The sequence below is a fragment of the Narcine bancroftii genome, chromosome 1 (genome assembly GCF_036971445.1).
Source record: "Narcine bancroftii isolate sNarBan1 chromosome 1, sNarBan1.hap1, whole genome shotgun sequence".
Taxonomy (NCBI): Eukaryota; Metazoa; Chordata; class Chondrichthyes; order Torpediniformes; family Narcinidae; genus Narcine; species Narcine bancroftii.
This window is the reverse complement of record NC_091469.1, coordinates 22,228,458-22,300,546: the sequence shown is the minus strand read 5'-3', so window position 1 is coordinate 22,300,546 and position 72,089 is coordinate 22,228,458. Positions and strand designations below refer to the sequence as shown.

Genomic DNA, 72,089 nt, shown 5'->3' with positions numbered 1-72,089 from the left:
CTCAGTTGGAATTGAGCTACAGCTCTGTCTGTGGTTGTTATTATTGGTGTTTTGGGAGGATTTGTCCATGTGTAAGTTCAAAAGAATCTGCCTTTGCATTAAGTGTTTTCTTGTCCTGTTGTCCTTTCTCAAAATATGACTCTGTACCATCAGTCACTTCAAATAAATTACTTTGAACACTGGATCCCTCTGAGGCTCCTAGTACCCTCACCTTCTCCATATTAGCAGCAGTGTTTGCATCCAGCTCCAGCTGCTCTTTCTTCCTCCTTAGCTGCTCCTTTTCTCGACTTAGCTGCCTCTATAGCTGCTCCTTTCCCTCCTTAGCTGCACTTCTTTCCTCTTTAACTGCTTGTCCTGCTCTTCCTCTTCTTTTTCTAGGCATTAAACAATTTTTGTTATATAACAAGAATAACTTCAGCCTGAGTCTTTAAACATGCAGATATTGTACTGGAAACTCTGGAGCTTGATCCAGAACTTCATTTGCTTCTCCTACTTCCAACATTTGACACATTGTCACCTGGTTGTATTTCATCCAGCATGTCAGATGTTGCCTTAATACCTGACTCTTTCTCCAGTTGGAATTGCACATCCTTTGCATCTTCATCCTCTTCACCACCATTTTGTGATACACCTTCAGCCATTTCCAGGTTGCTGACTTTAAATTCAGTCAATGTCTTCTGCAGTGGTTTTAATCGCATCTCAGTGGTGACACTGGCAGTGTCTCCATCCAACCGTCCACCGAGCTTGAGTACCAAGTGCACACGACACCAGCACAAAATCAACAGTCCCCAATGGACAAGTGGCAGCATCTCCAAACTGTGTTCAAACTAAATAAATACACAGAATAAATCCACAAAAGTAATCCTATTGCTTCTGATGGCTGTGATGCGCTGCTGTCAATAAGCGAGTTTCCACCAGGGCAGAGTCAATGATATCACTGTGATTCTTGATAAATGACTCTGTCAGCATGTTCATTGGACATTCTGCTCTAGGATTAGAAGCCCTAGACCCTTCTATGGCTGATGTTCAGACCAATGGAGGCAGACTGCTGTCAGTGGCTTGCCCTTGGCATTTGCCACGTGACCACCACATTGTTTTCAGTATGCTCCAAACAGTAGGATATTAGGACTGTTTTCCTCCAAATGTTCCAACAATATCTAATTCAATCCAAACATCTATTTTCTGTTGACTGAATGTAATGACCTACTATCCATAAAAAAGCTGATTCGAGCCTAAGTGGGACTTTACTTTCAATTCATGATGAAGTCCAGATGAGTTTTAAAACAGTTTATTAATTAACACAAAAGGACTTGCAAGATCTGTGGTAACGTTCTTAAATTTGGTAATGGTAACAGTAAATATCTAATGTCTAACGACTATTTTCTTTGGTGATGTAACATTCAACTCCCTCGATAACAGTCAACAGAAAATATCGGAACCTCACTCACTGTCTATTCTGCCATTACAGTCAATGTGGGCTAGCCAATTGCCAACTGCCTGAAACCCCCATGCATATGCCAACCCCCAGTGAATAGCACGTGTGCAGTGGAACAAGCAGAACTTGCACAGTCTCCGGACCCCGGAACACTGCTGACACCTGCACCCAAACTGACAAGTGCCTTTGGCACTTACAGAAATGATATAATTCTATGAAAGTAAATGTTAGTCTTTTGTTGCAGTTGTATGGTACAATAGCTGCAAAAATTGTCACAGAAATTGTGACTGTACATTTATCCATGAATCATAGAACAAAAACACAATTTTTACCTTGCATAAGCTCAAACAATTCAAAGGTTAATGGATAAATTTAGCCTACATTAATTAAGCTTTCTTTTCCCTTGATTTGTTCAATATATATGCTTAGTCCAGAGGTGTGAATACATTGTTGAATAAGGGTATGGATATATTGCTGAATATACAACAACCCTGACAGAATTATAGCCTTAAAAGATAAAAGGAGCTGAAATGGAAACAAAAAACATGTTGGGAAGCCTCAATAGTTGTAGAGCTAATCTATCTATTTGATCAGAACAGGGAAAAGCTCAGGACATCATTGACTTAAAGCAATTGCAGGCAGGAAATTAGGAAAGACAAGGAAAGAAATCAGAATGGTCTGTGATGGAGGTGAGATAACAAAGAGGCAATAAGATTATGACAGAAAGAAATAAAATATATTGCTACAGGAAATGTAAATGGTTATAGCACATGAAGTTAAATAACATGTGAACAGTGGTTATAGAGTAAAATCATGAATCAAAATTTAAGCCTGTGAATGTTCTGTGAAACACAAATGTCCCGAACTTGCAGACATGAAAGGCCACATCTATCCACTTACTACACTGCTGGACTGCTCACAGAGGAATTGTCTCTTGGATCCTGATGCAGGGATCCAAAATGTAATTGAATTCTATTTACATTGAATTAAGAGACAACAGCTCTCTTTAAAATTACTTTGAAAATTGTTTTCTATTATTTATATGTACAGATGTGTTTCCACAATGCTAGAATTTGGGATATGGCAAGCCAACAGGATTGGACCTCTGTATCCTGACAGGAATAGTTTGGGTGATGATTATAGGTTGGTGAACCAGATCAACATAATCCGGCTTGTTAATTATTGACTATAAACTGCCTATTTGAAAAATAGGGCAGGGGTCCACCATCTTCTCCTAAGTTTCATTGGAACAGTGTGTAATCGAGAAACCAAGTGAGAATAGCATGGCATAAAGAGTTAAATTAATAAGCAACTAAAAATTCATTCTAGTCTGTTGTGGTTCGTCACGAAGTATAAGATATTACACTGAGCAGTGAATAAAATATAAATATAACTCTTTAGAATCTTTAACCAACCATTCTCTCTATGTACGCTTGGGTTTACATCATAACCTATTCAGTGCAGAATATTTTGTAACATTTTGTAACACAAGGCATTATATAACTTGAGTTAAAACATTTTAAACAGTTTTCAATAAAAGGCTTATCATAAATTGAGTAACTTCTCATCATTAGCCAGTCTAGTAGAACCATGGTCTCACCTGATACCTCATTTACTGGCAAGCGATAGCGATTTCTTCATCCATTTCTAAAAAAAATTGTTCTGTTCTTACCTGGTATGTCCATTTCAGAAAAATAAAACATGTAACATTCAGAGAGGAACAAAATCCTCTGTTCCAATAAAATCTCAGGTACCCTTTCCATACCTTAAAAATTTATTTTCTTTCAAAAATATTTTTATTGATGTTTACATTATGCACAATTGAACAGTACTGTTACATATTGTATTATATAATTCAAGAGAAGAAAATAACAAGAAAGAGCCTTATAATTCAGAACCTCTACCACTAAGCAAAGTTAAAAACTGACACATTAGAATCAAGTGGGATGAAACGGGAACTTTTATATACTAGAAATAACTTGCAGTTGTCTGTCATACAGTTACAAATGGACATAACGGGGAAATTATGGCCACACATCGACAGATTGTATGATGATGCAAAGCTGATATTAAATGATTGAACATTACAATACAGGCCCTTCAGCCTATGTTGTGCTATCTAGAACCATAGAACATTATAGCACAGAAACAACCCTTGCAGTCTGTGCTCAACTATTAATCTGCTTAGTCCCACTGACTTGCACTCAGTCCATAGCTCTCCATACCCCTTCCATTCATGTACCTGTCTAAATTCTTATGTTAAAATTGAGCTCACATTCACCACTTCAGCTGGTAGCTTGTTCCACACTCTGTATTAGAGATCCCCCCCCTAAACTTTTCCCTTTCAGCCTTAACCCATACTCTACATTTACTGTCTATACCCTCAATTTTAAATACCTTTATCACATCTCCCCTCAATTTTCTATGCTCCAGGGAGTACCTATGGATAGATGTTAAAATTCTCAAAGATACACTACACTTAAAATCACCAATGCCTGAAGAGGGCGCACAAAATCAGTGACCTGGTGCGGACTCGAAAGGCCAACATGGCCTGTTTCCGCTCCGTAAATGGTTATATGGTATGGTTATATGGACAGCAACCTGGAGATGGACAGCACAGAATCAAAGCTTCAGAACAACCGTCATTCTTTAGGTTATGATAATAGTCCGTAAATTGCCCCCACATCTTTTGAAAGTTAATTTTTGACTCTTTAATGGCATATCTAATTTTTTTCTGAACTTAAACAAGACAAATATCACTTAACCATTGTGTAAGTTTCGGTGGAATATTGTCTTCCGTTTAATGAAAATTGTACATCGGGCTATTAATTAAGTAAAAGATAAAATTCAGTTTTGAATTGGTCAGTAAAACATCATCATCTTGAAATGATCCGAATAGAGCAACTAAAGGGCAAGGTTCTAATTTGAACTTAAGAATCACTGATAATGTTTAAAAGATGTCTTTCCAAAATCTTTCTAAACTAGGGCAAATCCAGAACATGTGAACCAAAGAAGCATCACCAATTTTACATTTGTCACAGAGGATTTATATCTCAATAAAAACAAGACTATTTAACTTTAGACATATGTACCTATGGATCACTTTAAATTGCAACAGTGTTGTGCACAAAAGGAGGTCATATTAATCAGATTACTAAACACCTTCAACCCAAAATAGAGTCAAATTTGGGAATGAAAGTTTCAGAAAAAACAAATTAACTGATTTATGACAAAATACACATGGTTTGGAATTATTTAATTACACCAATTTTTTGTTAAGAAACGTGCTATTCAAGTCAGCTCTTCCACACTACTATTTATGAAGTTCACAAGTTTTCTCTCATGTCACCTTCATCTCTTATCTTTATTCTTTTCTCTCTTCTTTAACACCCCCTTGCACTGATTGCACTCAGAGACTAATGAGAAGTACAAACACGCTTTTAATAGCTTACAATCAATGGCCAGTAGATACAATAGTCCTCAAGTGAATCTGAGGTAAGGCGGAAAAACCAGAGTTTATATTGGGGTAGGTGAGAGTGGAACCAAGGGAGGAACCAGCCATCAGAATAATACACAGACAGTGAATTTCAGGTCACTGCATTCATCCCTTCCTTCAGAAAAGAACCTGCAAGTGAAAAACAGAGACCATACATTAAAAAAAAATTAATAATTTACAAATATTTACAAGTTGAGTCTGTCAGGGATTCTAGTTATTCTGGTTGAGCGCCTCAGTACTGGAGGACTTTGGGCTTCCTGAACTCCCCATGATACAGGGTTACTGGGTCTCAAAGGCTCCGGCTCTGTTTGCAGAGTGGATTGGCCCACTCCCCGAGCAGAGTCATCCGGAACTCTGGGTGGGGTACTTGGTGGATCCTGGCTCATTTGAGGCATCGGATCCTCAGTTCCGGCAGGTGCCAGGTCTTTGATCGAGACGGTGTCCTCTCTGCCATTGGGGTATGTCACATAGGCATACGTTGGGTTGGTGTGCAGCAGGTGCACCTTCTCAATCAGGGGGTCTGTCTTGTTCCTCCTCACATGCTTTCTCAGCAGGACTTGCCCCGGTGCCATTAGCCAAGTCAGGAGAGTGGTCCCAGACGTGGATTTCCTCTGAAAAATGAACATGAGTTTCTGTGGAGTTGCGTTGGTTGTAGTGCAGAGGAGCGACCTTATGGAGTGGAGTGCCACGGGTAGGACTTCTTGCTAGTGTGAGCTGGAAGGCCTTTGGTCCGGAGAGCCAATTTCACAGCCTTCTATACCGTCGTGTTCTCTTTTTCAACATGTCCATTCCCTTGGGCAATGCCTCTTATGAACAGATACTGGCATAGCTCCACTTATAAATGATGAGCCCCAGTTGCTATGGATATAGCTGGGATACCCAAACAGGGTGAAAATAGAGTGCAAAGCCCTGATGACCATGATGGTGGTCATGTTTGGGCAGGGGTTGGCAAATGGAAAATGTGAATACTTGTTGATGACGTTAAGAAAGTACACGTTTCCATTAGTGGAAGGGAGAGGACCCTTGAAATCAACAATGAATCATTCAAATGGGCGGGATGCCTTTATCAGATGTGCTTTGTCTGGGCGGTAGAAGTGTGGTTTGCACTCAGTGCAGACCTGGCAGGACCTGGTCATGTCCCTTATATCCTCAATGGTGTAGGGCAGGTTGCATGCCTTGATGAAATGAGCCATGCGGGTGATGTCCAGGAGGCAAAGCTTATCGAGCAGTGATCACAACTTGCCAGTGTGTGCAGAGGTTTCTCTTGACAGGGTATCTGGAGGTTCATTGCTAGGTTCACCTAGCAATCTTATCATTCTTTATTTTACCCCTTTTTGCAATATTAAACATGAATGCCACTGATCGCTGGTCAGTGAGCAGTGTAAATTTTCTGCCAGCCAGTAATGCCTTCAGTGCCTGATGGCCTCTTTCTACACTGGTGGGTTCCGAAGCTTGTGGCCTTATAGGGTGCGGGGAAAAAAGGCAACCGGCCTGCCCGCCTAGTTAAGAATAGCAGCCAGAGCTATATCAGAGGCATTGCTTTCCACCTGGAAAGGCGCATTCTCATCCATTGCATGCATGGTGGCCTTTGTGATGTAGCTCCAAACAAAGTCCAAAGCCACCTGGGCTTTGGCCGATAATGGGAAGGAGGTGGATTTTGAGAAGGCACGGACTTTATCCATGTAGTGAAGGACCCATTGGGCGTAGTATTAAAGATGCCCAGACACCTCCTAAGGCCTTCATGGTCTTCGGGATCAGAATGTCTAACAGGGGGCGCATTTGAGCGGGGTCAAGACCAATGACACCATTCTCCACCACATAGCCCAGAATTACCAGATGTTTAGACCACACTTACTGGAGTTGTACGTGAGATTCAGGGCTTTGGCCGTGTGGAGAAACTACTGGAGGTTGGCATCATGGTCTTCCAGAGTGTCCACAAATTGTGATGTTATTGAGATAAGGGAAGATGGCCTTCAACCCGTATTCATCGTCCATTTTGTCCATCCATCTCTGGAAGACTGAGACCCTATTAGTGATACCAAAAGGGACCCTCTGGAACTAATAAAGCCATCCGTCTGCCTCAAATGCTGTGTAGTACAGATCGGCAACTGATGGTATGCAGCTTTCAGGTTAATGGTCGAATAGACCCAATATTGCACAATTTTGTTTACCATGTCTGAAATTCGAGGGAGGGGTATGAATCCAGGAGTGTGAAAAAATTGTTTAGCTATAGTCAATCACTAGCCTGGACTTTTCTTCCCCTTTTACGAATACCACCTGGGCTCTCCATGGGCTGTTGTTAGGCTCAATTATATTTTCTTTGAGCAGCCACTGCATCTCGGCTGTAATAAATTCCCAAATCCTCTGCACTGTATTGCCTGCTTTTTGTGGCTATAGGTTTGAAATTGGGAGTCAGGTTTGGAAACAGTGGGGGGGAAAGATCAATATTTAGTGTGGAGAGACTGCATGTGGTGTCCAGCTTTTGGGACCCTCTGTTCCACACATTGATTGGAGGAAGTGGGCCAGAGTACTCCATGGTCACACTTACACAGGAAGTCCAGGCCCAGCAACACAGAAGCATACAAATCCTTCAATACATACCATCAGAACTCACAAAATTCCTCCCCCTTTTACAGTTAGATGTACTGTACAATACCCCTGGATCATCGCAGAGTGCAAGTGCAATGCTAGGAAAACACAATAATCCATTGGGTACACTTTTAAGTTGTACTGGAGAGTAGTCGTAGTTTATAAAGCTCTCAGTGGAGCCAGTGTCTACCAAGCAATCAGTCAAGTGTTTCCCGGATGACTGATGCCAGCACTCCGGAAATCCCATTGCTCCGCATGCTGATGTTGACTCTCTCCTCTTGGCCCACGGGCATACAAGATGGCATCAACCATGAGGCATGGCAAGATGGTCACCCTCCATCTTGATCCGAAGAAGGACGAGGTTCACTCAACCACGAGGCATGTCAAAATGGCCACCGTTGCTTCCCTCAATGCTTTACCTCTGGTACTGGGTCTTGCCACGAGGCTCAGCAAGATTCTGGTGGCAAGCAGCATAAAGACGCTTAGGCCAGTACCTCTGGACATGGGCACAGGTCAAACAATGATTCAGGGGTCACACACTCAGTCACCCTCTTTGGGCTCCCCTTAGCCCTGCAGACTTTCACCCAGTGCCCTTTCTTACCACATCCTGAGCACACAGCGTCCTTTGCGGGGCATCGGCATGGGGGTGCTGTACCTGTCCACAGAAGTAGCATCCCTCGTCACAAGGGGCTACAGCGGTCGGTGCTGAGGCTGCGGGGGTCGTGAGCACCCCAATGACCTGGTCCTCTGAAAAGGCGCTGCTTTCGCCCATGAGGTTGTCAGCTCCTAGTTGGGCCTGTTCAAGTGCTTTCACCAACTCCAGGATGCTAGCCCAAGTCTTTTTTCCCCAACTAGCAGTCGCTGCCTCATCTACCTCAACCTCACTCCTGCCAAGAGGGTGACCCAGATTTGTTCCTCCTCTCTCATCCAGGCTATGACTGCTTCGTAATTGAATTTTCTAGTCAGGACCCACAGTTCCAGGACATAATCATTCAGTGACTCATCCAGATGTTGCCAACATTGAGAGAGCCGCTGCCTCATCAGCACGTTGTTCTGAGGCCTCATGTAGTGGGCCTTCAAGCCTTCTATGGCAGACTCATGTTGCACAGTCCCTGATGACAGAAAACCCTTGGGGCCGATTCGAGAGAGAAGTGCAGATATCCGGAGACTATTGGAGTTGAAGATGCCTTGTTTGGCTATCAGGTAGGACTGGAAGCACTCCAGCCAGTTGGCGAACTCCTCCGGGGCCTCTGGGGACAGAAGGTCATCCTACAGTATGCCTGGCTTCAACAAGGCTTCCATCCTGCTTCAAAGTTAAGCTATTAAAATTGTAATATGACTGATTGCACTCAGAAACTTGAGAAGAGTACAAACATGCTTTTAATAGCTTACAATCAATGGCCAGTAGATACAATAGTTCTCAGGTGAATCTGAGGTAAGGCATGAAAACCAGAGTTTATATTGGGGTAGGTGAGGTGGAGCCAAGGGAGGAGCCAGCCATCTGAACAATACATAGACAGTGAATTCCAGTTCACTGCACCCCTAAAACGTATTTTTATTTATTCATTTAAACATGATTTGACTCACTCCATCTGATGAATTCTGCTTCAACAAACATTATACAGGTAAAGAATTGGAAATTAAATAAATTTTGACTCCTTATATTTAAATGCATGGGAACATTGTAACTGCAGTGGCTATTCAATCTTTCAAAACCTGATCCAACCGTCAATGAGATATCTTACATGCATTAACTGTCCATAGTTCTCTCATCTTTAGCATCCTTTACCTATCATTCAAAACTATGAATTTTTCAATTGACTCAGTCTCAACAGCATTTTTTTTACTGCTACTTGAGATTTCTTCTGTGTGAAGAAGTGCTCCTTGACACCATTCCTGAAAGGCCTGGGTTCTGCTTTTAGTTAAATCCTCTTGTTTTGTGTTCTCTGACAGAAAATATACCGTAGATTCTTTCTAATCTACCTTTGCAAATTTTGTATTCACTTTGTACATATCAATTACATATATGCACCACTTAACATCCACGATACGTTCTGTGAAATTGGGCGTTATGCGATGTGGACAATGTGCGAACACCATATTACTGTATATTCTAAGCAAAGCTATATGGGATACTGAACTTGCGCTATATTAATTTTTTTTCACCTTTTAAACTTTTATGTAAACACTTTATTAGCCTATATCACACACAATTTATCAAAGAGGATCAGGATTATCCACTTCACTGTTCTAAACTTCCTCATAGTTTTCCACTGGAAGTTTCCGGTTGAATAACCTCCATTGATGAACTGTCACTCTGCAATGCCTGAAAGACCTGGCTGAGGTTTGTCTTGGGGAGGTGTTGGCTTCTTCAGGAATATGTCCAGTGTTGTTTGCTTTTTTCTTAAATTTCTTTATATGCACCAAACTCTGCATGAGCATTCCTCTCTATCAGTGAAAAGATGTTAAGGTCTGTAAAGAATTTGGCTAACCCTTTCTGTACCTGTTCTTCTCTCCTTGCCTCTTCTTCAGCTACTCCCTCTTGCTCCAGTTCCAGCAATTTTTCATTTGTTGGTTACTCAGGAACCTCTAGGAGTTCTTCAATGTCCTCATTATCTATGTCTTAGTTCAGGTTGATGTTTACCATGTTGACAACAGCTCCTTGCAATCTCATCATCTTTTTCAAATCCCTTAAAGTCATTTACATACCGCTTCAGTATTTTTTTCCCATATGTCATTCATGCACTCTTTGGTTACATCATCCCAGGCCTAAGCAAGGTTCTTTATGCAGTAGAAAATGTTGTACTCCTTCCAGAACTGCATCAGTGTCTTACCAGTGTCATCAATTGCATTAACAGCCTGAGCAAAGGTCTTCCTCAGGTAGTAGGCCTGGAATTCTGCAATAACCCCTTGGTCCATTGGCTGGATTAAAAGGTGCTGTTTGGTAGGAAGAAAAGAACTTTGATGTTGGGGTGGAGGTCACCCATGAAAGTGGGATGTCCTGGAACATTGTCTACAATTAGCAAGTCTTGAAAGGTATGCTTTCTTCCAAGCAGCATTTCTCCATTTCACTGGCATAGCAATCAAGAAGGGCATCCTGAAACAGCATTAGTGTCATCAGGACTTTTTATTGCTCCTGTAATAAACTGGTAAGGTGTGTTTGTTAATGTTCTTAAAAATCCAGGGGTTTTCACTGCCAAATAAGAAATGGTTTTAACATATAGCCTCCTAACAACACTGTCACACTGTCTTTAAAAGCCTTAAAGTTGGCATTGACTTGGCCTCCTTATGGATAAAGGTCCTTTCAGGCATTTGCTTCTAGAATAAGGAGGTTTCCTCCATATTAAAAATTTGCTTGGGAAAATTACCTCCCCTTCCAATTAGTTCATCTAAGGTTTCAACTAATTCTTCTGCTGCCTTCACATCAGCATTCGCAGACTCACCACTCACTTTCAAATTATGCAGAGAAAAATATTGTTTGAAGTGCCTGAACCACCCAGAGCTAGCACCTAACTCGATATTGTAGTCTGGTCCTGCTTTTTCTTTAAGCATCTGAAACAAGCTTCATGCCTTAGCAGTGATCGTCAATGTGCTGAGAGGGACACACTTTTGTTTAAGATTCTCAATCCACGTCATTAGCAATTTCTCCATATCTGATATAGGTCCCTCTTACATTTTCATTAGCCTTGTGGTTCTCAGTGAAGTTGATCCTTTAACAGCTTGGAAAAAATTTTTCTTTGTTTTTGAGGATCGTCATGATTGTCTAGTACGACATGCCTAAATTGCGAACAATAGCATTCATTGTTTTTCCACCTTTGTGTTTAATAGTCTTTTGCTTCACTTCCATATTGATACTTCTCCTTTGCCTCTTGCTGCTGCTATCACTAGCATTGGTATTGCTGCATTTGAAAGCCAATATGGCGGTGTACATCTATGAAGGCAGGCGAACCAGCTCCGCGTTTTAGTCACAGCAGCGGAGCAGCCACGTTAAGGTGGTGCTACTGGTCGGGTCGGGCCTGCATGCAAGCGGGATCATGCCATGACATCACCTCTGGTGCGAGTGCAGGAAATTTCAATAAACTGGAGTGCAGATGAGCCCAATGAGTACTGGTCTCGTTATTTCGACTATGTTTGTCCACTGCTACATTAGTAACTCCGACAGGTCGAGCCGCCTCTGGACTCAACAGCATGGACGCTGCAGCAGTTGCCCTCATATTGAGTTTCTGGACGCTTCGCCCATGCACATGGTTTGGACAAGCAGAAGCACAGTTACAGATAAAGCAGATTACCTCAGACTCCACAAAGTACTACCATGTCAGCAGCTCCCTGGACCAAGAAACCACAGCCAAATTGGACGACCTCGTACAAAACCCACCGGAGAAAGGTTGATGGTGGGGGAGACTGAAATATTAGGGGTATTTAAGAAATTCTTAGACAGGCACATGGATAAAGGGAAAATAGAGGGTTATGGGGTAGGATGAGTTTAGTACTTTATTTTTAGGGATGTTGAGGGCCAAAGGGCCTATACTGTACTGTGCTGTAGTGTTCTATGTTCTATTCACCACCCTTCACAAAAACTTCCAATGAACCTGTTTTAAATGTCTGTCCCCTAATTTTCTAACTCTGTCCTGTCATTCAAGATGACCATTTGTAGAAATATTATACCTTCTACCCTGTTGTGCCTGTCAGGATCTCCTTTCAGAAGAAAAGATTCACAGGCACCTCCTCCAACCTCATCTACTACATTCAAAGCTCCTGATGTGGCCTCCTCTACATCCATGTGATCAAGCAAAGACAAGGAAACCGGTTTGCAGGTTTGTAGACTCCCCCTTTTGGCTCTTTCTGCCCATCATCCTTCAACCCCCTTGGTCCACTAAGTATCTACCTACCCCTGTCTCCTTTTTATTTCAGCTAACTTCCTCTCCACTCTCAATTCCTTTCCCCTCATGGATGCTGCTCAATTCGCTGAGTTCCTCCAGAGGGATTTTATTTTTGCACAATATACTATCTTTACTGACCAACACTTCAATGTCTCAAAAGATACAGATAGTTCTTGAAGTCTATAAATATTGTAGTTAGGTTCCCATCACCAAACTGCAGTAACGTCCTCCTACACTAGTCCCAACCCTATTGAGCTGCAAGTTGCCTGGAATCCACCTTTCTCACCTCCCAAGAACTGATTCAAATATCCAATTGAACCTAAAACCCTCACTAAGCACTATCTCTTAAGCTGCGCATTCATCTGCACTTGCCTCCTATTTCTGTACTTACTGACATGTGGTACTGGTAGTAACCTTGAAACTACTAGCTTTGAGGTCTATTTATTAATACCCTTCAACACAGACCACAAACTCTGGTTGTGAACCCTCTCTCACTCGAATATTTACACCCACTCAGTGACATTCTTGACTCAGTACATGAAAGGCAACACAGCATCCTGGAGTTACATATATGGCCACTGAAATACCACTCCCCAAATATCTAGCCACCAATTGCTGAAACTCTGCTCCCCTTCTACCCCTGCCCCAAATACAGCTGAGTTGACCACAGTGCCATGGACCCGAACCTGGCTGTCCTCCTTTGATGAACCATTTTTCTCTTCAGTGTTCATCCAAGAAAATGTTGATTAAAAATCAAGCCAACCAAAGATGCTGGAAAATGGCCAATCCAAATTCATTTTAGTGTGGTTCTGAGCCAGACCACAGCAAAAAGGCTTTCCAAGCAGTATTAATTGCATTCAATTGTAAGGGAACTCTGAAATTCTGCAGTATGCTGTTACTTTGTTAAGGAGTGGGTGGTTCCTCATTAGTGCTCAACAGACTGATTGCACAAATATACCTGCTCAAATAATTGAGCTCTGTTTGCTGCATGATGTGATGCAATTAAAAGAATAATTTGTATTGCCATTAAGTAACCTTCACAGTGACTGCCAGAAGTTCAATATTACTGATGGGGGCAGTCAGTCTCTTTAGGTGTGGTGTGAAATGAGGCACATGAATTTGAAAATTCTGGCTGGTGGCCTGCCCCAAATTTTGCAGAAACCTATATCCTACGATTTAAAAAAAATTGGTATACTGGTGGTGTCTTTTAAGAAAGAGCAAAATTAACATTAAAAAGCAGGGTAGTACATGACTTGGTTGGTATCATAAGAACATAGGAGCATAGGAAATAAGAAAGGAGTAGTTAAATAAGAAAATCTGCAGATGCTGGGGTCAAATAGAAGGTGTAGGCAATCTGGCCCATCAAGCCTACTCCACCATTCAATAAGTCATGTGTGATCTGATGTGGACTCAGCTTCACTTACCTGTTTCCCCATAATCCTTAATGACCATTCTTCAAAACAATCTATGTCTTAAATACATTTAATGAGGCAATCTCTACTGCTTCAGCAAACAGAGGGACTCACCAGGTCAGGGAGCACCCATGGATAGAAATGGTCAATCAACGTTTGATGCCGGGACCCTTTATTGAGCAACTATTGCTTCCTTGGCCAGTGAATTCCACAGATTCACTACTCTCTGGGGGAAGCAGTTCCTCCTTACCTCTGCTTAAATGTACACCAGAGTATTGAGGCTATGTCTCCTCGATATTGTCTGTGTGTTGTTGGGGTTTTGGTTCAAATACCACTCTGGAATGAACATGAAAGTGCTGAGAGTACTACCAAATGAATGAAAAGGATCACACTTTTCTTTTTTTTTTAAAGACTTTATTTAAAATTTTATAACATGAATACAATAAAGAATTACATTTAAATAAAAATAGAAAAAAAGAATTTAAAAAGGTATGATTACAATATTACATCAGAAAACTACACAAAATAACCCCCCCCGTTAATTGTAACACAATATTAATAGTCTAACTTAAAATTAGTCCAACCCTTCCCCTCAAAATAAAGAGTGAAGAGTTAATAAAATTGACAATATTATATATGAAAAAAAATACCCACTTACAAAAAAAAGAGATAAAACTTAACCTAAAACAATTCTAACAACAACAAAAAAAATTGTCAATACTAAAATATCACACTTAAACATATATTTAAATCAAACTTAAATGCATATAATTAGCAAACGGAGTCCACTTTAACTTATAAAAAGACATTTTATCCTGAATTGAAAAAGATATCCTTTCTATAGTCAAACAAAATTTCATTTCCAAATACCACTTATCTAAAGTTAGTATATTTCTATCTTTCCAAGTAAGTGCTATACATTTCTTAGCCACAACTAAAGCTAAATAAATAAATGAAATCTGATAATCCTCTAAACCTAAATCGATTAATGATTGCATGTTCCCTAATAAAAATATATCGGGATCTAATACAAGATGGATATTATATAAACTGTTAAAAACAGATTGAATACCTTTCCAAAACTGTTGCAATCGATCACAAAGCCAAACAGTATGCAAAAAAGTATTGGCCGTCTGATCACATCAAAAACAAGAATCCAACTTACTAAAACCAAATTTTTAAAATTTCTCCGGCGTTAAATATAGCTGATGAATAAAATTATAATTAATCATCGCTAGTCTAGCATTAATTAATTTCCGAATACTATTCTGACAAATTTCCATCCAAGCTTCTTCAGCTATTATATGTCCTAAATCTTTTTCCCATTTCAATTTATCTTTATCCTAGTCTTTTTTTACTATCAATTTCTTGTAAAATACAATACAAATCAGATATATATCCCTTTTTTGGTATTGAAAGTACATATTCTTCAAAACTAGATTCAGGCAATAAAATCATATGTCGACCACATAACTGTTTTACAAAAGATCTTAATTGATAATATACAAATATAGAATTTGCACTAATATCATATTTCCTTTGTAATTTGTCAAAGGAACAAAAGCAACCCTCAGAAAAACAATCAGATAAATTTTTTTATTCCCTTCTTTCCCCATTGTTTCAAAGTGGTATTAGAGACCGTAAAAGGAACAAGTTGATTATTATATAATGACAATCTTCCAGAATATATATTTTTAAGTCCCAATTTTTTAAGTTTACTTGTCCATAAATTCAATAAATGTTTCAATATTGGCACATCATAAGTTCGTAATAAATTTTTATTCCATCGAAACAAAAACTCATGAGGAAATTTTTCTAAAATAACCGCCATTTCTATCTTTACCCAACTAGGTGGGTCATCCATATTCATTAATGCACTAAGAAATTTGAATTGAGCTGCTTCATAATAATGCTGAAAATTCGGTAATCTTAAACCTCCAAATTGAAAATCCCACATCAATTTTCTCATTGCTACTCTCGGAAATTTTCCCTTCCATAAGAATTCTCTAATCGCTTTATATAAATCCTTAAAAAAACTTTAAAAAAAAAAATAAGGAATTGACTGAAACAAATATTGTATTCTAGGAAAAATATTCATTTTTATGGTATTAATCCTCCCTAGTAAACCCAAAGGTAGATCCCTCCACCTAATCAAATCTAATTTAATCCTTTTTATTAAAGGAAAATAATTAATTGAATATAATTCTTGAAATTCCGTATTAACATTAATTCCTAAATATTTAATTTGTGTAGTCCACTTCAAATTTGTAATATTTTTATATACTGAATAATCACCTTTACAAATTGGTAAAATTTCACTTTTAGCCCAATTTACTTTGTAACCAGATAATTGGCCATAAATTTCTAAACATTCTTGAAATGCAGGTAAAGAAATATCCGGATCCACCAAATATAATAAAACATCATCAGCAAATAAATTAATCTTATATTCCTCATTCAGAACTCTCATACCTTTAACATTTTCATTTTGACGTTATAATTGTGCTAAAGGTTCAATAACTATAGCAAATAAAGCAGGTGACAACGGACATCCTTGTCTAGTAGATCTTGTCAAACTAAAAGATTCTGAAATTTTGCCATTAACAGCTATTCTAGCCTTCGGGCTATTATATAAAGCCTTTATCAATCCAATAAATGAAGAACCAAAACAAAATTTCTCAAGTACTTTGAACAGAAACTTCCATTCCACTCTATCAAAAGCCTTTTCTGCATCCACTGAAACCACTATTGGATAATTCAACTGAAATTTAGATTTATTTATCAAGGTTATTAACCGTAAAATATTATCTGAACCATACCTGTTTTTTATAAATCCCGTTTGATCACCATGTATAATTTTAGGCAGATATTGAGCTAATCTATTAGGCATAATTTTAGCTACAATTTTATAATCTACATTTAACAACGAAATTGGTCTATAAGAAGAAACCCGTAAAGGGTCTTTATCTTTTTTTGGTATAACCATAATTATTGCGTTAGAACAAGACTCAGGTAATTGAAAAGTATTGTAAGTTTGTTGTAATACATCCTTATAAATAGAAGATACATCAGCATAAAAAAACTTTATAAAACTCTATAGAAAACCCATCTTCACCAGGTGCCTTTCCATTCGGCATGTCTCTTATTGCCCTTTCTATTTCATCTTCTGTAAAAGGTTTATCTAACTCTTGTCTATCTCCTTGATTCAATTGTGGCAAGTTAATATTTTCCAAGAAAGAATCTATTGCGTCTCCAGTTACATCTTTACATTCCGAAGTATACAATTGTTTATAGAAATTACAAAATTCCTCATTAATCTCCTTTTGATTAAAAGTGATACCTGATTTCTTTCTAATCACTGGTATAATCCTAGATAATTGTTCCTTTTTTAATTGCCATGACAAAACTTTATGAGCTTTCTCACCCCATTCATAAAACTTATGCTTAGTTCGATTCATTAAACATTCAAACCGATATGTTTGTAATTCATTATATTTAAATTTTAAATTAGTTAACTGATTCTTTTGCGTTTCGGTAGCATGTTTTTGAAATTCTTTTTCAGTAGCAGTTATCTTTTCCTCTAAATCTTCAATCTCTTTAATTCTCTCCTTCTTTACTTTAGAGGCATAACTGATAATTTGACCTCGCAAAAAAGCTTTCATTACATCCCATAAAACAAAATGACTAGAAACAGAATTACAGTTAATACCAATAAAAATTTCAATTTGCTGTTTTAAAAAACTAATAAATTCTGGTTTTTGCAATAGTATAGTATTAAATCTCCATCTTGAAGCTTTCTGAACATCTACACTTTTCTTATCACTATTTATCTTTCAATGTTTGGAAACAATTAGGCACATTATTTACTTCGGTACTGTTAATGAGTCCTTATAGAGTATAAATTGATAGTCATGTTTTCCACATGACAATTCACCATACATCAAAAATACATACCTCAATGAAGGGATCAGGACTGAATCGTTGGTTATCCTTTACTTTGTATAGAAGCTGCATGGCATGCTGAGTTTCTCCAGCATTTTTGTGTATTGATTATCAAAAATATTTCATTAACTCAAAATTGTCACAGAATGTGCGAAGATCATGCAAGACAAAAGAAATGCCAATAGTTTCTACTGATCAGATTCTTTAAAATGTTAAGTTGGTAAAGGTCATGAACCTGAGTTGTTTACTTTTCAACATAATTTAAAATGACAATTTTTTTCCCCTGTCAATGTCTGAAGCACACAGTAATCTTCAATTCAAGGTGACATTAGGTGCTTTCAAATTTCAGCACCCAGGCAGCCCTCCTGTGATTACTGGGTCGTGGATGCAGGATGTACCTTTCAAACTGCAGGCTGGGCTACCTTTAAATCACCAATCCAGTGATTTAAGAGGGAGCCCGCCCCTGGGATGGTGCAGTGATTGACGTGTCGCTCACTCGTGGGAACTATCAGCTGTCATTCCCCCTCCCACTAGCTGTCAGTAGCTCCCCTCCCCCATCAGTTGCCACCCCATCAGCCGCCACCCCTCCTGTCAGCTGCCCTCACCGTCAGTTGTCACCCCAAATGTCAATTGTGGTTTCCACATCCACCCACCGCGACATGCCACTCCCACGAACAGGGTGGGGGGGTGGTTGTTGTTGTTGTGACATGCTGCTCTGGTTCACAGTGACCGCTCAATGCAGGAGTGTGGGAGCAATGGCCGTCTTTCTTACCCATAATCCCCCATGCTGCTGGAACCGCTCTGCCAGCACCAGAGCAGTTCCAGCGGCATGAGGGATTATGGGTACGGAAGAAGGCTATTCCTCTCGCCCTCTCACATTGAGCCATTGCCGTGAACCAGAGCCCACTCTCCTCTGATTGCAGCAGCGACCTCTCTCCCCCCGATTGCCAACCCCCCTCTCTCCTCCTGCACTAGTGACCTCTCCCCTCCTGCACTAGTGACCTCTCCCCACCCACCCCCGACCACGGCAGTGGCACCTCAGTCAGGGGTTTCCCTGTGATGCAAGCATGTAGGTGCTGATGTCACCAGAGTAACCGAGACAGCTATTTCCCTTTACAAATCGCTAGACCAGGATACTTGGGTAAGTTTTACTGGGTTCCCTTACCACCTCTGAGGTAGATCATGTAATGACAGTGATCATGGTTGCATTTGCTACTATCTAGGTCTTAAAGATATAGTTCCTGTTTGATTATACTTAGCTGCCAGCAGGTGCTGACACAGTAGGAGAGATCTATAATGGAGGCTTGCAGCCTCATGACATGCCTCATGGGCTGTTTACATCAACTTTAAAGTAAATAACCTTTTCCTTCATCCATGTGTTGTCTAAGAACTCACACATACGAATACAAGATAAAACAGATCGGGACCCGGTTGGGTTCTGACCGGGTTGACCCAGTTGGATCCTTTCAAATCGCCATGTAACTGGGCTGCTAACTGTCCAAATTGCCCAGTTAACTCCATTTTACATGGCAGTTTGAAAAGGCCTTTTGGTTGCGAATGACTGTACTGTTCTCCATTAACAGTACTTTAGCTCCCTCTAGAGGTATTTACAGGAACATACACAACTGCAAATATTTGATATTGATCAAATAAGAAGCTCTTAAATTTGGTGTTTGAATTTTGTAATTAGAAAAGTGCGATGATGCTCTTTCTTCCTGTTGACCAAATTTTGATGCATTGATGGCAATGGAATCATGATTGATATCTGTCTTCACAAACAAGTGGTCCAGCACATCAAGGCAACTGTGAAGAAGGCCTCTACGTTCTAAGGAGTCTGAGGAGATTGGCATGTCATTGGAGACTTGTTATCTATCCTTTGTGGAACAGTTTTTTTTCCAGAAAATGACCTTTGACCATATGTCCATCAGGCACATATTTTCAGTACCGTGCCAGGTTTGCCATCAGGGCCTTACGCTTTCCGAGGGTTCACCCTCTTGAAGAAAGTTCTGACATCAAACTCAGAGACAGATATCACAGGGTCACTTGTTTCTGCAGGGGATTCTCATTGGTACCGTTGAATTTCCCTTTTCAAAGGGAGCATAAAAGATAGTCAGCTCATCAGTCGTAAAACATCACTGCCATTTCTGATGTTAGGCTTTGCCTTGTAATAGCCTGCAAGCCCTGCCAAAGCTTGTGTGTAAATGATCCTATTTCTACCTTCCATCGGAATTGCCTCTTTACTGTGCTGAGATGGCCTTCCATAGATGGTACCTGGACTTCCTGTAAAAATTTGGATCACTGGTCTTAAACACCATTGACCTCATCCTTATCGGGTTGTGAATCATTTGATTCATCCACGGCTTGTGGGTGATGTGCCTATCGTACAGTAAAGATCTGACTGGGAGGACTTCTCTCATCATCAGCCAGGTCAAGTCCTTGAACACTGTGATGTGGAATTCCGCCAAATGAACTGGCAGTCTGCCACAGTATCCATTCTTATCTCTCAGTATCTGCATGACATTCTGTGTTGACCACTACCTGATGAACTTGTTGTCAAAGTTATTTGTCTCAAAAAAGCTTTCCATGATATGGTAGTGTATAGGTAGTGTTGTAATGTCTGTCTGATTTGGACACTGTGTGGCAATGTAGCCATCCTTGGCAACACCTGGAACAGATAGAATCTTAGCAGATAGCGCCTTGAATAGCAAGAGTGGACTATGTTCCCCTCCTCCTGGAAGTCACAGAACATCCTCTGCCATTCCACCGAAGTCTTAAAGGTCACATCTAAGTGGCTGTTATCCACGATGTCCTGGAGGCAGTTAATGTCTTTTATCTCAAATTTGCAGCGGTCCATCAACACCTTCTTGACGAAGAGGCCCAAAAGAAAGGGTTTCCTTTGCTCGTGTCCTTCACTGCCACCTTGATAGTGTTACGAATTCCTTCTCCTTGGGGGGGGGGGGGGTGCTCATTGCTGCGGCCATCCTTGTGAGAGTGTTGGAGGTGGGCTTAATGCGGAAAGGTGCGTTAGATTGGTCCCTCAATCAGCATGGATCAATCCCTGCATTAACAGATGATCTCTTCCACTTGAACAGTCCTCCCAGGTGTCTTTCTCTTCTTGCTCCAGCTTCTCACAAATCCAGCTGAGCTGCTCACAGTTGGTGATCTACTATTTGATCTTAGCCAAAAAGACCAAGAAATAGAAAAAAAATATATGTTGTTGGATACTCTTCTAATAGGTACACCGTGAAAAGTATTCTGCTGCAGAATGTAGCATAGCCAGGCCCATCACAAGCTCCAACCACCCATTGCAGGTATCGATGTGCAGCATTGCCTTAAGAAGGCAGTCAACATCATAAAGGACACCCATCACCCTGGTCACAACCTTTTCTCTCTGCTATCTTCAGGCTGAAGGAACAGAAGCCTGAAAGCAGCACCTTCAGGTTCAAGAACAGTTTGCAACAGCTAACAGGCTTTTGTTACTTTAAGGGAAACTGCTCCTAAACCATAAAAGGATTGTCTGCACTGTTGCAGTCACCTTTTTTTGCACTTGGATAACTGAATATTTATTATTTATTTTGATTGTATCCATTGCAATCCATAAAAACACTGGAGGAACTCAGCAGGTCATGCAGCATCCCTGGAAAATTCTAGGGAGTTCTGAGCCTTTCTTCAGGATTGCTGAAAATCAGGCAGATGTCCAAATAAAAAGGCAGGGCAGGTGATGGTGGGGGGAAGAAAAGGGATGGCGCGCAGGCTAGCAGATGAGATTGGTATGGGTGGAAGGGGAAAGAAGAGAAAGGAGCTGACGTGATAAGGGGAGGAGGCAGAGGGCTGAGAAAAATGCTCCCCGAGGTAAAATGAAGGGTAGGGGCTGGGGATCTGGAAGAAGGAAGACAGAGAGATGAAGGAAATTGGGAGAATGATTACCGGAAATTGTTGATCAATATTGATGTCATCTAGTTGGAGACTGCCAAGACAAAATGTAAGATGCTATTCCTCCAATTATGTGTGGCATCAACCTGTCAATACATGAGGCTATGGACAGACATTTCAATGTGGCAATGAACTGTGGAATTGAAGTGATTGACCACTGGGAGATCCTTATTGTAGTGGACAGAGCAACAGTGCTCAACAAAGCGATCTCCCAGTCTGCATCCAGTGTCCCTGACCACCGGATGCAGCAAGTCCCTCTAGAGATTCGCAGGCGAAGTGTTACTTCACTTGGAAAGATCGTTTGGGGACCTGAATAGTGATGAAGGTGGAGGTGTAGCTCTTTTTGTAGACACAGGGTTAAGTATCGGGGACAGTTGGTCAGAGTGGACGAAGGAGTTGCAGAGAGTGCAATTCCTGTGGAAAGGTGAGGGAAGGGTGTGATGATTGCTGCAGATTCAATAATCTGGCTCTACCCCGTTTTGTGATTGTAGCTGTGGCTCTTCCCTCTTGACCCTGTATAAAGGCTCTAACGTGACAATCCCTCCCCAGAGAGCCTGGGTCACTGCACAGGATGACCTTCAAGTTTATTGTAAATAAAAGCCCACAGTTCTAGCCTGTTGAGTTATTGATAATGCATCAATTTTATTTACAATATTTTTTCCAACAATGGAACAACTCTTGAAGCCTGAGATCGATCCACAATTGCCAGAAGCCTCAGACTGCTTGAATTCTGGCTACGTACTTTGAGTTATGGCCATGGAGGCAAACAAGCTGCATCTACTCTTCTCCTGGGTCAAACCTCAAATGTTCCCAATGATCAGGGATGCCACAACGTACATGGTGGCAAGGATCATACTCAAGGACTAGTAAAGGGAGAAATGAGGAATACACCAGGCACATGCTGGCTATCCACAGACAGTGACCGGGTGAATTGAGCAACAAGTTCCTCTGAGCCCTGTGTGGACTCGAACGAGCATGCAACTTCCAGTCAGTTTTGGAGGTCATGATCCAGAGTGCTTATGTTGCAGGCAACTTGAACAGAGTAAGTTGGACTTCAGAGGGGCGATTGAACTGTGAAATTGCTGGAGATCGCCCTCCGTAATATGTGAGGTCACACACGGGATGACATCCTGGGACCACTACTTCATTCGATGAGTGAACCCACCACAACTGCAGTCTCCCTGGAGCACCTAAAGTGCTACTTTTGTGGCCAACCAAAGCATCCCCGAAAACGCAGGCTGGTGAAAGATGCTATGTGCTTGAAGTGCAGAAAGAAGGGGCACTATGCAAAGGTGTGTTGATCACCGCTGCCTTCCAGTCTCAGCACCGCTGCATGTGCCACATGGGAGCTGCCATCTTGGCCACTGTCAGCTTCCAGGAGTGAGCATGCCACAACACGGGGGCCATCATTTTGGACACTGCCAACTTCTGGGGAAAGCCACGCTGTCGCATGGGCACCACCACTATGCTCCCAGACTACGAGTCAATCCAGGTCATTCTATGAACCAACACTAGCATTTGTGATGCTGGACTAAAGCAGTTCACATCAACTCTCCTGGTCCATAATGGACATCTCAATCAACGATCAGGTGACAAGATGCCTTTTCGATAGCGGGAGCAATTTTATCCACCCTGATACGGTGCAGTGTTACTCCCTTAAAGCAAAGCCAGTCAGCTATAAAGTTGCCCTGGCCTGAGATCCGCAGCTACACCACTATGATGCTAACCGTGTGGGGCATGACTTTGGAACTTGAAACTCTTCATCATGACACAGCTCTGTGCTTCAGTGCTGCTGGGGTTGGACTTTCAGGGCCACCTCAAGAGTGTTACAATACGACAGTACCCTCCCCCCGCCACCCCCCCCCCCCCCACCACGGTCGGCAACCCACAGTTCATCAGCATGCCGCCCTGCCACACCGGCCCCCCCCACCATTGGCCCAACCATCTCTCTACTCTCCGTATTGATCCCCCACCACTGTTTGTGAACCTCACTCCCAACTGTAAGCCAGTCACTACAAAACGCAGGCAATACAGTGAAGTGGACAGGGCGTTTATTAAACCAGACATTTGGTGACTCCTGAATGAGGGTATCATCAAGCCCAATAGCAGTCCATGGAGTGCCCAAGTAGTGGTAGTCAAGGGTGGGGGTAAACACAGGATGATAGATTATAGCCAGACTATTAACCACTATACACATATGGATGCATATCCCCTCCCTCGCATTGCGGACATGGTCAATTAAATTGTCCAATATCGTGTGTTTTCCATGACTGACCTGAAATCCGTCCTTCCGGAGGACCGCCAGCACACCGTCTTCGAGGCAGACAGTCAAATCTACCGCAGGGTCCCCTTCAGTGTTACCAACTGCACCTCCGTTTTCCGGTGAGAGATGGACCAGATGGTGGACCAAAATGACCTGCGTGCCAACTTCCTCTACCTGGATAATGTCACAATCTGCGGCTACGACCTCCAAGATCGTGATGCCAACCTCTATAAATTCCTCACAACTGCCAAACGCCTAAACCTCACCTACAACAGGGATAAATGTGTTTTCTGCACTACCTGCCTGGCGATCCTTGGCTGTGTTGTGGAGAATGGAGTTATTGGCCTGACTCTGACTGCATGTGCCCACTGCTAGAGTTCCCCCTTCCCCACAGCCTCAAGGCCCTGAAAAGGTGCCTGGTGTTCTTTTCCTATTACGCCCAGTAGGTGCCTAATTATGCAAAGCCTGCCCCCTTATCAAGTCCACATCCTTCCCCCTGACAAGAGAGCCCTGGGCAACCTTCAGTCGGATAAAAGAAGACATTGCTAAAGCTGCAATGTATGCGGCAGATGAATCTGCCCTGTTTCAGGTTGATAGCAATGTGTCCGATTTCACCCTGGCCACCACCCTGAACCAGGCATGCCAGCCCATGGCATTCTTCTCCTGTACCCTCCAGGGCCCTGAAATCCGACACTCCTTCATCAAGAAGGAGGCTCAGGCAATAATTGAGGCGGAGTGGCACTGGAGGTTTTACCTGGTTGGCAGACATTTTACCCTGTTCACAGACGAACGGGCCGTGGCTTTCATGTTTAACAGCAAAGAGCAGAGTAAGATAAAGAATGATAAAATTTTGAGGTGGAGGATTGAACCGATAACAAGCCTCCAGATGCCCTATCCTGAGGGACATGTGTCAATGCCGAAATAGACTGCCTCAAAACCCTCCACAATGACCTCTGCCACCCAGTGTCATGAGATTTTTCCACTTTATTAAATCTTGTAATCTGGCATACTCCATCAGGGAGGTCAGAGATTTGACTGGGGACTGCCAGATCTGTGCGGAGTGCAAGCCACACTTCTACCAACCAGATAAGGTGCACCTGGTGAAAGCCACATGGTCTTTTGAATGCCTAAGTATGGATTTCAAGAGCCCTCTCCCCTCCACCAACCGTAACGTGTATTTCCTCACAGTCATCGATGACTATTTACATTTCCTCTTTGCCATCCCGCCCCCAAACATGACCACCACTACAGTCATCAGGGCACTGCATAACTTGTTCACCTTATTCAGGTACCCGTCATACGTCCACAGCGATTGGGGGTCCTCGTTCATGAATGATGAACTGCGCCAATACCTGCTGGCCAGAGGTATCACCACTAGCAGATTATAAACCCCAAGGGAATGGCCAAGTGGAGAGGGAGAACACCACCGTATGGAAGGCCATCCTCTTTCCCCTTAAGTCCAGGGGGCTGCCAGTCTTTCACTGGCAGGAGGTCCTTCCCGTTTGCTCCAGGCAATTAGGTTGCTGTTATGTACTCCCACCAATGCTACCCTTCACAAACACATTTTTTCCTTTCCCAGGAAGTCCACGTCGGGGGCCATTCTGCCAATCTGATTGACAAGAGTCAGTCTTGCTACGGAAGCGCATGAGGGGCCATACTGGTCAAAAGGGTCCAACTCCTCTGTGCACAACCCCAATATGCATACGTGGCCTACCCAGATGGGGGTGAGAAAACTGTTTCAATCCAGGACCTCCCGTATGTAGGGGCACCTGAGGAGCATACCCATCAAACAGCACCCTCCCCTCCCATTGAGACACACTACATACCATGGCACCCTAGCCCTGCCCACGCCCCAGTCACTCCTACAGGACAACGATGAAACTTAGAAAAAAATTTCCAAATGGCAAGGCACTAAATCTCACTTATAATAAAAACAAATGTGTGTTTCGCACATCACGCCTGGTCATCCTTGGTTGTGCCACGGAACATGGAATCATGAGTCCTCACCCTGACCATATGCACTCCCTGACAGCCAAATGGCGCTGAAGAGGAGCCTGGGCTTCTTCTCATACTACGCCTACTGGGTCCCCAATTACATGGACAAGGCCCGGCCCCTGGTGAAAGCCAACTCCTTTCCCGTTGGTGAAAGCTCAGTCAGCCTTCACCCACATCAAAGGAGACATCGCTAAAGCCACGAGGCATGCTGTGGATGATTCCACCCCATTCCAGGTGGAGAGCGATGCCTCTGACTTTTCCCTAGCCACCATCCTTAAACAAGCGGGAAGACCCATGGTGTTTTCCCTTCACACCATAAAGTCCAGCACTCCTCTATCGAGAAGGAAGCTGAGGCAATCATTGAAGCAATGCGACACTAGAGGCACTACGTGGCCGACAAACGATTTACTCTGCTGACCAACCAACGTGCTGTCGCTGTTATGTTTAACAATAAGAAGCGGGGTAAAATCAAAATCATAAGATTCTGAGGTGGAGAATAGAACTCTCCATCTATAACTATGACATCTTGTACTGGCCTGGGAAGCTCAACAAACCTTCAGATGCCCTGTCTCGGAGACATGTGCCAACTCTCCGTCTGACTGACTCCTGGCCCTCCTCAATGACCTCTGCCACCCTGGGGTCACCAGACTTTTTCACTTCGTCAAAGCCAAAAACCTTCCGTATTCCACTGATGACGTCAGGGCGCTGACCAGAAACTGCCAAGTCTGTGCTGAGTGCAGGCTTCTACAGGCCTGACAAGTCACACCTGATCAAGGCTACCCACCCCTTTGAAAGCCTGAGCAAGGATTTCAAGAGGCCCCTGCCCTCCTCCAACAGAAACCTAAACTTGCTTAATGTCATTGATGAGTACTCCCAATTCCCCTTTGCCATTCCTTGCCCAGACATGACCATGGCCAGAGTCATAAAGGCACTGTGCAGCATCTTTACCCCATTCAGGTACCTGAATTACAACCACAGTAATTGGGGGTCCTTTTTTTTTTTATGAGCGACAAGCTGCATCTGTACCTTTTGATACAGGACATCGCCACCAGTAGAACTACCAGCTATAACCCCTGGGGGAACAACCAGATCAAAAGGGAGAACGCCACTGTTTGGGAGGGAGTCCTCCTAGCCTTGAAATCAAGCGGCCTACCCTTCTCTCATTGAAAGAGGCCCTCCCCTAGGTGCTCCTTGCGATTAGATCCCTCCTGTATACAACCACTAACAGCACACCACATTAACAAATGTTTTCTTTCTCCAGGAATTCCGCATCAGGGACAATGCTACCATCCTGGCTGACATCTCCAGGACTGGTCCTACTCCAGAGGCATGTGCATGACCATAAAACCAACTCACTAGTTGAGAAGGTCCACCTCCTCCACGCCAACCCCAATATGCCTACGTGGCATGCCCGGATGGGCACAAAGACACCATCTCTGTCCGGGACCTGGTATGCACAGGAGACTCCGACACTGCCACTGTACAGAAAGACCTTCTACCACCATTAACCACTACATACCCAGGCACCCTATCCCAACCCATGGACCAACTGCTCCAACTACCATGGCCAACCCCCAGCACCCTGCCCCACCTGCCCCTCCCCTGTCACCGGGTACACCAACTGCTGACTTGCTCCAAATCGACCAGGAACCGGCAGCTGCTCCGCAACCAGCACCACAGACCACAGGACCAGCTGAACTTGTAATTGTCACCAAACACACTCCACCCTGCCGGACTTTTTTTTAAAAGGTGAATGCTGTTATGCCATTGGTACTGTATTTCTGGGTATGGCTGGCCTGCCTTCTCCCTGTAACTCCTCCCCCTGGAATTCCCCAATAAAGGAAATTACGCTGGAGTCCCTCCCTCAGTATGAATCCTGGAATCGGGCCAGCAACAGGAGCATGTGTCCAGTCTTATGGTATTAAAAGCCTGTCATAAAGTAACTCCAGTCTTTTGGCGTTATTGGCCAAAGAAAAGCAAAATCATGCTGGAATCAGGAGAGAATCATGGGCTACCATCACCGGGATGGGCAGCAGGTTTGAACAAGCCCACGGCACAAGATAACTGAGGTGGGAGGGAATACCTTCTTGGATAGGGAGGTAAATCTCAAATTCTGGACCCAAGTGAGTTTTGGAGGAGGCCTGGGGCAGAGCAGGCATTTTGAACGACGTGATAGGTTTGAGGGGCCTAATGGCCGACTCCGATGTTCTTGTAAAAGAGATCGAAGCAGCCGGACCATGGGCTCTGCTTCACTTGCCTGTTAGGGTTCCCGCCTCCTCAGCAGAAAATGGTCCGAAAGGAAGTAAACTGAGCAACTCGACGTCACGGTGACCAAAGACGCTTTCCCGCCCCCGTGCGGAGGGCACGTCACGTGAGAGCGGCGGCGCCGATCACGTGAGAGCGGCGGCGCTGATCACGTGAAGCGACAGGTGAGCGTTGGTGGACGTCATGGAGGTGCCCGCGCAGTTGCTGCTGAGTCAGGCCCGCACCCTGAGGGCCGAGCTGAAGAATTTGAGGTGAGGGACTGGAGTGATGAGGAAGCGCTGGCTTCTTCTCCTCTCCTGCGGGCTGTAGTGACTTCAGACACCCGTCCGTCCGAGTGTCTCTTCACTTGGCCCCCAAACCGCTTGGGAGGGTTATGTGGACGCGGGGGAGATCACAGAAACGGCAACACGATCACGTTGGTCAGGCAGCAGCTGTGGGACGAGAAGCAAGAGTCAGTGCTTCACTCAGAGATCCTCAGTCAGGATTCAAAAGGAGATTTTAAAAATCCTGTTAAAAGTTGTAAGGAGGTCTCTCATCGAAACAAACTGGGGTCACCATGGGGATAAGCTGTAAGCAAGGGTATTGATCAGGGAAAGTGGGAATGTAGATTTTTTAAAAATTGGCTAGCAAATAATCAAAAGTTGGAGAGACCAGATTTACTGGAGGAAAGTGGGGGGAAAAAAGTTACTGTTGTGGACTGGAGCCCTTCATCAAAACCAAGACCTGTTCTTCCAGTAGGTTGTGTATTGCTGTAGATCCAGTGTCTGCAGTCTTGAGAAGCTGCAGAGACTCAGCAGATCAGGCAGCAGGCATGGAGAGAAATGGACAAGCCACATTTCAGGAAACTAACGTTTGAGAGAAGGAGTTGGTGAATGGTACTGGGGTAGGTCCTGACCTGGAACATCATTCATTTCTCTCCATGGAAGTTGCCTGATCTATTCAGTCCTATGGTGAAAATAATGAGCTGAGTTAATATTACAAGATAAATGACTGCAGATAGAAATAAATCTACTCTGAAGTTGTAGCATTCAATAATGATAGCTGCAATGTCTCCACAGAAAATGAGGCAATGTTTAAAGACCTTTGAAGCTTTACAGCTTCATTTGTTTTTTCAGTTCTAATGAAGGACCTTTGATCTGAAAAGTTGACTCTCCTCTTCCCACAGGCACAGACTGGCCTGAGTATTTCCAGTATTTTCTGTTTGTTGTAGATTCTGATCATGGCATTTTAAAAAAAAGTTAAGATATGATAGTGACTTGATCGTTTATTGATGATGCTTTGAAATTAGCATTGTCTTGCAGAACAGATGGCAGAACTTCCTAGTTCTACATTTTGTCATTAAAAAATAATGTTCAAAACAGCAGGCCAGGGAGTATCTTTGAAGTGAAAAACAGTTAAAGTTTCAGGAAAACACCCTTCGTTAGATATCCAGCATCTGCATTTTCTTTTATTTTTATTTCCTGGATCTTTTGCCCTTTTGAGAAGGCAGGAGGACCTGTTTTATTTCATTGACAGGGAGTGTAATGCTCCCTCCATACTCCTGGAGATCCTGTCTGGATTTTATTGTGCTCCAGTCTCAGGGGCTGAAACCCATGCCTTTCTGATGCAAGGGTAGAATTGGAAATGAGTAGGTAATACAAGAAGTTTTAGTTGGTGAAGAGAAATTTACTAATTATTCAAAAAAACCACAAAAGTGCTGATGTATTGATAGGTTGTTAACCTGAAATATTAACTGTGTTGACACCATGATCTGCTAAATATTTCCAGCATACTTTGCTTTTATAAATGTCCTCTTTTTTTTCTTTATATCACTTGATGAATTCCCATTTGTTTTGTGCCTGTACTCCAGTGTTATTTTCTGTGGAATATTGTTTTTGGAAGAGATGTTTAACTGAGCCACATTTGCCCACCTGAATGTAAAATATCCCTGCCTGCTATTTTAAAGAGAATTCAAAATTTATTTATTGCTATGTAATTAATACAGAAAATTTGTCAATGTTTGCTTACCATAATGGCACACAAAAGTACCATGTAGCCCAATGATTCCAACAGTAAGAAAAAGAAAAGCAAAAAAGAGTCCTTTCAGTGACAGTGTTCGTAGATATGCATCCAGCACTCCCACAACCTCTGCAGCCACACAGCTTCCTTTCTAATCCATTGATGAACACAAACTTCTACTTCTAAGCCTCTGATGTGATCAAAAGACTTTCCATGCCCGAGGCCCTTCGGTGTTTTCACAAATCCCAGTCTTGTTATCAGAGGATTTCTCCCAAAGGCCTGGTCAACATCTTGAACCGGCATCTCCAAAGCAAGTAATCTGCTCGTTGTCATGTACACAAAATACACTTTTGTTTTTCTTTGTTGCTGCTTTGGCCTTAGACTTCCCTGTCTAAAGCCACCTTCTCCTTTGTATCCTTTTCAACTCAGCATCTATATTTGTTGAGTATTCTTTGACTTCATTTTTTTTTTAAAAGATGCCTTTAAATTGTTAAAAGGATGTCATTGTGCTCTGATGTATCCCAGGGCCAAAATATAAATTCAAAGAATTCTGCAGGAAGATTGAGACAAACCAGTTGGAACTCAAAAGATTCTCTTAAAACTATTACAGTTTTTATTGATTATTATTAAAACTTTTAACTGAAATGCTTTGGACAAGACACATTTCGGAATTCAAAATTTTTCAATTAATAAAATAATAGTAATGACGGTACATTAAGTAATTGTGCTGATTTCAGATTTGCGCAAAATGAAGACACTCCACCAGGAACAAGGGTGTATCTAGGGTATGGCAGGCATGGTATGTGCCGAAGGGTGCAACTTGAAGGAGTAGGGCAGCCCCCCCCCCCCCACCCCCAGCTGAGTACCACTGTCCCGGACATATAAGCTCAGTACACTCATCCTCCTTCCTCATCCTTTTGTTCGCTCTCAGTTATACAACACCAAATACAATGTGGCAGCCACCAAGACCAGCTCTCGTGTAACTTCCTTGTTATCATTTATTTTGACACATTGGCCACTCCTGATACCGGCACTATTTTGCGTAGGTACGCCCCTGACTAGAAGGGTCTCTGGACAGGTGGTGGTATAAAAGTGAGATAAAGATGGACCATAAAATTACTAGCACTGAGACACGGGGATGGGTTGTGTCAACACATGTTTGGCACCGAACGCGAGCTTTTGTGTGCAGACGACATCCATGATAAAAAGTTTGGTTTTCAGAACTTTGGATTAAAAAAATCATGAACCTGTATTATAAGATGTTCCTTTTGTTTAATGTATCCTTTCTTCAATTTTGAATATTAGATAAGTCTTTTATGATTAGGAGTTGATGTTTTCCAGACTTGGGTAGTTCAGAGCTTTTAATACCATTGCAAAGGAAGAATTATTCGAAAATGTTGATGCATGATTTTTGATGTATAAAATTATAGGCAGGAAGTCAACAAAGCTATTCGTGTACATAAGAAATCAATTGAGGATCTACAAACCCTCCTGCCAAGTTTACAAAGGGAGCCTATTCAAGATGATATGCCCATCCAAAATCAGGTGTCTCTATCTTTGGAGAAAGGTAAGAAATTATAGTTGGCTTGAGGCATTAATTCAAAAATTAACTAAAGTGTTTCTCAGCTGCAATTTAAACATTATTTAATTTCATTCTGGACCATGATACCTTTAAGGAATCATTTGGACTGTAAGTAACAAAGTCTGTCTATGGAAAGAATATCTTCTGACTGCTGGTAATGACTAATCAGCGGAATAATTAATAACAGAGCACAACAGCACTGTACAGGTCTTTTTGCCCTTGATGTTGTGCTGACCCATCTATTCTTTAAAAAAATACTAAACCCTCTATCCTGTAACCCTCTATTTTTCTTCCATACATGTGCCTAAGAGTCTCTTAAATGCCCCTAATGTTTCAGCCTCCTCCACCATACCTGGCAAGGCATTTCAGGCACCCACAACTCTGCATAAAAAAACTTGCCTCTGATGTCTCTCCTAAACTTTCCTCCCTTCACTTTGTACTTGTGTCTTCTGGTGTTGGCTATTCCTGCTGGCTGTCCACCCTATCTATGCCTCTCCTAATCTTGTAGACCTCTATTAAGTCTCCTCTCTTCCTTCTAAGCTCCAAAGAAAAAAGTCCCAGCTCTGCTAACCTTGCCAATAAAACACTTTTCCAATCCAGGTAACATCCTGGTAAATCTCCTCTGCACTCTCTCTATAGGTTCCACATTCTCCTATAATGAGGTGATCAGAACTCAACACAATATTCTAAGTAGAGTGTCACCAGAGATTTGTAGAGTGGCAACATGACCTCTCTACTCTTGAACTTAATCCTCCTATTAATGAAGCTCAGCATCCCATAGGCCTACTTAACTATCAATCTGTGCAGCGACATTGAAAGATGTATAGATTTAGACCCCAAGGTCCTTGTGTTCATTCACACTCTTAAATAACTGACCATTAACCCTGTACTCAGCCTTCTGGTTGGTCCTCCCAAAATGCATCACCGTGGATTGAACTCCATCTGCCACTTTTCTGCCGAACTCTGCATCCTGTCTATATCCTTTTGTAACCTTCAACAATGTTCAGCTACATCCACAACTTCTCCAACCTTTGTATCATCTGCAAACTTACTGACCCATCCTTCTGCCTCTTCAACTAGATCAATTATAAAAATCACAAAGAGCAGGGGTCCCAGAACCGATCCTTGCGGTACTCCACTAGTCACTGACCTCCAGGAAGAATACTTTCCTTCCACTACTACACTCTGCTTTCTACCTGCAAGCCCATTTTTAAAAAACCCACACAGCTAAGGTTCCATGGTTTTCAAGACTTTCTGAATGCATCTCTCATGGGAGAGCTTTTCAAATGCCTTAATAAAATTAATGCAGACCACATCTACTGCCTTACCCTCATCAATTTCTTTTGTAAACTTGTTTAAAAATAAACTCAGTTAGGCTTAGGAGGCATGGCCTTCCCCTCGCGCAGGGCGCGGCCTTCCCCTCGCGCAGGGCGCGGCCTTCCCCTCGCGCAGGGCGCGGCCTTCCCCTCGCGCAGGGCGCGGCCTTCCCCTCGCGCAGGGCGCGGCCTTCCCCTCGCGCAGGGCGCGGCCTTCCCCTCGCGCAGGGCGCGGCCTTCCCCTCGCGCAGGGCGCGGCCTTCCCCTCGCGCAGGGCGCGGCCTTCCCCTCGCGCAGGGCGCGGCCTTCCCCTCGCGCAGGGCGCGGCCTTCCCCTCGCGCAGGGCGCGGCCTTCCCCTCGCGCAGGGCGCGGCCTTCCCCTCGCGCAGGGCGCGGCCTTCCCCTCGCGCAGGGCGCGGCCTTCCCCTCGCGCAGGGCGCGGCCTTCCCCTCGCGCAGGGCGCGGCCTTCCCCTCGCGCAGGGCGCGGCCTTCCCCTCGCGCAGGGCGCGGCCTTCCCCTCGCGCAGGGCGCGGCCTTCCCCTCGCGCAGGGCGCGGCCTTCCCCTCGCGCAGGGCGCGGCCTTCCCCTCGCGCAGGGCGCGGCCTTCCCCTCGCGCAGGGCGCGGCCTTCCCCTCGCGCAGGGCGCGGCCTTCCCCTCGCGCAGGGCGCGGCCTTCCCCTCGCGCAGGGCGCGGCCTTCCCCTCGCGCAGGGCGCGGCCTTCCCCTCGCGCAGGGCGCGGCCTTCCCCTCGCGCAGGGCGCGGCCTTCCCCTCGCGCAGGGCGCGGCCTTCCCCTCGCGCAGGGCGCGGCCTTCCCCTCGCGCAGGGCGCGGCCTTCCCCTCGCGCAGGGCGCGGCCTTCCCCTCGCGCAGGGCGCGGCCTTCCCCTCGCGCAGGGCGCGGCCTTCCCCTCGCGCAGGGCGCGGCCTTCCCCTCGCGCAGGGCGCGGCCTTCCCCTCGCGCAGGGCGCGGCCTTCCCCTCGCGCAGGGCGCGGCCTTCCCCTCGCGCAGGGCGCGGCCTTCCCCTCGCGCAGGGCGCGGCCTTCCCCTCGCGCAGGGCGCGGCCTTCCCCTCGCGCAGGGCGCGGCCTTCCCCTCGCGCAGGGCGCGGCCTTCCCCTCGCGCAGGGCGCGGCCTTCCCCTCGCGCAGGGCGCGGCCTTCCCCTCGCGCAGGGCGCGGCCTTCCCCTCGCGCAGGGCGCGGCCTTCCCCTCGCGCAGGGCGCGGCCTTCCCCTCGCGCAGGGCGCGGCCTTCCCCTCGCGCAGGGCGCGGCCTTCCCCTCGCGCAGGGCGCGGCCTTCCCCTCGCGCAGGGCGCGGCCTTCCCCTCGCGCAGGGCGCGGCCTTCCCCTCGCGCAGGGCGCGGCCTTCCCCTCGCGCAGGGCGCGGCCTTCCCCTCGCGCAGGGCGCGGCCTTCCCCTCGCGCAGGGCGCGGCCTTCCCCTCGCGCAGGGCGCGGCCTTCCCCTCGCGCAGGGCGCGGCCTTCCCCTCGCGCAGGGCGCGGCCTTCCCCTCGCGCAGGGCGCGGCCTTCCCCTCGCGCAGGGCGCGGCCTTCCCCTCGCGCAGGGCGCGGCCTTCCCCTCGCGCAGGGCGCGGCCTTCCCCTCGCGCAGGGCGCGGCCTTCCCCTCGCGCAGGGCGCGGCCTTCCCCTCGCGCAGGGCGCGGCCTTCCCCTCGCGCAGGGCGCGGCCTTCCCCTCGCGCAGGGCGCGGCCTTCCCCTCGCGCAGGGCGCGGCCTTCCCCTCGCGCAGGGCGCGGCCTTCCCCTCGCGCAGGGCGCGGCCTTCCCCTCGCGCAGGGCGCGGCCTTCCCCTCGCGCAGGGCGCGGCCTTCCCCTCGCGCAGGGCGCGGCCTTCCCCTCGCGCAGGGCGCGGCCTTCCCCTCGCGCAGGGCGCGGCCTTCCCCTCGCGCAGGGCGCGGCCTTCCCCTCGCGCAGGGCGCGGCCTTCCCCTCGCGCAGGGCGCGGCCTTCCCCTCGCGCAGGGCGCGGCCTTCCCCTCGCGCAGGGCGCGGCCTTCCCCTCGCGCAGGGCGCGGCCTTCCCCTCGCGCAGGGCGCGGCCTTCCCCTCGCGCAGGGCGCGGCCTTCCCCTCGCGCAGGGCGCGGCCTTCCCCTCGCGCAGGGCGCGGCCTTCCCCTCGCGCAGGGCGCGGCTGGTCGGGAAAACCAGCGTTCTTCAGGAAAATAGGAAAAAATGTTATGAAAAAGCAAAGCATAACAAAAATAAAATATAGGAAATAGAAGATAATAATACAGAGAAGAGAAAGAAGATGGCTTCCAAGAAGGAGAAAGTAAAAACAACTGGAAAAAAAGTAGAAAATTCACCGGAGAAGAAAGAAGGCCTTAACTGGAAGAAGGAACCGAGCGCGGTGATGACTAGGAGAGCTCGACGCTCGAGGTCAGTGCCTACCCTGCGGAGTCGCCACTCATCAGCCGAAGGACTGCAAAAATGTCTCTCATAGCCAAACAAAAGTGCGCAATCAAAGGAAAAAGAAGACAACGGCGGGAGGGGGGCTCAGCAGAGGAGCGAGCTGCCACAGCGTGAACAGCTGAGGGACGCCTGACACCAGGGCGCTCAGCTGGAGGACGAGGAAGACTGCAGAAGAAGGAGCAATAAAATAGGCGTGGGAGAGAGAAGGAGGGATGACCGACAAGAAGATCATCGTCAAGAAGCACAACAGATGATCAGCCCAGGAGGGGAGGACCAGCATGAAGAGGCCCAACAAAGAGATACAAGCAGCTCATCAGGAAAAACAGAAGAGACACAGACACAAAAAAGAGAAGACACAAACACAGGTACAGACACAGAAGAAGCCGAAGAAGACCAAGATCTTCACAGAGAAATAGAAGATTAAACTGATGAACAAAATATAGATAAAGTTTTTTTTGAAGAACAAATGAGATCACTAAAAGAATGGTGATCATTAGAATTTAATGCAACTAAAAGGAAAATTAAAAGAACAGAAGATAAAATGCAAAGGTTAGAACTGGTAATGACAGAAATAGGGAAAAGTGTAGAGAATGTGGAAGAGCAGGAAATGGCTGTAGAAATGGAAGTAAATGACTTAAGAGAAAAATTGGAAGAAAGTGACAAAAAAAATTAAAGAGACACAAGAGTTGTTATCTCAGAAAATTGCTATGTTGGAAAATTATAGTAGGCGAAACAACATAAAAATAGTGGGCCTGAAGGAGGATGAAGAAGGCACAGACATGAAGGAATGTATAAAAGAATGGATCCCTAAGGTCCTGGGAACGACAGAAATGCAGGAAGAAATGGAAATAGAAAGGGTACACAGAGCATTATCTCCGAAACCACAGGCATATCAAAAATCAAGATCCATCTTAGTAAAATTTTTGAGATACACAACAAGAGAAAATATACTGGAACGGGCAAGGAATAAAGTTAGAGAAGATAATGAATCATTGGTATACAAGGGTCAAAAAATATTTTTTTACCCAGACATAAGTTTTGAACTCTTAAAAGAGGAGTAAGGAGTTTAATACACCGAAATCTATTTTTATGGAAAAAAGGTTATAAATTCATGTTAAGACATCCAGCTGTACTTAAAATATTTATACCCGGGGAGCAAAACAGAATATTCTCGGATCCAGAGAAAGCTCAAGAATTCACAGAATGTTTGCAGGACAGGAGAAGAGATGAAGAGATGTAACAAGAATGAAGAACGGCGACAAAGTATATATAAAGATGTAAAAACAATGTATATGTAAAGAATTAAAGAAGGAAAAGAGAAGGGAAGAAAGGGAGTGGGGGGGGGAAAGAAAGGGAGCTTTGTGATATGTGTTTTAAAACAAAAAGTGTTTTCTGGAGAGGGCTGGATAGAGAGGAAATAACCATCACTGCTAAATCAGTTGACACTTGCGAACAAGGTCGCAATCCAAATGAAAAGGAGTTGTGGTTGCCCAGCAAGGGATAAGGGGCAACTCAGAGAGGGGGGGAACTTTTGGGGTTAAGGTATTAGTGGATGTGGGAACTGCGGGAATACGTTATGTCTTAAATGTGTTGTCGTACATTAAGTGTAATAAGAGAAAACTAAGATGAAAATGAGGAAAAGGGGGGTGGAAGTGGCGAATAGGTGGAAAAGAGGTGTAAGCAAGATATAAGATGGCCATGTTGAGCTATATGACGAAAACATTAATGGAATACATAACCAAATTAAAAGGAAGAGGCTACTAAATTTATTGAAGAAGGAAAAAATAGATATAGCACTTGTGCAGGAAATGTATCTAACTGAAGCGGAACATAAACTAAAGAGAGACTGTGTTGGACATGTAATGGCAACATCCTATAATTCAAAAGCTAGAGGTGTAGCCATACAAGTTAACAAAAGTGTACCAATCAAAATAGAGGAGGAAATAATAGATCTGGCAGGGAGGTATGCAATGATAAAGTGTCAGATATACTTAGAATTTTGGAATTTGTTCTATATATATGTATATGCACCTAATGAGGAGGATCAAAAGTTTATGCAGGAAATATTGTTGAAGATTGCAGACACACAAGGAAATATATTGATAGGAGGGCATTTTAACCTTAATTTGGACCCAATCTTGGATAAAACTGGACAAAAGACAAGTAAAAAGAATAAAGTAGCCAAATGTATGGTTAAATCAATGCAGGAAATGAAACTTATGGATATATGGAGGAGGAAACACCCAAGAGAGAAGGAATTTTCATATTATTCAAGTAGGCACAAAACTTACTCAAGCATTGATATGTTTTTGTTCTCAGCCCATATTCAAGGGAGAGTTTGGAAAACTGAGTATAAAGCTAGACTACTATCAGATCATTCACCCCTATTATTAGCAATAGAACTGGAGGACATCCCACCAAGAACATATAGATGAAGGTTAAACTCCATGCTACTTAAAAGACAGGAATTTAGGGAGTTTATTGAACACCAAATTAAAACATTTTGAAATAAACACAGGATCAGTGAAAGATAAATTTATATTATGGGGCGCAATGAAAGCCTTCATTGGACGGCAGATAATGTTATGTGACGAAGATGAAAAAGGATTACAATTGGGAAATAGAGCAGTTGGAAAGGGAGATAGTAAGTACAGAAAAGGAATTAGTAAAAAGGGATGATATATAGAAAAGAAGAGAATTGACGGACAAAAAAATTAAATACGAAACATTACAAACGTACAAGGTGGAGAAGAACATAATGAAAATAAAGCAAAAGTATTACGAACTGAAAAAAACACATAAAATATTAGCCTGGCAACTTAAAACAGAACAAGCTAAAACAACGATACTGGCATCAAGGAAAAAGGACAAACAAATTACATATAACCCAACAGAGATTATTGAGAACTTTAAGGAATTTTATGAACAATTATACCAAACTGAGAATGAGGGGAAATATGATAAAATAGAAGAATTTTTAGCTAAAATTGAACTGCCAAAATTGCAAGAAGAAGAACAAAACAAAATGATAAAACCATTTGAAATAGAGGAAGGACAGGATATACTAAAAAAGCTGCCGAACAATAAAACACCAGGAGAAGATGGATTTCCAATAGAATTTTATAAAACATTTAAAGAGTTATTAATTCCTCTTCTCCTGGAAGTAATGAACCAGGTAGACGAAACACAAAACTTGCCAGATTCATGTAAGATAGCAATAATTACAGTAATACCAAAGACAGGGAAGGATCCATTAATACCAGCGTCATATAGACCAATATCTCTACTTAACTCAGACTATAAGATAATAGCAAATTATTAGCAAACAGATTGGCCGATTGTGTACCAAAAATAGTAAAACAAGATCAAACTGGATTTATTAAGAAAAGACGAACAGCAGACAATGTCTGTAAACTTATTAATCTAATCCACGCAGTTCAAGGAAATAAGAAACCAACAGTGGTTGTTGCTCTAGACGCAGAAAAAGCCTTTGATAGAGTAGAGTGGAACTATTTCAGAAGTTCAATCTACCAGAAAAATATATAAATTGGATTAAAGCATTGTATAATGGCGAAGGTAGCAGTAAATGGATATGTATAAAGTCACTTTAAATTAAATTAAGTCGGTCAACTAGACAGGGATATCCACTATCCCCCTCATTGTTTGCCTTAGCAATAGAACCTTTATAGAACTGATAAGAATAGAAAATAAAATAAAAGGGATAAAAATAAAGGAGGAGTATAAAATCAGCTTATTTTCAGATGACATCATAGTATACTTAACAGAACCAGAAATATCAATAAAAGAATTACATAAGAAAATGAAGGAATATGGAGAAATATCAGGGTATAAGATCAACGGAAATAAAAGTGAAATGATGCCAATGACAATGAGTAAACCAGACTATACAGAATTTTAAAAAGAATCACCATTTAAATGGCAAGCACAAGCAATCTGATACCTAGGGATCAGGTTAGATAATAACTTAAGCCACTTGTACAAACTAAATTATCAACCACTAATAAAGAAATTGCAGGAAGACTTAGAACATTGGAAAGAATTACCGCTATCATTGATAGGAAGGGTAAACTGCATTAAAATGAACGTGTTCCCTAGGATACAATACTTATTTCAAACGTTACCAATTCCTTTAACAGAATTTTCTTTTTAATGAACTAAAGAGAATAATAAAGAAATTCTTGTGGAAAGGGAGGAAACCAAGGATAGTGTTAGATAAATTAGCAGTGTGGTTTGCAGTTCCCAAATTTTAGAAATTATTATAGAGCCCCCCAATTAAGGTATTTATCAGACAAGGGAAAAACCAGACTGGACTAAGATAGAACTAGATAAAATAGGGGAGAAGGTACCGGAACATATACTTTATAAGTGGGATGAAAAGCTGGTGCAATATAAAAACTCACTAGTACTGCATCATTTACACATGGAAGAAGATCCACTTAGACAGGAAAAAAAAGAAATGACCAAATACCAAAATTATTATTGATGCAAAATCTGCTAATCCCTTTTACAGTAGACGACCTTTCCTTTATAAAATGGGAAAGGAAAGGAATCAAAAGAAGAGAAAATTGTTTTTTGGGAAATAATTTATTAACATTTGAACAGTTGAAGTACAAATATAGAATAACTCATGGTACAATGTTTGCATATCAATTGAAAGCTTATTTAAAGGATTAATTGGGAAACAGCTTGAGATTACCTGAAGGAAGCAGCTTTGAATATGTGATTACAGACACAATGATAATTAAAAGATTTATAACCAACATGTACATTCAGCTGCAAGATAAGGAAAATGAAATAACCTATAAACCTAAGCAGAGGTGGGAAAAGGATCTAAACATAACTTTTCCCATACTTCAAATTTTTATCTTTTTGTTCTGGAACTATGAAGAATACAATAAACACAAGGTTACGCATGTTACAGTATGTTTGGTTACATAGGGAATATATTACTCCTCAAAAAATTTTTTAAAATGGGATTCAACATTATCGGATAGATGTTTCGCTGTAAGAAGGAAATGGGAACAACATTACATGCAACTTCTGCATGTACGAAAGTGAATACACTTTGGGAATAACAAAATCAGATACTAAATAAAATTACAAAAAATAACATAGCAAAAAAACCAGAGATATTTTAAGTAACATAAGAAGTAAAGAATTAGACTTCAAATTGGATAAAGTGCAAAAAAAAATCATTATGATAGCCTTAGCGATAGCAAAAAAAAATGTATAATGTCAACTTGGAAAATGGAAGAGAGCATGAGTGCACAGCAATGGTACATGGAAATGAATAAATGTATTCCATTGGAAAAAAATAACATAATTAAAAAAAAATAAAGTCACAATGTTTGAACAAATTTGGAAACCATATATGGAACATATCAGAGAGAGCTTGCCTACGACCTCCATCCCCTAAAATGAGGATGAAAATGATAAGAAGACAAAATGACTAGATTCAGTGTGTAATAAATAGATGATGCATTTTTGTTGTTTATTTTCCTTTGTGTGAAGATATTGTATTGTATATGTTGAATATGGGTTTTGGAGGAGGGTGAATAGAGGGGAGGGAGGGAAATGGGGGAAAAAAAAGGGGAGAAAAGACCACTGTGTAAATTTAATGATAAACATTTGAACATATTTTGGTTTATAGTGTGAAAATTAAAAAAAAATTAAAAAAAAAGAGGCCTGGCCTTCATTTCACAGAGGCCTGGCCTTCCTTTCACAGAGGCCTGGCCTTCCTTTCTCAGAGGCCTGGCCTTCCTTTCACAGAGGCCTGGCCTTCCTTTCACAGAGGCCTGGCCTTCCTTTCACAGAGGCCTGGCCTTCCTTTCACAGAGGCCTGGCCTTCCTTTCACAGAGGCCTGGCCTTCCTTTCACAGAGGCCTGGCCTTCCTTTCACAGAGGCCTGGCCTTCCTTTCACAGAGGCCTGGCCTTCCTTTCACAGAGGCCTGGCCTTCCTTTCACAGAGGCCTGGCCTTCCTTTCACAGAGGCCTGGCCTTCCTTTCACAGAGGCCTGGCCTTCCTTTCACAGAGGCCTGGCCTTCCTTTCACAGAGGCCTGGCCTTCCTTTCACAGAGGCCTGGCCTTCCTTTCACAGAGGCCTGGCCTTCCTTTCACAGAGGCCTGGCCTTCCTTTCACAGAGGCCTGGCCTTCCTTTCACAGAGGCCTGGCCTTCCTTTCACAGAGGCCTGGCCTTCCTTTCACAGAGGCCGGGCCTTCCTTTCACAGAGGCCGGGCCTTCCTTTCACAGAGGCCGGGCCTTCCTTTCACAGAGGCCGGGCCTTCCTTTCACAGAGGCCGGGCCTTCCTTTCACAGAGGCCGGGCCTTCCTTTCACAGAGGCCGGGCCTTCCTTTCACAGAGGCCGGGCCTTCCTTTCACAGAGGCCGGGCCTTCCTTTCACAGAGGCCGGGCCTTCCTTTCACAGAGGCCGGGCCTTCCTTTCACAGAGGCCGGGCCTTCCTTTCACAGAGGCCGGGCCTTCCTTTCACAGAGGCCGGGCCTTCCTTTCACAGAGGCCGGGCCTTCCTTTCACAGAGGCCGGGCCTTCCTTTCACAGAGGCCGGGCCTTCCTTTCACAGAGGCCGGGCCTTCCTTTCACAGAGGCCGGGCCTTCCTTTCACAGAGGCCGGGCCTTCCTTTCACAGAGGCCGGGCCTTCCTTTCACAGAGGCCGGGCCTTCCTTTCACAGAGGCCGGGCCTTCCTTTCACAGAGGCCGGGCCTTCCTTTCACAGAGGCCGGGCCTTCCTTTCACAGAGGCCGGGCCTTCCTTTCACAGAGGCCGGGCCTTCCTTTCACAGAGGCCGGGCCTTCCTTTCACAGAGGCCGGGCCTTCCTTTCACAGAGGCCGGGCCTTCCTTTCACAGAGGCCGGGCCTTCCTTTCACAGAGGCCGGGCCTTCCTTTCACAGAGGCCGGGCCTTCCTTTCACAGAGGCCGGGCCTTCCTTTCACAGAGGCCGGGCCTTCCTTTCACAGAGGCCGGGCCTTCCTTTCACAGAGGCCGGGCCTTCCTTTCACAGAGGCCGGGCCTTCCTTTCACAGAGGCCGGGCCTTCCTTTCACAGAGGCCGGGCCTTCCTTTCACAGAGGCCGGGCCTTCCTTTCACAGAGGCCGGGCCTTCCTTTCACAGAGGCCGGGCCTTCCTTTCACAGAGGCCGGGCCTTCCTTTCACAGAGGCCGGGCCTTCCTTTCACAGAGGCCGGGCCTTCCTTTCACAGAGGCCGGGCCTTCCTTTCACAGAGGCCGGGCCTTCCTTTCACAGAGGCCGGGCCTTCCTTTCACAGAGGCCGGGCCTTCCTTTCACAGAGGCCGGGCCTTCCTTTCACAGAGGCCGGGCCTTCCTTTCACAGAGGCCGGGCCTTCCTTTCACAGAGGCCGGGCCTTCCTTTCACAGAGGCCGGGCCTTCCTTTCACAGAGGCCGGGCCTTCCTTTCACAGAGGCCGGGCCTTCCTTTCACAGAGGCCGGGCCTTCCTTTCACAGAGGCCGGGCCTTCCTTTCACAGAGGCCGGGCCTTCCTTTCACAGAGGCCGGGCCTTCCTTTCACAGAGGCCGGGCCTTCCTTTCACAGAGGCCGGGCCTTCCTTTCACAGAGGCCGGGCCTTCCTTTCACAGAGGCCGGGCCTTCCTTTCACAGAGGCCGGGCCTTCCTTTCACAGAGGCCGGGCCTTCCTTTCACAGAGGCCGGGCCTTCCTTTCACAGAGGCCGGGCCTTCCTTTCACAGAGGCCGGGCCTTCCTTTCACAGAGGCCGGGCCTTCCTTTCACAGAGGCCGGGCCTTCCTTTCACAGAGGCCGGGCCTTCCTTTCACAGAGGCCGGGCCTTCCTTTCACAGAGGCCGGGCCTTCCTTTCACAGAGGCCGGGCCTTCCTTTCACAGAGGCCGGGCCTTCCTTTCACAGAGGCCGGGCCTTCCTTTCACAGAGGCCGGGCCTTCCTTTCACAGAGGCCGGGCCTTCCTTTCACAGAGGCCGGGCCTTCCTTTCACAGAGGCCGGGCCTTCCTTTCACAGAGGCCGGGCCTTCCTTTCACAGAGGCCGGGCCTTCCTTTCACAGAGGCCGGGCCTTCCTTTCACAGAGGCCGGGCCTTCCTTTCACAGAGGCCGGGCCTTCCTTTCACAGAGGCCGGGCCTTCCTTTCACAGAGGCCGGGCCTTCCTTTCACAGAGGCCGGGCCTTCCTTTCACAGAGGCCGGGCCTTCCTTTCTCAGAGGCCCGGCCTTCCTTTCTCAGAGGCCCGGCCTTCCTTTCTCAGAGGCCCGGCCTTCCTTTCTCAGAGGCCCGGCCTTCCTTTCTCAGAGGCCCGGCCTTCCTTTCTCAGAGGCCCGGCCTTCCTTTCTCAGAGGCCCGGCCTTCCTTTCTCAGAGGCCCGGCCTTCCTTTCTCAGAGGCCCGGCCTTCCTTTTTCAGAGGTATACTGACTATCCTTTGGTAGACTGTACTTCTGTAAATGGCTCATAGATCCTATCCTTAAGAATCCTCTTCAATAGTTTGCACACCACTGACGTAAACTCAGCGATTTATAATTCCAAAGGTTGACCCTATTACCTCTTTTAAACAAGGGGATTACATTTACCATTTTCCAGTGCTCTGGCACATCCCCTGGCAGCTAAAGAGGAGTTATAGATCATCGTTTTTGCCCCAGCTATCTCTCCTTCACTTCTGGGCTGTACTGCATTTGGCCCCAGGGATGTACCAGTCTTAATGTTTTTAAGAAGATCCAACACTTCCTCTTCTTTAATCTTAACACCATCCAGCACACAAGCCTGTTCTATTCCGACACCCTGGTCAAGGTCCTTTTCTCTTGTGAATACTAAAGCAAAATATTCATTTAGGACCTCCCCAACCACCTCTGCCTCCAGCACATGTAGCCTCCTTTATTTATCCTTTAGTGGCCCCACCTTCATTCTCTTCATCTTTCTGTTCTTCACATACACATAGACTGCCTTGGAATTCTCCTTCATCCTACGTGCCAAGGCCTTCTCATGCCCCCTTCGAGCTCTCCTTAGACCTTTCTTAAGTTCCTTCCTGGCTACCATATACTTCTTATGAGCCCTTCCTGTTTCCAGCTTTCTATGTCTAATTTATGCTTCCTTGTTCCTCTTGACTGGCTGCTTCACTTGTTTCATCAACCATGGTTCCCTTTTCCTACCACCTTTTCCTTGTCCCAATGGGACAAACCTATCTTGATCCCAGCATAAGTGATCCCTAAACTTCTAACTCATTAGTTCTGTGCTTTCTCCCTTGAACATCTGTTTCCAATTTACTCTCGCTAGTACCTGCCTCATCCCATCATAATTAGCCCTTCCCCAATTAAACACTTTCCTATTTTATCTGCTTTTATCCTTTTACATAGCCATGCTGAAGTAAAATGCTCCCCCACTGAGAGGTCTGCTGCCTGACCAAGTTCATTACCCAGAATTAGATTGAGTTTGGCCTCTACTCTTGTTGGCTGGTCAATATACTGTATCTGGAATTCTTCATGGACATATCTGATAACTTTAGCCCCATCTATCCCTCTTGCAGTAAGGAGATGCCAATCATTGTTAGGGAAGTTGAAATCACCCATAACTACAACCATGTATTTCCTCCACCATTTCAAAATCTGCCTGCTTATCTGCTCCTCTGTGTCCCTATTTGGGGGCCTGTAGACTACTCCCAGAACAGTGATTGTTCCCCTCCTTTTTTTGACATCCACCCACACTGATTCTCTGTACCTGTTATACTATCCCTGATCAGTAATGCTACTTGCCCCCTTCCCCCCCCCCCCATCCTATTCCTTTTAAAACACTTAAACTTTGGTACCTGTATCAGCCAATTCAGCCCTTCCTTCATCCAAATCTCTGTAATGGCCTCAACTGGCAATGGAAAAAAAAACTATTCGATTTGATTTTTAAATGCAATATGGTTCTCTTTCCACAAATATTATCTAAAATGCTTAGTTTTTTTCAGCATTTTCCATCTTGTTTTTTATATATCATCTTGATTCAGTATTTTTCTTTTCTTTTACAATATTGTTATTTTTATAAAGGAATACATACAAAAAAGATGCATAACAATGATACAACTGTAACAAAGTAAGCAAACTTACTATAACAAAAGATTTTTTTATTATGCAACACTATTAATTCAAAGATAAAGTAGAAAAGAGAAGGAAAAAAACCCAAAAATAATAAAAATAATTTTATAATCTAACCCCAAACCATTCCAAAGTTTAATGGTTTATTTAAATTAAAAAATAAAAAGAAACTCAAATCCACGAGAACCACAGATTGCTCATCATTGCCATTAAAGATTATGAAAATAATTCCAAAAGGAGCCCCAAAGATTTGAAAATTTTAAATTTAAAACACTTGTTGAACATCTAATTTTCTCCACAATTAATAATGACATCAAATCATGTAACCATTGATTATGAGTGGGCGGGGCAGCATCTTTCCATCTGATCAAAATAACACGTCTTGCAATGAGAGGCAAAAGCTTATATATGACATTGAGATGCAGACAAATTCACTATCTTTTGATCAACCCACCTAAATAAGGCCATTAAAGGATCTGGTGTTAGGTTTACAATAATAATTATTGATAAAGTACTGAAGACCTCTTCCCAGTATTTGACATGGGTTGAACAAGAACCGAAAAAATGAATGAATGAACTGTACTCATTCTTGCATCTGTCACAATAAGAGCTAATATTAGGATAAATGCAAGCTCACTTAATTTTTGACACACAGGTCTATGCACAACTTTAAACTGTAGTCATGAGTGATGATGTGTTAACCAATTTAAAAATAGAGTTCCAAGAATCTTCAAAAATTGAAATATGGAGATCCCTGCTCCCATGTCTTTTTAATTTTATCTAATGAAGCTTGCCTTGATTTCAGCAAAGCACCATATACAAAAGATATTAACCCTTTCTCAGATGGTTGTAGATTGTAAATGGCCTCCATCAAATTCATGATGGAAGCTTGAAAAAGATTTGATAGTCGAGAATGGAAAAAGTCCCTAATCTGCAAGTACCTTTAAAAAAAAAAAAAAGAGAATTTGGTAAATTAAATTTGGTAGAGAGTTGTTCAAATGTAGAAATATTATGATCAATAAATAAATCATAAATACATTTAATACCTAATCTGAACCATTCCTGAAAGGAAGAGTCCATCAAAGAATGTTAACAAAAGTTATTTGACAGAATAGAACTAAAAAGAAGAAACCTTTGGAGTCCAAAATGTTTTCTAAACAGAAATCAAATCCTAATTGTGTGTTTGACCACAAGATTATCAATCTTTTTGCCATTAGGAAAAGGCAAAAATGCTTCAAGTATTGAAACAATAGAAAATTTCTGAGTCAAATTAATCCAAGCTGGACTGCCTATTTTATTATCATAATATAATCCAAAATCTAATGTAACAAATATTAACAGCCCAATAATAGAACCTCCATTCTTTGAGATTTTGGAGATGGATTTTATTTAAACGAGGACATTTATATTTCCAAAAGTATGATGATATAATCGAATTAAATGAGTCAAAAAAAATGATTTAAGAACAAAATTGGAATAGCTTGAAAAATATATTAAAAATTTGAGTTAAAAAATCACTGAGATAAAGATTTCTTCACCTGATTTCACAGAGCAAAAAAAATTCCTTAAACAAATGTTTGTGATTCTTTGTAATTGTTACACCAACATATGTAAATTGGCTTTTAGCAATCTTAAAAGGAAAAGCAGTGTGTAAAGGATCTGAAGTGTTTTTTTTAAAGTTTACTCTTTTGTAAATTTATGTCCTGAAAATTGATCAAATTGATGGAGTAATGTTAATATAGCAGGGATTGAAGAGTTGGGATCAGGTACAAAAAGTAAAAGATCATTAGCATAGAGAGACTTTATGGATCAATCCTCCCCTTAAAAAAAAAATAAATATATATATATATATATATATATATATTCTGCAATTCTCTAAAGGCAATAGCCAAGATTCTAAAGCCCAATTAAACAACAAAGGACTGAGAGGACAACCCTGCCTGGTCCCATGATAAAGTTTAAAAGGTTTTTGACTTCTACCCACGCCAACTCAGTGAAGCTTCCTCCTTTTCTATAGCCATGATACTATCCCTGACCAGTAATGGAACTCCGCGTCTCCCCTACATCCCCTCTCACCTATCCTATTCCTTTTAAAGCACCTAAACCCCAGTACCTGCATCAGCCAATTCTGCCCTTCCTCCAATCAAGTCTTTAGCCCCTTTCATACTTGCATCCCAGTAAATTGGCCGTTCCATGTCCCAGGATAGGAATGGGGGTTTGGTCTTTCACACTAGACTACTCCTAACTGGGACACTGAACGCTTTCACACTTGCAAGGGTTTATCCCTGGTGTTTGGTCTGTCTACCTTTAATAGGAAGTGCCTGCAATGCAATTGCCTGTTTCGCAATTGCCTGATCTCAATGCCGGCATATGCAGACGCCGGGGATTGTACTTGGGTTCGAGGCTGGCAATGTCTGGCATGAGATGACATCATCTGATGCCGGCATTGAGCAGATTTTGCTTCCACACTTGCCACTTTAAAGGCTGAATGGCGTTTGATTCCTGGGATCACTGACAAGTGTGAAAGGGGCTTCTGTAACAGCCACCTTTGAATTTGATTTCAGTCTGGTGAATTGTGTTTTATTTGATCTGCTCAATTTTTAAATGTTATATGGTGTAGCGGCAGCTCCACTGCTCCTGCAATAACACACACAACCAGACGGGTTGAGCTCAGTGAGCAGACTGGTTTATTGCAGGCTGCTGGGCTGTACTTATACTCCCAGCCCGGACCTGGCTGAGAACGGTGCTGGAGGGCGCTGACATCACCCGGGCGTCACGTGGTCTCCCAGCGCGGGCTTCTGACCCCCATGGTGGGAGGAAGGGAAAACCCCTGACGGCGCCATTTTGGCCGGCTGCCCCGTCGCGTTGCTTACAAGTGGGGCCGGTTTGCATGCCTAGTGGTGAACCGCCACAATGGTTCTCTTTCCACAAATACCATCTGAATTGCATAGTTTTTTCAGCATTTTCCATTTTCTGTTTTTTTTTTAAATATATCATCTTGGTTCAGTATTTTTAATCTTATGTGTATAATACCTGTTGGGCAGGTCCCACCACCTTGTAATTAACTGCTCATTAACACATCTCTTGACATATTCAACACGTTCCCTCCCACACCGTATCTCCTAATTAGCTTACATCTTTCTGTCTTTCCCACTTTTGAAGGATTGCAGAACTGAAATTTCATAAGCCCCTTTCACACTTGCCAGTGATCCCAGGAATCAAATCCCAGTTGGCCTTTCAAGTAGCAAGTGCGAAAGCAAAACCTGCTCAATGCCTACGTCAGATGACGTCTTCTCATGCCAGGAATTGCCAGCCTTGACCCCTAGTACAATCCCTGGTGTCGAGATCAGGCAAGTGTGAAATGGGCAATTGCATTGTAGCCACTTCCTATTAAGGATAAACCCTTGCAAGTGTGAAAGCTTTCAATTAGGAGTGGTCTAGTGTGAAAGGCCAAACCCCATTCCTATCACGGGACACTGAATGGCCGATTTACTGGGATGCAAGTGTGAAAGGGGCTATATAGTCAAAAAGCCTGAGTGTAAAGGTGGAGGTTCTCTGCCCTCGTGTCAGCAGACTTACCTCCATGAATGCACCCTGGGCAGTTTCAAGGCACTGATTGCAATCTCTCTCAGAGGAAGGGTCAGCAGAGGAGTGCAGCGCTCCGCCTCCGAGCATGAATGTAACCCTGCTGCAAGCATCTGGCTTGGGGCGAGCTAATGACTGCGGTGACTTTGTCAGCCTGCAATCCATCTAACTCACCCTTCTCCCTCCATGACACCCTCAGGACAGGCGGCTGGCAAGACAGCAGGGGCCAGACCATCAGGGTCAGGGGGGCGGCCGAAGCGGGCTGTGCCAGCCCCACCGGCTGTCCAGCACCTCACTGGGTTGCTTTGGCCTTCGGGGTCACTCGTCGGCGCCAGTGGCTTAATATGCGGCAGAGCAATGACCATCTACCCTACTCATAATCCCCCACGCAGCTGGAACTGTTCTGGGAATTGCAGAATGATTCCAGCTGCTAGGGGATTATGGGTAACGAAGTCGGCCATTGCTCGGTGCTTATGTATGGCATCATAGCACCAGTAGTCATGCCTCCTGAATGCCACATCAACGCCCCAGCCCCCTCCAGGCTGAAAGGGGACATCAGGCTTTTCTGGGCCTGCATGAAAAGGTAGGAAATACTTTTCCATAAAACCATATAACCACTTACAGCACAGAACAGGCCAGTTCGGCCCTACTAGTCCATGCTGTAGCAAATCCCCACCCTCCTAGTCCCACTGACCAGCACCCGGTCCATACCCCTCTAGTCCCCTCCTATCCATGTAACGATCCAGTCTTTCCTTAAATGTAACCAATGATCCCGCCTCGACCACGTCTGGCGGAAGCTCATTCCACATCCCCACCACCCTCTGCGTAAAGAAATTTCCCCTCATGTTCCCCTTATAATTTTCTCCCTTCAATCTTAAACCATGTCCTCTAGTTTGAATCTCCCCCTTTCTTAATTGAAAAAGCCTATCCACATTTACTCTGTCTGTCCCTTTTAAAATCTTAAACACCTCTATCAAGTCCCCTCTCAATCTTCTACGCTCCAGAGAAAAAAGCCCCAGTCTGCACAACCTTTCCCTGTAACTCAGACCCTGAAATCCTGCCAACATTCTCATGAACCTTCTCTGCACTCTCTCTATTTTGTTTATATCTTTCCTATAATTTGGTGACCAAAACTGTACACAGTACTCCAAATTTGGCCTCACCAATGCCTTGTACAATTTCATCATAACCTCCCTACTCTTGAATTCAACACTCTGATTTATGAAGGCCAACATTCCAAATGCCTTCTTCACCATACCATCTACCTGAGTATCAGCCTTGAGGGTACTATTTACCATAACTCCTAAATCCCTTTGTTGCTCTGCACTCCTCAATTGTCTACCATTCAATGTATATGACCTATTTAAATTTGCTTTTCCAAAATGTAGCACCTCACATTTATCTGTATTAAATTCCATGCGGAGGTCGACTTTGAAAAGGCCTTTTGTCTATTTCTCTTTCCAGAGATGCTGCCTGACTTGATGAATTTTTCAGTAATTTCTGTTTTTATTTCAAATATCTATCCATGTTATTATTTGATTACACTGGGCAACAAATTTTTTCAAAAGGTTTGCTTCCCGAAAAAAAATTGGGGATTACGAGACAAGCTGAACACAAAGATGATTTTAGATTTGCTGTGTCACGTAGGAAGTTGGAGAAACATTAAATTAACTTTTATCAAATTTAGCATGTTTAATCACATAATATGTTGACACTAAAAATGTTTTACCGTTGATTTTGTTTGTACTCTGCATCTAATGCCTCTCGTGTCAGTGTTCAACAATAGTTGGCCAGCGTTGATGGATTCCATTTGTCTCGATACCACTTTTCTAAGTTCGTAATGTCCTGGGAAACCTTTCACCATGTTCGTTACGAACCACACCAAGATCAGCAGAGAAGATGTCCAAGTGCGATTGCAGAAAATGAATTTTCAATGACAAGCTGCACTTCATGGTTTTGTATACTTGAAGTAATCTTAAAATATGACAGAAAATCACAAAAATAGATTATATCTATATAAAAAAAGTACATGATGGGAAATTTTTTAAGTGATTTTTGTGATCGGCAGCCTAAAAATCCATCAAATATGCCCAGAAGTGTGTGGGAAGCCAAATCTTTGTTGTCCATTGTCATTGAAGTACAACTGCTTGAATTTGGAGTCAGAACTACAGGTGCCATGTTAAATAATCCTGTATGTGCAAAATCATGGTGTCCTGCCATTCTATCCCTCTCCTTGTAAAAGAAGGGTTGGCTTTCAGGGCCCCAAGTTGCACAAATATCAGGTTTTAGTTGGGTTCATTTTAAAGAAAGTGATGTCATTGGGTTGGATTGAACTGGGTCAACTATTGAGAAATGAATCAATCAGAAGCATATAGCACTACAGAATAGAAATAGTACAAAAAAAGATGCTGGAGAAATTTAGCAGCTCACCACCATCCATAGAAATCAAAAGGCAGTCAATGTTTTGGCTGGACCCGGGCTTGCTGAAAATCAGACAGATGCCTGAATGAAAAGATTTGGGGATCGGGGTGGGGGAGGGAATGAACACAGACTAACAACTAACAGATGGGAGGATGAAGAAGAGAACAAAGCTGAGGAATAGGGCTGAAGGATAACTCTGAGAGAAGAAGGAAGGTTGGGGAGCTGGAGGAAGGAAGACAAAGATGAGGGAAAGAGAGAGTTGGGGGGGGTGTTAATGGAAATTGGAAAATTTGATTTTGCTGCTCTGAATGGAGACTGTCAAAATGGAATATAGGTGTTGTTCCTCCTATTTACTATCAACAGTGGTTGGCCACTGGAAAATGGGAACTTTTTAAGGTGAGACAATTCCATAGGTCTGCACCCAGGCCATAGCTGTCTATACCCCTCCCATCTATATATCTATCTAAATTTCTTTTGCATGTTGAAATCAAGCCTGCATTCAACACTTGTGCTGGCAGTTCATTCCACACTCTCACCACCTTCTGAGTGAAGAGATTCCCCCTAATGATGCACTTAAACATTTCACCCTTAACCCATATCTTCAAGTTTCTGTCTCACTGAAGCTCAATGGACAAATACTGATTGCATTTACCTGATCTATTCCCCTCATTCACCAATGCTTCAGGGAATGATGTCATAACCTCTTCAACTGCACACAATACTCCAAATTTGGCCTAAGCAATGTCTTGTACAACTTCAACATAACATCCCAACTTCTCAACTCAATACTTATTTCAAAAGGCCAATATGCCAATAGCTCTCTTTTTGACCCTCTCGACCTGTGATGTCACATTCAAGGAATTATCCATTTATCTGTATTCCCAGATTTGTTTTTTTACCAAAATTTCTATCTTCTTTGCACATGTGCAATTCCCTACTATTTACAGTGCAAGTTCTACCCTGGTTTTGTGTCTCAAAGTGCAACATTTCCACACTTGTCCATATTAAATTCCATCTGTTATTTTATACCAAATTTTCCCAGCTGGTCCAAATCCTGCTGCAAGCTTTGAAAATTTTCCTCGCTGTCCACTGCACTCCAAACTTAACTTCATCTGCAAATTTGTTGATCCAATTTACCACATTTAGAAGCACAGCCCGATAGCAGGCCCTTTTGGCCCACAAGCTTGTGCGCCCAATCACACCCAATTGACCTACAATCCCCAGAACATTTTGGAGGGTGGGAGAAAACCAGAACCCTTGGGGAAAACCCACGTAGACACGGGGAGAACGTACAAACTTCATACAGTGCAAGATTTGAACACACGTCCTGATTGCTGGTGCTGTAACAGCATTGTTATAAATGACAAACAACAATGGACTTGGCTCTGATTTCCTGAAGTACTCCTCTAGTCATAGGCTTCCACTTAGAGAGCCAATCATTTATTACCACTCTCTGGCTGTTCTTGCAAAGCCAACATTTAATCCAAGTCATTACCTCATCCTGAATGCAGAGTGATGGAACCTTCTTGACCAACCTTGTCAAAGGCCTTATTTAATCCTTGGGACTTTATTCTGGGTGATGTGGTTATGTGTGCTTACTTGGGTGACCCAGGTTTCCAAATGGCTATTACATACAATAATATCGAAAAGTATAGTTTGGGAATAGGATCTTTTACCCACGATATCTATGACAGCAATTTTAACTAATTTTATCTGCCTGCACAAATTTCATATCTCACCGTTTTGTGCTGTCAAAAAAATCTTAAGAATTCAAGCATATTGGATTTTATTAGGTTTCAATTTTACACTGAATCTCAATTTTGTCGTCCTAGGTTGTAGATGAGGATATAAACATTACAAGCTTTTACCTAGCTTTGTGTGAACATGATTCCAAAGTCAACATAAAGTGACAGTTAATTTAGCAAAATAAACTGATTGATTTAGAAAGCAAAAAGAAAGTAGATGGATGAAGGAGTATTTTGTGGCTGTAATTAAAATACATTGAGACTGCATTAACAAGATTAAGTGAACAGTTCCTTGTAACATGTGACAAGGTTAGGTTGAAACTGAGAAGGGGAGAATCCTGTGGAGAAACTACCTGCAGCTGCAAATTGGAATCCCTTTGTAACTGATCAACAGTAGTTGTACATGCATGTGTACTGATGGTGACAAATACATCAAGTTAAATCTTGGTTTATTATTAATATCAGTATGGAGCTTTATTGTATGCAAGTCTGCTTATATTTAGGTAAACACACTAAATATTTTTCTCTCCTGATGATTAGAAATGTCAATCATATAATTCCATTGCTGTTCCTTTTCTATTCTGAAATAAAAGAAATATGTTGTAATTTTTTTCAGGAAGCATTCAAACTGCCCCCATTGGATACATCGAATCCTGCTTCTCAGCCAAAAATGGCACCCCTCGACAACCAACAATTTGTAGTTTATCTCGTGGACGCCTCAAAATAAGCAAAACTATTTTTACTAATGCAGAACATTCACTCATGGGTTTGGAGCAATTTTCACATGTCTGGTAAGTTGGGTTTTATTGCAGCATTTAACATTTATGAGTAATTTCGTATATTTCAGTTGATAAGACCCCAATTTCAGTCTGAATTTCAAGGTTTTGGCTCATATTGGTAGTATAAAACAACCCTCAAACATACCGGTACCATACATGTGTTGACTGAGGTGGTGACATGTTGACTGAGCTAGTGGGTGTGGCCGGTCGGTGGGGGAAACATCGTGACAAAGTAATTCATGGTTCAATCTGTTGCTAGTGTCTTAACCAGTTTAACTTTTTAAAATCAAATTGTTATCATGGAGCCACCTGCAAAACAAAGAAAGTATGAAGCAAGTTTTAAGTTAAAAGTCATTGAAGTGGCCAAGGAGTCGAATAACTGTGCTTTTGCAAGGACATTTGAAAATAGAGACTGTAATAAAATGTTTCAAAAAGTGCAGTAACTCTAGTGCAATGGATGATTTATGATGATGAAGCCAACTCATCAGATTCAGACTGTGACCCAAATGATGACAGTGTAAACATAAGACTCTGGATGTGTTTGCCGAGTTCTTTGCCTCAGACGATGAAGCTAGTAATTTTCAAGGATTTGAAATATGTGGGAGTTTTTTCTATTTTACAAATCTTTTATTGGTTTAACATTGGAAATGGTTTTTAGTGCAAAATTAAAAAATTGTTATAAGGTGGAGTCTGGTTGGGTTATGGAACCATTCTCATAAGAATTGATGTGAAGTCGTTTTATTTTTTTAGGTTGACCATTTAATTATGTCAAAGGATTCAAAATGTTTGGTTTTTAGTGAAATTGATTAATTAGTGGAAATATGGTCTATCATTAAGCTCATTGGATCCAACACAATCACTTTTTGGTAACCATATTGATCAATATATTTACACATGCACTGAAATTTTAGCAATAATCTGTCTCCTTCTTTGTGTATTTTTGTACAGTATTTTTTTTTTTCTTTTAACACTTCCGTGAGCCTTAGTTGAGAAAAGTAGCTGCAGTTTTTTTCTCGCTGAGTAGGGAAGTTGAAAACTAGAGAGCGTAGTTTTAAGGTGAGAGGGGAAAGAAAGAGTGAAGAGACATGAAGGGCACCCTTTTACTCACAGAGTGATGGTTATATGGAAGGAGCTGCCAGAGGCAGTGGTTGAGGTGGGTGCAATTTTAATCTTTGAAGAACACTTTGACAGGTACGAAGGTAGGAACAGTTTAGGAGATGTGCACCAGACACCGGCAAATAGGACCAGCTAGGGTAAACAATTTGATTAAGTTGGGCCGAAGGGTCTGTTTCCGTACTATTTAACTTCAACTCTAAAGATAGCAAAGGCATAATTGGTGCACATACTGTTATCCTGGAAGGAGTTCATGGGCTGCCTTCCATTGTGTCTCACAGCAATTGTCAGTGAAGTTATTTTGCTTACTATGCAGGTGATCAATCTGATGAGTGCAGTAAAGTTATTTATGCCACCTGACTTGAGTGAACCAATGTGGTTTTTATTGAAAATTCAGTATTCATCATGCCTCGTTGTTGAATGGTTGTCACCATTTTCAGCAAATTCAGCTTATAGTAATAAGATTAGAGTTTCCAGGCTTGCATTATAACCTCTGTAATAAAGAATTGAACATGCAGGTAGTCTCTGACTTGCATCCGTAAATGGGACTGATGGATTAGTTGTAACTCAGGGTCTTCTGGCTGATGCTGGGAATGGGGACCTTGTATACAGTACTTTTAAAACAAAATATGTACTTGTACAGTAGTTTTAATAAAGTTTTAAAAAATTCATTCATGTGTGGGTGGACATAATTTGCGTCGGTCAGAAGTTGAGGACTACATGATTAGATAAGTGGTCAACTTTATTTCATTGTTCACTGAAATGGGTGACAGGCACTTATTCAAGAAAGGGCATGTAGAAATGTAGAAATAACTCATTAGGTGATAGGTGCAGAATATTTTTGCAATAAATCAACAGAGACCAATGTTTAATTATATCCCTTTCTGGACAGGTCAGGTTAACCATGCTTTTGGTTGTGTAAATGCAATGAATAGTAAGCTTTTGGAATGTTCTGGTAATGAAAGTTGTGCATCATAATGTAGTGCGTGTATTTAATTTTAAAATAATCCTTTGCAGATTGAATCTGCACCGCAAAAAAAAAAGGCTATTCCAGACAACTTAATTATCCTACTGTTCGCCTTCCAAATGAATGTCTAACCCCTTCCTTTTTAATTCCAATCTCCCTTGTGCTATCAAGCTTCCTGTCTGGTTTGCCTCAAGCACAATCTGGAAGTGAGTTCCACATTTTAAGAATCCCATTGGATGAATTAGTAAGCATCTCTTATCTGTTACTTCTAGTTTTGGTTTCCCAAGTAGGAAATATTTTTTCTTATGGATCACAAGAGCCATACAGTAGAAAACTGAAGGCCCAACTTATCTGGTCCAACCATTCTTGGCTAGTCCCATTTGCCAGTGTTCGGTCCATACTCTTATAAAGCCTTTCTATCCATAAATATGTCCAAATGTCATGAATGTGAAAATTATGCCTATTTCTATAGTTTCCTCTGGCAGCTTGTTCCAAGTGTGGATGAATGTCTGAGTGAAAAAATTACCACTCGGATCCCTCTTACATCTTTCCACTCTCACCTTAAATATGCCCTCTAGTTCGATAATCATCTACTCTGGGGGGTTGGGGAGGGGGGGTGAGAATGAGCATTCACTTTATCCATATCTTCCATGATTTTATAAATCTTTGAGGTCACCCCTCATCATCTTACTTTGTAGAGAATTAAGACTCAACTTAGCAAATCTCTCCCTACAATTCAAGCCGAGTCCTGGCAGCATCTGGTAAATATTCTCTGCATCCCTTGCAAATTGTTTGATGCCTTTCCCATAGCTGGTGATCAGAACTGAACTCAGTGCCACAAGTGTGGTCTCAATGCTGCCTTGTACAGGTGAATCATGAGGTCCCAACTTTCAAACACAAAAAGAAGACAAATGTGTCAAAACACTGTCTTCACCTTGTCCATCCAAATTGCCACTTTCAGGGAACTCTGCATTCTTGGTCTTTCTATTGTACATTTTCCAGTGCCCTATCATTCACTGTTTAAGTCCTAGCCTTGTTTGACTTACCAAACTGCAGCACCTTACACTTGTCAGAGTTAAATTCCATTTACCATTCCTTGGCCCAGCTTCCCAACTGATCTAATTCTTGTTGTAAACTTGGATATCCTTCCTTGCTGTTCATTGCAAATTTACTAATTATGTTGACTGCATTGCCATCCTTTTCTCTTTTTTAATAATTTCTTTGGTTTTACAAAAATAAACATATATATACTAAATGTTTATAGAATTCACAATAATAATGACAAATTACATAACGCAGCTAAATATAAAAGCACATATAGTGCATCCATAATTCAAAAGTACATGAAAAAGAAAATGTTATCACGTATAGATGTGGCTCGAAACCCCATCCCCCAGCCAATGTTGTATGATGACTAAAGAAAAAATGTACTTTGTTCCTGAAATAAAACGGCAAAATACTGAAATTCAGGATTAATATTATACCTAGAGGTTATGGAAATAATTCAGGAATGGTCCCCACAGAATTTGAAACCTTATTTTTGAGTAATTAATTGAGTAATGGATCTTTTCTAGATTTAAACAGGACATAATGTCCCTCAGCCACTGGGCATGAGTGGGTGGGCAGTAGCGCATGTCTGGGCAAAAGACAGAGTACGAAATTTGATTAAAATTAAACGAACCTCTCCGCTTGTACCAAGAAAAGTAACCAAACCATTAGGTTCAAGATTTACATTAAAGATGCAGTTTGAAACACATCCCTCCAGCATTTTTCAAGGCTAAGACATGCCCAGAACTTATAAACTAAAGAAGCCTCTTCATTCTTACATTTATCACAACAAGAATTTACATCTGAATAGACATGAGATAATTTGACTTTAAATATGGACCCTATGTACAACTTTAAATTGTAACAAATAATGACAGGTACATAAGGATGTAGTATTAACCATCTTAAAAGTAAAATTCCAAATTTCAATCAATAAAGAAAGGTTTAAATCCTGTTCCCATGCATTTTTAATTTTAACTAGAGGGATGTGTCTCAAACCCACCAACTTATCATAAACAATGGATATTAAGCCTTGATGAAAATGTTGTAAACTTAAAAAATATATCAACAATGTTCACATCAAGTGCCCCAGGAAAATCAGGGTTATGAGATTGAAGAAAATGCCTGATTTGCAAATATCTGAAAAAATGAGTATTTGGTAAATTTATCTTTACAGAAAGCTGTTCAAATGATGTAAAGTTGTTACCAATAAAAAGATCTTTGAAATGTTCAATGCCCAATCTGTGCCATTCATGCAAAGAAGGTTGAAAAAGATGATTGGATAAAATAGGGCTTGAAAGAGAAAAACGGTGAAATCCAAAGTGTTTTCTGAACACATTGTGCCTGTCAACGGGATTGTCAATTGATTTATTTAAAGAGAAGGGAAGTGAGGATGCAAGAAATGCTGAAATGGAAAAGTTTTTAGCAGATTTCAACTCCATTGCTACCTATACTTGATGGTCCATTTGGTTATCAAAATGTAACCACAACATAAGGTTGTGTATATTGACTGCCCAATAATAAAATCTGAAATTAGGTAGTGCCATGACTCTTAAATTTCTTTTAAATTTCTGAAGATGAACTTTGTTTAGATGAGAGTGGTTACCCTTCCGTATACAGTACAACTGGGATTATCCAAAATGGTTGGGAGTGGGCCCATTTCGGATAAATGTTTTTTTCAGAGAACCAGTTTTAAAAAAAAATAGCCCAGTAGCAACAACAAACAATAAGGTAAGGATTTTTAAGTATTAAACTGATGTTTAATTCTCACCAAAAAGAAAATGCTGGCCGCCGGCGATCACCGACACCTCCCTACCGAGGGCCACGCTTCTGCCCCTGCCCAGTTCGGCTCCAAGAAAAATTTGGATAAATTAAGATTTTTGGAGAATCAGATCTCAGATAATCAGAGTTGTACCGTATAAGATAATATAACCAAATTAAGTGAATTTTTTTAAAAAATGATTTGGGAATGAAAATTGGTATAGATTGAAAAAGATATAAAAATTTAGCTAAGATGATCATTTTAATATAATTTATACGACCGACCAGAGATATAGAAAGGAATGACCATTGTGTTAAAGACTTTTTCACATGCTTTAATAATGTAAGAAAATTATCTTTAAAAAGATTCTTATGATTCTTTGTCACTGTAATACAGAGATAATTAAATTTGATTTTCCACAATCTTAAAAGGAAGATTAATAAACACTGATGTAGGTGCATTCAAAGGGAAAAATGCACTTTTATGCAAATTTAATCCATATCCTGAGAATATGAGCAGCGTTAACAGTAAGTAAGTGTCAGGGGTTGATAAGAAAAGCAAAAGTGAAACTTTATGTTCAATTCCCTTTCTATAAATCCCTGAAATGCACTTTTGAAATGCAATTGCTAATTGCTCTAAAGCCAAATCACAGAGTAATTGGAGATTGAAAGGTTATGACCGTTGAAAATTAGTGAGAAATGAAAATAATTTAATCCATGTAATAAAACATGGTCCAAAATTAAATTTTTCTAAGATTTGTAAATACTCTAAATACATCAATTCAACTTTCTCTGCATCAAGGGAAATGAACACATTCAGGGGCCACACTGGAAGGTAAGTACAAAATATCCAATAAATGACATATATTAAAATAAGACTAACGGTTTTTAATAAAACCAGTCTAATCTTCAGAAATGATTGATGGTAAAATATTCTCCAATCTACAGGCCAAAACTTCAGCCAAAATTTTTAAATCGTTTAATAAAGAAATTTGGCTTGTAGGGGGAGCACTCATTTGGATTTTTATCTTTCTTTACTATAAGAGATTTACATGCTTCGTTAAATGCTCCCAGGAGATTACCCTGCCTAACCGAATCAGATAACACAGAACTTAAATGAGGTGAAAGCAATTGAAAAAATGATTTGAAAAACTCCACAGGAAACCCATCAGGTCCTGGAGCTCTTTCAGAATGCAATGAAGAAATAGCTATTTCCTCTTGCAATATAGACTCATCTAGTTTTGTTTGATCATCTGAAGAAAGCATGTTTAAATGATCCAGGAAACTCTTCATAAAACTATCATTTGTGAATTCAGAAGTATAAAATTGGGAATAAAATTTCCTGAATATATCATTTACCTCAGAATGATCTGTAGTAATATTACCATCCTCCTTTCGAATCTTTGTATTTTTCTGCTTGGCTTCAAAACATCTCAACTAATTAGCTAAAAACTTGCCAGATTTATCACCATGAATATAAAACTGACTCTTGCTCTTCAAAAGTTGGTATTCAATTGAATACGTTGAAAGATCAAATTAAATTTAAAGTTCAACTTGCTTTTTATATAACTCATGATTTTTAATTTGATCATATTGTTGATCTATTTGTTTAATTTGATTAACAAATTCTAATCTTTCTTTATTGCCCTTCTTGTTTATATTCACGGTATGAAATAAATTTCCCCCTCAGAAAACATTTCATAACATCCCAAACAATCAAACTAGAAGTTTCTGATGAAGTACTTGTATCAAAGAAAAAAGTTATCTGCTCCTCCATAAATTTCACAAAATAATTGTCTAATAGTAATGTCGAATTGAAACGCTAATGTCTTTTAATTTGACGGAGTTCAGGAAGTGTCATAGATAATACAACAGGGACATGATCTGATATTACAATACTTTGATAATTACAAAAGTGAGTTAGTGGGATCAGTTGTTTATTGATAAGAAAATAATCAATTTGCGAATAAGTGTGATGAACATGTGAAAAGAAAGATATTCTCCTATTTGGATGAAGAAAATGCCAATCATTGGAAAACTATAATTTGATTTTTATTTAAAAAAGAATAAATTAAAGTGGCAGCTTTACTCATTGTGGTAGGGTTAAGAGACGAGCGAGCCAAAGAAGTGTCTTTTTTCTTTTGGCTTGGCTTCGCGGACGAAGATTTATGGAGGGGTAATGTCCACGTCTGCTGCAGGCTTGTTTGTGGCTGACAAGTCCAATGCGGGACAGGCAGACACAGTTGCAGCGGTTGCAAGGGAAAATTGGTTGGTTGGGGTTGGGTGTTGGTTTTTTCCTCCTTTGTCTTTTGTCAGTGAGGTGGGCTCTGCGGTCTTCAAAGGAGGTTGCTGCCCACCAAACTGTGAGGCGCCAAGATGCACAGTTGGAGGCGATATCAGCCCACTGGCGGTGGTCAATGTGGCAGGCACCAAGAGATTTCTTTAGGCAGTCCTTGTACCTCTTCTTTGGTGCACCTCTGTCACGGTGGCCAGTGGAGAGCTCGCCATATAACATGATCTTGGGAAGGTGATGGACCTCCATTCTGGAGACGTGACCTACCCAGCGCAGTTGGTTCTTCAGCAGCATGGGTTCGATGCTGTCGGCCTCTGCCATCTCGAGTACTTCGATGTTGGTGATGAAATCGCTCCAATGAATGTTGAGGATGGAGTGGAGACAACGCTGGTGAAAGCGTTCTCGGAGCCGTAGGTGATGCCGGTAGAGGACCCATGGTTCGGAGCCGAACAGGAGTGTGGGTATGACAACGGCTCTGTAAACACTAATCTTTGTGAGGTTTTTCAGTTGGTCGTTTTTCCAGACTCTTTTGTGTAGTCTTCCAAAGGCGCTATTTGCCTTGGCGAGTCTGTTGTCTAACCAACCATTAAAATCCCCACCAAGTACCAGAGAGTATAAACTCAAGTCCGGTAAGGATGAAAAAAAATGTTCAAACTACCATTTTATTATATAATTTCTTTGAAACAATAACATAACAACTATTTGTATCTGATACAACATTGTGATGAACAAAAGGAATATTTTCATTAATAAGAATCAAGACCCTCCCCCCATCCCCAGTTTCATTCTGAAAGGAGGAATGAAAATGCTGGCCCCCTCCACCTTGTCATGAGGCGAGAATTATCAGAACTGTGAATATGAATTTCTTGTAAAAATACAATAGTAGCTTTAAGTTGTTTAATATGTGAAAACACTTTTCTTCTCTTAATTGGATGATTCATACCTTTTATGCTCCAACTAAGGCAATTAATAAAATTATTCATACTTTTTCTTAAATAATGCAAGTTGATTAGCACATATAATATCCAGACTCCAGGTGTAAGTCTTGAGGCAAAATTTTGAAACTGATGATAAATTGTAAATAACCTTTACAAGGTCAGAATTTGTACAGATTCATAAAGACAGTACCAACCTTGAGAAAACAACCCCACACCCTTCTTCTCTTCCCCCCCCCCACCCAAAAGCCAGACAGCTGCTAAATTTGTCAATGGCAAGCTCATCAAAATAATCCATTTTACATCCAAATAAATCTTCATATTGTACATGTTATCTCTAGCTCCATTCTTGTTACTGTAAATATAATCAGCAATACTTAAATTTTTTTTGGGTGTTGGCATAACAGAATGAATTTAAAATTTCTCATATAGTTTTAAAATATATGAGAAAGTAAAAATTTGAACCATTATTACTTTGTATTCTTGTTAAAAAAATGAATAGCTCAATTAAGTTAATACAAACAAAACTTGAGAAAAGATTTGAGTCATCATTATTGATAGAGAAATTAATGTTCTTTCTCAGTATTCTTCTCATTTAAAAAAAATTAATAGCTGAATTTAATCCAACCCTAGTAGGTTTATTACTCCATTTTTAAAAAATTGCTACAGTGAAGAAAACCAACCATTCCTGACCAACAAATATTATGCACCAAATGTTAGAAACTTTAAAAGTAATAATTAGTCAATCATCATCAGTCATCAGGTAGAAATTCACAGTGGGTGTGATGTAATAGGGAGATCATCTAGGTAGATCTGAGACTCATCAACTGAACACAGCCACTTATATCCATTAGAAAGTGTAATGCGGAGACGCCCGAGATACAGCAGAGAAGGCTTAAAAACCACACTTGTACAACTTTGACATTGCTTCTCTGTATTCAGCGCACTGCTTCAGATTTTCGGGTCAGTAATCCTCTTCAATCCTGATGTAGCTGCAATATTCAAATTTCCCTCTTTGAGCTTCACGAATCAGAGAATCCTTTATTTGATAATGATGTAGCAGTCTCTGCTCCGGAGCCGGCTTAGGTATTAAAGAATGGGGAGCTCTATCGATCTCTGGCTGAGATGGAAGCAGCTCCTTCCCAAAAAGCATGCAAAGCAACTTCGGGAAAAAAAGCCCACTTTCTGTAGATTCAGCCAAGCCCAGAATACATAGATTTTGTTGTCTGTTCTTGCCTTCTAGGACAACAACTTTCACCATTAACTTCAAATTGCTGTTGCTTAATCTGGACCATACATTTTCCTCTTCATCCACATAGTCACACAAGTTGTTCAATTTTTGCTCAACAGATGACAAACGTTCACTTTGTTCCTCAGATAATCTCTGGACTTGGTCAAATTTAGTATTAATCTGACCCAAGTTACCTTTAAAATTGTCAGCTAATGACTGTTCTGCAGATTCAGGAGCTCCGTAATAGCCTCCATAATCAGATTAGTTGGCATTTCTTCTTTGTTCCCTGATTTGCCACTTCTTGTAGCCATTTTAATGCAAGTATAAGTACAAGAAAGAAAAGGCAGATAATATGAAACACTTTGATTGTAAAATAAAGAACAAATGTAAAGTGAGCAGGAGCATCTGACTGCTGCTGTTAAACCATGTTGCAGCCAACCGTCAGTCCCTTACATTACCATCCAAATAGTTAATATACAGGTATTCCTCGATTTGCAATCTATCCAACTTGTGTCCATCTGCAAGTACGACCGAAAATTAGTTTTAAAAAAAGAAAAAAATATATAATTTACACTGTTTATATTGTATTTGGCAAACTATAACAGGATAGAGGCCATGTAAGAGCCAAAATGTGTGTAATTATCTTGTTAGTCGGCATCCCGGGGTCTGTAGGCTGAGTGCGGCCATCTTGATTCCTATGCGCATGACTCTATTTTGAAATTGGTAGATTCATCTTCTTGGTGTGCCTGATACTCATTATTACAATTTAATGTAGTACATCGAGTTTACTTCTCCAAATTTCAATTGAATAAATTATATTCTAATATTCAAAATGTGACAGATATAAGACTGAAGAAGGTACATTGTTTCATATGTTTTGGTCATGTACTTTCCATTTATTGGGAAAGTATTTTTCGTACCTTGTCTTTAGTTCTTCATATTAATTTGCCCTGTTTGGAATGAGTAAGCCAATGGACTTGAATTTGTCTGGGCTACAATCCCATGTAGTTGCTTTTGCTCTCCTCATCGCTGGGAGAGCTATATTAGATGGAAAGATCCTGTCCCTCCTGCTCACATTCAATGGCTATCAGATGTGATGGCATGCCTGACTTCAGGGGGGAAAAAAATATTCTACCTGTACTACTAAAATTAATTTTAACTTTGTAAGTTTATGAGTTATTTTTCTTAATTATTTTCATCATTTATAAGTTTATTTAGATCCCATTTTGTGGTTTGGTTGTTTTCCCTATTACAGTAGAGGAACACATATGTTCAACCAATAACTTCACATGGGAGGGGTTTGATTATTAGCATAATTTTTACATTTTATTTGTCTTTTTCAAATCTATCGTAGGTTATATGTAACAACATATCTACTTTGTTGGATACTGAATATTACCTATGTACGATTTTCTTTTAGAACTCAATAAAAATATTGAAAAAGATTTGAGACACAAATCTGTGCTGACTACCCCTAGTCAGCCCCTGCCTCTCCAAATGCTGGTGGATCTCCTCCCTCAGTTTTCCGATCATTGGCGTCAAGCTCTGGCCTGTAGTTCCATGGCTTGTCCTTGCTGTTCTTTCTAAATAATAGCACGTGGCGGCCCATCACTGCAGAGATCGAACCGGCACATCGCGTAGTGCGCACATCCCTTCACACAGCGAACCAGCGCAGTTGAAAGCTGGAGCAGTACAAGACTAGCAGCCTTAAAATGGCACTGGCCAAGCTGCCCAGCTAAAAATCAATAACAGGGAAGAAGGGTATACAAATGCAAGAATGTTCCCGCCTGCTATTGTTATTCATGCGACTGATGTCAGCCAATCAAAAAAACGGTTGGAACTCCAACTATATAAAAGGAACCTTTCCAGCCTCGATAAATATCAGAGCTTAACCTCCCATACTGCGAGTGTGTGTGTTTCTTTGTAGCAGTCGGCTACAAGCACAACATTTACCAGCCTTCAGTCTTCTCGCACTTCACCTGAGGCCAAAGATCACAAGATATCGAAGCAGAAGTAGGCCCATTCGCCCATCGGGTTTGCTTCGCTATTTTAATCATGAACTGATCACTCCACCCACTCAACCCCCCCTCGGCTTTCTCCTCATAACCCTTGATGCCCTGACTAATCTAATACCTGTTAATCTTTGCCTTAAATACACCCAATGGACTCGCTTCCACAGCCTCCTGTGGCAACAAGTTCCAAAGTGCAGATTTGGCCATCAGGTCTAGGTTTAGCGGGTGCCAGGGTGCCTAGGTGCTCACGTAGTCGGGACAATGTGGTCGCTGGCGGCTCCCCTAAGTCCTCAGGGGCCATCACAAATTCACCCAGTATAACTAGGGGTACGCCATAGACTAACTCAGTAGAGGATGCCTTGAAGTCCTTCTTGGGGATGGTGCAGATGCCTAACAGAACCCAAGTTTGTCGGCCCAGTTAGGTCCGGTAAGCCGCGCCATTAAGGCTGCCTTATGGTGTCTGTGTAACCTCTCTACCAAACTATTGGTCCGTGGGTGATATGCCGAAGTGTGGTGGAATTGGGTCCCCAGGGCATAGGCTAAAGCGATTCACAGTGAATTGGGCCCCCCTGTCCAATTTAAGGTGTTCGGGGATCCTGAAATGAGCTTCCCAAGTGTTGAGTAAAGCACGTGCTCATGCTTCTGTGGAAGCCTCTGATAGTGACACCGCCTCTGGTCATCAGGTCGACCACTGTGAGAAGGTAACGTGCGCCTCTGAATACAGGTAGGGGCTCCACAAAGTCAATGTGCACACGGCTGAAGCAGTGATGTGCTGGCTCGAATGTCTGTGGTGGAGCTTTGTTAGGAGTCTAGATTTTGGATGATTGGCACTGAGTACAAGTCCTGACCAATAGGGTGACCGCTTTGCAGAGGCCATGCCTGACATTCCTGTTCACCACCATTTGACTGTAGACCTGATGGTGGGGTGAGCCAAGTTGTGGATTGAGTCAAAAACCCATCTCTTCCATACAGCCGGAATGATAGAGCGAGGTTTATCCATCGAGGTGTCGCAGAGCAGCGTGCGATTGCCAGGGACAATCTGGATGTCCTCCAGTTGTAAGCTGGTGAGCGCTGTCGGTACTCGGAATGTCAGGGTCTGCTTGGTGCACATCTGCCAGGGGTAGGGTTGTGCACTGCCAAGATAGCCAGTTAATTAAAGTTCACTGTTAATAATTAAAAGGTATCTTGCAGCACTTGTTCCCTATTCTGTAAAATTAATATCGATATGCTTAAATTTATGCTAAAATTTCTAAATGTGAAACAATTGATTTATGCAGGATTATCTTTGTTTTTCACAAGAATGGGCATCATAGCTCTAAAGCTAAAGTTAAACCACCTCGACTGAATGGATTAAAAACTGGAATTTTTTCAACAAGAAGTCCTCATCGCCCTAATGCGATAGGTTTAACATTGGGGAAGCTGGATAGAATTCAAGGTAAGCTGCTTCAAAGACTGTCTACAGTATATGTAGAATACATTTTTGCATGCGGTAGGACAACTTTGATGAAAACAGGAAAAACAGGATCAGGAATCTTAGTATAATCTGCACAAATTCTGAATTTAAAAAAAAAAGCAGCATCAAAACTTTTGTGTGAAAGTGAAACTTTTCCTGATGGCAGAGTATTTTCTGCATAACGAACTGCAGTTTTCATGCCAGAAAATCATTGCTATTGAATCATTTTAAATAAACTTTCAGTAAAAACGTGCAGATGAAGGAATCTGAAAAACAATCCTATATATCTTTGCCAATAGCCATAATAAAACAGTGGAGGATGTGAGAACATCCATGGAAATATGTGAAATTTTGTAATTCAATTGTTGAATGAAGAGGATTTTGGCATCTTCATCACGTCCTTGCTTCAAATCGTCTATTACTTCTCACCTTTTTATTCATGGGCCAGCCTGATTTTCGGCTCTCCTGACCAAGGGCTGAGTCCTAAACATTGACTACCTTTTACTTTCTTTGGATGACGCATGACCTGCTGAGTTTCTCCAGCACTTTTGCATACTGCACTAGGTCCAGCATCTTCAGATGTGGTGAAGGTTTTCAACAGAAAGCTCCGGAATTTCAGGCTAGTAATGGTTAACAGTGATTTAATTCCAACTCGGGGGAACTCTGAGGTAGGGAGGTCATCACATGTCATAATCATAGGACAGGTTGAATAGGTTCTAAATTGAAGGAATATAGAATTTAAGCTAAACTTTGGATCAAATAGTTTGTTCTGCATTTGCAGTGTCAAATTTATCTCAGCCTTGAAGCTAAGCTTTATTTAATATTTTTAATATGATAACAATGTTGATTCAGTGGTTCACAATGAACATGAATTTTTATTTGTATTTGACTATTAATTGTTGGTGTATCTTGTGAACCCATGTGGCTGTAGAATTTTGGTGCATTTGTTCATTGTACTTGTGTATATGATGGTAAACTCTCATTGTGTAATTTATTTCCAAACCCTAGGTGATACTCTTTATCTTTCTGGAATTGACATGATACAAGGAACACCAGTACTGGACATTAAACCATATATTCCAGGTTATGACACACCTAGGGTTGACTTGACAGAAAATATAAATGCCTGTCATAAGCATCAAGAGATTTGTGAGCCTGTTGAGCAATTCCAAGAAATAACCAATCCGATCTCTGGTGGGGTAACTGGGGAGAATGAGGATAAGGATTCAACACATGTCATTGTGGCTTCAAATATAGCATGCGATTGTTCTACTGAAAGGGTAGAACATTCTCCCAAAGACCCCAAGAGTTCATTCAGAAAGGAAAAAGATGACGTGGGTGAAGAAGGCAAGGTTGGAAAGATATCACCGCGTATCGTCAGCAAAATCCCAAAGGAAGAGAAGTATTGTGAGCAGCTTGCTGGAAAAGGGAGTATGTCTTATGAAAGCATACACTTAGCTGTGGAGAAAATTAAAAGCCAACTTGTTCACAGCGATAATATAAACTACATAACTAAAGAACACCAAGGAATGTGTCTCAACCCGGAGAAATCTGTGACATGTAGTCAGAGGAAAAAGCCAAACAAAGTGGTTGCTATTAACACACCTGGAAATAAATGGTCACATGGTAATATTGGAACTTGGCTAAAACAGTCACCTGTGAATTCCTTGGAGGTTCGATTCACTCCTCATGCAGAAATGGATTTACAACAGTTTCAGTCTCCAGGCAAGTCAGGTACGGTTCAGTAACAATGAAACTGGAAAGAAGAATCCAAATCTCTGCTTTCTAATGTATCATCAATTGAACAGTTAAACTGTCATAATAGCAGTGACACAAAAGTTAGTGTTTGGACCAACATGCCTCTGGCAGTTTTTGGGTAAAGGACTTGACTGTATTGCTCTTTCTTCACTGCATTACTTCTGGTCCTGTGATTCTTTTCATTCCTTTTTAAGTATTTAATTTGCTTTTGAAAGTTATTAAAATCTGCTTCCACATCTTTCAGATGACAACTTCAGATAATCACAAATTTCTGCATTAAAAAAGTAACATTTCCCTCTAGTTATTTGGCCTGTTGCCTTAAATCCATATCCTTTGGCTTCGGATCCTGGTGGCCCTGTAAACTTTAAACTTGTTTTCTTCAGTATAATACTTCATGATGTTTGAACACCCATATTAAAACTGTATTCCTTTACTTTGTTCATATAATTAGTGTTCATGATGCTTCTCTGTTAAATCTCCATCCTCTCCATGGTCTTCACATCCTTTACTAAGATCCAGTGTCCAAAGTAGAGCTCAGCACTCCCAACGAAAGTCTTAACAAGCGTTTTATACAATTTAATAACAACTGCTTTGCTTTTGTACTGTTTGAACAAATCTAAATAAAGAATGAGTACAAATGCACCCACACATCTGCCCTTGAATTGATATAACGATTTAAGAATTTAGTGTTCTGAGAATGGAAAATGGGGGCAAAGCACTTCTCAAAATAGAACAATTTTCACTTGAATTGTACAGAATACCTTGTACGACAGTCTTGTTGGATTTGTTAAGTATATTTAAATTCTATTTTCTCTGTGTCGTGTGGTTCACTGAGAAACTGTCATATCAATGCTCTGATGAAATCTTTGTCATTGACCATGGATACTTTTAGATCGGATCAATATTTCTAGCATTTTTCCCCTCTCCCAATTATCTAAAGGATTTTTGGTTTCATGGTTCTTTTGTGTATCAGATTTTTGTTACCATGTCTGATTTTGGATCTTAAATCTTTTACCTCCTGTCTATTTACAGATCCACAAAAAATGACATTGAAGTTTTTCCACTCTGTAGAGGAACTAAAATCTGCCATGGTGGCTGTGCTAGCAGCTGATCCAAGATCCATTTATCGGAGGAAGCAGTGCCAGGACATGCTTTTTTACTTCACTCTGGACATTGCCCACATCACTACATGGTTTGGCGATGACTTCACTGAAATCTTGAGGATAAAGCCTGTGAAAGAGGAGCCTGACATTAGAAATGCTAGTGTTTAAATTCTTCTAGCTTGAGAATATTGCACCATCTATAAAGTAATAAATCTACGTTAACAATTTTCTTGTGATCAGCCACAATACTGATCCAGCAATGACTCATATTTTGTAATTCCATTGAAAGTCCCTCCTTGTATTTGTTGTGAAGTTACCATTAGAAATGGTGTTGCTTAAGCAATGTTACAAATTTACTCATGAAGAAAATAACTCATAATTCCATTCAAAGTAGAATCAGATCTGTCGCCTGTTCTTCGATCTTTCAGCTGAAGACTGAAACAAGCAACTGTTATAAAAATAAAGATTTGTATGTTCGAATGCTGTTTATTGACTTCATCTTGACATTCAACATGATCATATCTCAGTACCCGATAAAGAAGTTGGGCCTGCTGGGACTAAACACTCCCTTTGCAAGTGGATTCTCAACTTCCTGATGGGGAGAACTCAAGCAGTCTGGATCAGAAAACACACTGAGCACAGCCACCCCCCCCACCCCGCCCCTGCCCCAAGGCTGCATGCTTAGTCCACTGCTGTCAACTCTGCTGACCTCCAATTGTGCAGCCAAACACAGCTCAAACATACTATAAAGTTCACTGACAACACGACAGTGGTGGGCCTTATCAGTAACAGTGAGGAGGCAGCGTACAGAGACGAAATGCAGACATTAACAAATTGGTGCAGAGCAAACAACCTGAATCTGAACATTAAAAAAAAAACTAAAGATAGTTGTTGACTTCAGGAGGGCCAGGGGAGATCATACTCCCCTGACCATAGACAGCTCTACCCTTGAGGTCATCAAGACTATCAAGTTCCTCGTTGTGCACCTGGTAGAGAACCTCGCCTGGTCCCTTTACGCCAGCTCCATAGCCAAGAAAGCCCAGTAGTTCCTCTACTTCCTGCAAAGACTGAGGAAACTCTATCTCCCAACCTTGATCCTTACTACATTCTACGTAGGATCTATTGAGAGGATCCAATGCAACTATCACCACCTGGCTTGGAAGCTGTACCATCTAAGACCACAAGACCCTGCAGAGGATAGTGAAGTCAGTGAAAAAGACTATTGGTGAACCTCTTCCTAGAATGGAGGACATCTATTACACTTGATGCAGGTGGAAAACAATAAACATTGTGAAAGACTCTACAATCCCACATGTAAACGGTTTCTTCTGCCATCTGGCAGGAGGTACCGAAGCATTCAGGCCCCCTTATATCTAGATTGGGAAACAGCATTATCTCCCAAGCCATCAGGCTCCTGAACTCCCAGTACAGATGTGCATAGTGCACCCGTGCACTTGCAGTGTATACATCTTAAAACTAATATTTTAATGTGTTAACTGTTTCCAACTTGTATCCATGTAAATATGGTCCTGGAGAAATCCTTATCTCGTCCTACTGTGTGACCATGGTAATGAATGATAAAGTTGACTTGAATTGTTTGTATTTATTCATCCTTTGGCCTGGGAACATTTGATTGTTTCTATCAGTAATTTTAATTTCAAGCCAATTTTCAGTAACGTGGTTGTTTCTTCTGAAGTTTTAGATAAAATTAATTTGGTACTGAGTTTGTGTACATTTTACCCTTAAATGTTGCTTTTTGTCATTTAAGTTACTGTGACAAGTTTTCCTTGGAATTTTATAATTTTATATCAATAGGGATGATTGCTACCTAGTTCTCTCAAATTCTGTGATTTTTTTTCTTTTAGTTGGCAATTTGAATTTCTAATGTCTAAATCCTTGTTTGCGAGGGACAAGGACCAGGACTTCACACAGATAACATAGTAAAGATGCCAGTAAGACCACTGATAATGACATGCAGCAGTCAAGTTCTCCATTGTATTACTTCAATGTAAGTTTCAGCATGGAGCTTGTATATTAACCTACCCACGTTCCTGACATCTGATTCTGGCCTCACTCCTGACCCCAGCTCTTGCTGCACACCTGACCAACAGTCTGGACCCTAGTGAAAGCCTGTCTATGTTCTTGAACTTATGTGTTCCATATCCTTATCCCTGCTCCGGCCGCACATCTGGCTTATGCTCGAGATCACAGCTCCAGCCACAAACCTCTGTGTCCCAATCCTGGGACACAGGGATGGCA

At 42.2% G+C, this 72,089-nt stretch overlaps 1 protein-coding gene and 1 long non-coding RNA gene across 2 annotated transcripts; both read left to right on the top strand.

Moving 5' to 3' along the window:
- Nucleotides 1-12,033: 12,033 nt before the first annotated feature.
- LOC138764274 (uncharacterized) lies at nucleotides 12,034-27,842 on the top strand. Its single transcript, XR_011358096.1, has 3 exons — nucleotides 12,034-12,334; nucleotides 25,530-25,674; nucleotides 27,207-27,842. It is a non-coding gene; the product is annotated as an uncharacterized lncRNA (long non-coding RNA).
- A 508-nt stretch (nucleotides 27,843-28,350) lies between these two features.
- Nucleotides 28,351-70,310, top strand: trmo (tRNA methyltransferase O). The gene is made up of 6 exons (XM_069921828.1): nucleotides 28,351-28,461; nucleotides 31,639-31,775; nucleotides 53,995-54,169; nucleotides 66,794-66,951; nucleotides 67,978-68,703; nucleotides 69,760-70,310. Exons 1-6 carry the CDS (start codon nucleotides 28,394-28,396, stop codon nucleotides 69,996-69,998), a joined length of 1,503 nt encoding a protein of 500 aa, XP_069777929.1. The 5' UTR covers nucleotides 28,351-28,393; the 3' UTR covers nucleotides 69,999-70,310.
- Nucleotides 70,311-72,089: the final 1,779 nt, after the last annotated feature.

What these genes read in the sequence shown, in the direction of transcription:
- trmo (XM_069921828.1), top strand. Translation starts at nt 28,394, where the DNA reads ATGGAGGTGCCCGCGCAGTTGCTGCTGAGTCAGGCCCGCACCCTGAGG. An exon ending in GCCGAGCTGAAGAATTTGAG is followed by an intron (nt 28,462 to 31,638) that starts GTGAGGGACTGG and finishes ATAAAATTATAG; the next exon opens with GCAGGAAGTCAACAAAGCTA. An exon ending in GTCTCTATCTTTGGAGAAAG is followed by an intron (nt 31,776 to 53,994) that starts GTAAGAAATTAT and finishes AATTTTTTTCAG; the next exon opens with GAAGCATTCAAACTGCCCCC.